The following is a 72,089-nucleotide window of genomic DNA, read 5'->3' as shown; positions in this document are numbered from 1 at the left end:
TATGGATTATCCAAACTCTGAATGATTATGAAATTCGCTTCCGCAACATACCAATTATGTGTGACAACACTAGTGCTAAAATGATTTTCAAAATGTGGTTCTTCACTCTAGAACTAATAAAAAAAAATAAAAAAAATAAAAACTCATATATATCGACACCAAAAACCAAATTGTCAATATTTTCACGAAATCCTTGAATTGTTGAGTCTCATGAATTGTAAACTTGTTAAGGGTTTGAATGCAAAAATGTTAATTGCTTGAATTGCTATATCTTAGTTAATTTGGTATTTGTTGTTGGTATGAGATGTATGAATTATTTGAATTGTGTGAATTGATAACTTGTCAAGGGTTAAATTGCAAAATTGTTGAATGAGTAGAATTGTGTATCTTAGAATCTTGACAAGTTGTGTGATATATTGATATGCATTGAATTGATTTGTCGATTGATAATCATTGCTTTAAAATTGCGACATTTAAATGGATTTGTAAAATGTTTGACATGAAGTATTAGAGTAATTCCTCAATTTTATCTCATTTGTGAATTATCGGTATCATATTACTAAATTGAGGGGGAGTGCATATTTTGAGGGGGAGCACTCTTAATTTGTGCTAATTTTTCTCCCTTTCGTCGATTTCCAAAAGGGGGAGAAATTGCTAAACGTGCAAAATAACAATTGGGTAAACCAAATTGAGAAAAAAAAATTCTCATTTATGCACTTACTCGTGTTCGCTTCTCAGAGTGTGCTTACAAAGTTCCAAATACAACTAATTGTACTTGTTTTAAACCTTGAATCCACTCACGTCTAGGATTGCAAGTGTACAATCCTATCCGTGTAGTAAAATAAGGTATCGATCCTCAGGGACGGTTAAACTCAATTCTAGACTTTCACAAATCCAAGTTAGTTACTAGAAGTTTGAAGAATTGGGTTTGATTTGTTTATGTTTCCTAATTTCAAAAGACAATTCAATTAAAGGTAAATGAAAGCGATTAAAAGATTTGGTTTTGAATCAATTATAAAAGAAGTTCTTAGGGTTTCAGACTTCATCTCAAACTTTTCCTTCTCTGGACCTATCATACAACTCGCATCATCTCTGATGCGGCCTGTGTGATGCGACTCGCATCATCTCTGATGCGGGTCGCATGGCCCCTCGAGCAGAGCTGACATGAGTTCGTATCTAAGTTGATTTCTTGTGCGAGGCTTCAACCTGTGGCTCTCGCCTACTGGTATCTATCCTAAATTGATTGTCTGGTTAACTAGAAGTATCTATAACCTCTCGATAATAGAAATTTCACCTCTCGGTTACTATTGATCTTAGATCTACTTCAAGTGCTCAATTACAATTGCAAGATACATTGTAACGCCACGTAATTCGGAATGCTAAATTAAGGTACAACCTAAATAGTATATAAGGTTCTCTTTCATTTATTTATTTTAACAACTTCACAAATTATCCAAATTGAAATACCGTAATAAGAAACAAATAATTATGACATATCTGAAATTATATACTCCTATAAATCTTGTTGCCAAGTCATGAAAATCCCGATAGAATTATCCATTTGATGACCTGCCAATCTTAAAAATAAAATAATAAAAGAATCGATCATACAGTCATATAAACCAATATAACCCAATTATATATATATATATATATATTCCAATTATATATATGTCAGACGGTGCATTTATAAAAAGATGCGAATTTAATGAAAATAGATAACTGTTCAAATAACCGGCGCCGATTCAAATTAGAAACCGTCTCTTTAATAATACATAAAGGGATCGGTTTGCATCTCTTCCCCTTTCTCCGCATCTTCACACTTCCGATATCTTCACAGAGGTGATTAATTATATTCTATCTCTCGTTTGTTTTACTCCTTTTCATCCATATATGCTATGAATTACCAAATCCGTACAGTCAACATTCCAAGTTTCTATTAAATAAAGGTTTCTTACATCTGGATTTTTGTTTGTTTCCCTCTGTTGTATTCGTTGGGCAATCTATATATATTTAAATATACATGTCTCCTTTAGATATTCCGATTGTGCCTCTTTTATCTTATTTTATTTTTGTCTGTTGCATTCGACTTGAATTCGAATATCTTATACTATGTATATACGTATATATATATTAGTTTGATAATAGTCAGAATTACTTAATTAAATTATTTTATTATTTTGGAGTTTATATTTTTTCTGTTTACATTCGTTTCGAATCTGATTCTTTTATAATATCGATATATATATATATATATATATATATAAAATAGTTTGATAATAAATCCGATATTCATTATTGAGTCAAACAGTCAATTTGGAATTCGATTATTTCATTCGTTTATAAAATCAGAGCCATATAGTCAGATGGTTAATAATCGTCAACGTTATATAGTCAGAGTCATCTAGTTATTTTGAAATGTCAAGTGTTATTAAATTAATTTATCCTTTTGGGAACTTGATTATTTTTATTTAATTTATTTACATAAAGTCAGATTAGTTGTTAATAAATATAATTGGTGTATATCTGGAAAATACAGATATAAGTATTAATTTAGAAACCGTGTTACATGGTCTAGGTCTGAATCCTGAAGTAAAGAGTGACGGAGAAGCGGTAACGAACTACACCACAATAGCAGGTACGGGTTTCCTGGACCTTGTCAAATTGTACTTACCGTTTTGTATGCATATTATTGATTTAATTGTTTGGAATTGTGCATGTTGAATCGAACGATCCCTTTGGCTTGTTTAGAATTTCAATAGGATTGTTTCATATCGATCATAAGACTTGTAAGTAGGATGTGTTGAGCATGATATCGTGTAGTGTTAAATGACGAACGTAAAAGGTAACGGATATGTTAAAGGAAAGGGGCTAACATGTGTTGAATGCATGTTGGAATGTATACATTGGGTCTAGGTTCGACTAGACCCCTCGTCAACGTGGCGTTGGTTGGATTTCCCGTCACGGGTCAAGACCTAGCGTAGGGTGGATTCCCCGTCTAGTGAGACAGCCAATATCTAGCGTAGGGTGGATTCCCCGTCTAGTGAGAAGTCTTCCGTTGTTGGATGGATTTCCCAGCGGAGTGGCGGTCTTCCGGTGTTGGATGGATTTCCCACTGGATTGGCAAATAAATGGATTAACAGAAAACTTGAAAGATAATTAAACAAGTGTGTGTGTGTGTGCGTGTGTTTTAAATATTGCATAGCGTGTGAGGATATAATAATTATGTCCTATTTGTATTAATAAGTGAATTTGACAAATTCCGGGACTGGAACTAAATCCCGTACTGAGAGACCGTTCGATCTCTCACCCGTTTCCACTTATGTGGGTTCCAGGAAATGATGAAGCCGACGAGGAGCACGAATAGGAGGGATGCAGACCAGGAAGTCAACGAGCTAGCGGCTCAAGTATCTTTTTATTTTCTTTTTAGTTGAACTTTAAATTCTCTCTTTAGAAGTGGATACATTGACTGACATGGCAATTATCGGTTGTTTGTCATGTTTGTCTTGATCTCATGTTGAAACTATGTTGTGTGTTTGAACTACTTGTGGTGTTAAAAGACTTTGTTTCACTTTTAAATGTTGCATGAGTATTTATTATTGATAATGTATGTGATGTGCACACGCCTTACGTATCATTACGTGGCGGGTTGTCTCGGGGTGTGACAACTAAGTTGGTATCAGAGCCAGCACATACAATATCAATGAATTAACCATTAAGAGAGAACATACTAAGGTCTGGTCTTTAGAAATATGTATATAATAATAAATATAATAAACTAACCTGTAGTAATACGCTATACTTTGTAGAACATGCTTCTGAAGTCACAGGTAGATAAGCAGAAGTTGCACCCGAATTTCTACTCGAAAGTACCGAAGAGACTAGACGGAATGTGCGATCTAGCTGGAATATCAGTTCATACACACATATCGACAAGTAGTTTACGCTCATACCTGAAACATGATGTGGCAATAGGAGCTGGATTCAAGATCTTCAAAACAGGGAGGGTTCACACATTCCGAACTAAAAATCAAGTAATTAGAGAAGAGGAACTCTACTGCCCTAACCTCTACATCAACACTCATAACGGGTTATGGTCAGTAGACCCAATCGTAGGTCATACAAGGAACTATGAGTTAATCTTAGGACTAGATTGGCTGAAGGATAACAATGTTATTGTGGACACCCTGCACCATCGACTCACATTTAGAATAGTCGGACGGGAGTTTCGAGAAGCATAATTCAAAAAGGAAGCTAATGGCATGATGGTACTCCGGCCCATCGAAACCTTACTTGATGTCAACCGTAAAGAATTACTGGATGAAGAAGATTCTGACATAAGTGCTGAATTAGAATTATCAAGAGGAATAGGATCAGCACTAGAAGTGGAGCCAATAGAAATAACCGGTCCGATAACCACGAGCGAGGCCGAAAGAGCAAAGGAATTGTCAAGGCTGGATAGGTTGTATGGGAACTAAGTTGTAATACGAAAAAGTTTAGTTATTGTATCTCTGTTTAAGTTTATTTAAGTTTAGTAGTTAGGGAAGTAAGAGGGAACTAGAGTTGCTTAATTATGTCGATGTATCTTAGTTAAGTTAAAGTAATCCAACGTTGTTTTATTCCGCGTTATCTATAACGTTATCTTAGTGAATTCCAAATTAAAAAAAAAAAAATTTTGATGTTCTGAATGATCTATTTTTTTAAGTTATAATTATCTAATATATATATAACCTATGTACCAATTTCGAATCTCATATGAAAATTTGCCTGGTTTAGTGTCGTTATCTGTAGTATCATTCACTCATCATTCAGTTATTTATGTGATATTATATGTATATAATAATAATGAAGTGACAAGTAAAAAGATAATGATAACATTTGTATATATATAGAAATAAACTTAGATACAACATCCACTATTACATTATAAATCCCATCTGTCATTAGTATTTTTATAATGGTCATCATTCGTACTATGTAAAGTATGAGATAATACATATATAATTAATAAGTTAGAGCAATTAATTAATACAGTAATATATTTAATACATTAATCTCGGGGGAATTAATAATTTATAACATAAGTAGTCTAGTTGTATTATATATAAACCAAGGGTCTCTGATTAAACTAAAGAACACTACCATAATTCAATGGACAACAGGTATCTCTAAAATCTTGTGAGGTAAATGGGTAGACATAATTTCAAGCAATTGCGAAAAAAAAAAAAAAAAAAAAAAAAAAAAAAATCCCCAATAATAAGTAGACTATTTTGTCAATTTATAGAAATGGTGAGAGGACGCCCCCTAAGAGGAACAAGTGATCGCAACACTGAAGGAACTGTCCCACCTGTGACCAATGCCCAAGAGGCTGTCAACCAACTGCAGACCCTCTTACAGGGTCTCGAGAGAGTTGCTCGAGTAGCCATGGAGACGGAACAAAGAAGGCCCCGTGAAGTAGACCCTTTCTTTGAGCTTTATCGCTCATTCAACTCTCTGCGACCTCCGACATTCGATGGAACCGGTGACTTCTCCACAGCCGAAAACTGGATCGCTAACATCAAAGACAAATTCCAAATCCTTCGGGCTCCAGAAGCGGACAAGGTGGAGTTAGCTACACAGTTATTTGAAGGACACGCACGGTTCTGGTGGCAGGAAATTAAGCGCCAGAACGCGGGTCCAATGAATTGGGTTGAGTTCGAGAGGCTGTTTGAAGGGAGGTATATGGATATCAGGTCTCGTGAACTACTCCGCCAAAAATTTACGAGCCTAAAACAAGGAAGTAGTATGGTGACAGAATATAACTCCAAATTCGAAAACCTTATGAGGTACGCACCGGACATAGTTCGGGATGAATTCCGTTTGAAACAACAGTATCTAGGTGGCCTGAACCCGCGCCTCGCCCAACTCATTGACCTACCAGGGGTAGAAAGACTGGCTGACCTGATGTCTAGGGCATCCACAGCAGAATCCTATGAAGCCCGCATCCACCAGAACCATGGCCCTAGGAATGTCCGACCAAGGATTGAGGAGAACTCTAAATTCTCCCAATCTAGAAACAACTACCAGCCTAACCTTGAAGAAAAATGTGACCACTGCGGCCGAAACCATGCAACTTCCCTGTGTAACGTACTCCATGGCTTATGCCATCGATGTCGTAAACCAGGACATATTGCCAGGGAGTGTCCAGGACCGGTTGTACATAACAACCCAATTCGGAACGGGGGTTCTAACCGAGGCTATGCTAGACCACCGATTGGTAATGTCACCAACCGAGCGCCCTTCACCGGAGGACCTGCGGGCTACAACAGGAATGGAAACCAGGACAATGGTCGAATAGGAGTGCATGCACATGAATACAGTTGTGATTGTGGGGACCAAGCTGAACCTGAGGAGGAAGCGACAGGAGAGGAAGGGGTGGCAACGGACCTCATGACAGGTATGCTAGAACTATCTGGATATCCTGTTTACGTCCTTATAGACACCGGGTGTAGTCATTCTGTACTATCTAAGGAGTGGGTACATAAAAACAACATACCTACCCAAACTACTGGAAAAATGTTGCAAATCCAGACGCCAGCATTACAATACACGACCCCGGAACTTCGTTGCGTAGGACTAACCCTAAAAATCGCAGGGAGAGAATTATCCCTAAACCCAATTGTCGCGGGGACAGGTCTGTATGACCTCATGTTAGGGTTAGAATGGTTGACAAAACACAATGCAAGTATTAACTGCCCCAAAAGACAGATGGTAATCAAGAGACCCGAACTCCCCGATTGTGTAGTCCAACTTCGAAAGCAGGGAGAACGATGTTCCACTATATCTGCTATGAACGCAAGGAGGTTGATAGAGACAGGATGCCCCGCATACTTAGTAACGGTAATGCAACACCACACCGACACAATAGAGATTACCACAGTGCCGGTAGTTTCTGAGTACACCGACATTTTTCCCCAAGAGTTACCAGGGATACCCCCTGACCGAGAGATTGAATTCCGCATCGACCTTCAACCAGGAACACGACCTATTTCTAAAGCTCCATATCGCATGGCACCAGCGGAACTCAAGGAATTAAAGTCACAACTTGAAGAATTATTGGGGTTGGGATTCATAAGACCTAGCACCTCACCTTGGGGAGCACCAGTTTTGTTTGTGAGAAAAAAAGATGGGAGTATGAGGTTGTGTGTGGACTATAGAGAATTGAACAAAGTGACAGTCAAAAACAAGTACCCTCTTCCTCGCATTGATGATTTATTTGACCAACTACAAGGTGCGGCGGTATTCTCCAAAATTGATTTGAGATCAGGTTACCATCAGCTGAAAATCCAATCGGAGGATGTGGAGAAATCAGCCTTTCGCACTCGATATGGACATTACGAGTTCACGGTAATGCCTTTCGGCTTGACTAATGCCCCAGCAGCTTTCATGGACCTAATGAACAGATTGTTTAGGGATTTACTGGATTCATGTGTAATCGTGTTTATCGATGATATCCTGATATACTCAAAGAGTGAAGAAGAACATGTTAACCATCTGCGAGCGGTCCTACACCGGTTGAGGGAGCATCAACTGTATGCCAAATTCTCTAAGTGTGAATTCTGGATGAAGCAAGTGAAGTTTCTAGGACATGTGGTATCAGGTGAAGGCATACAAGTGGATCCGGATAAGATCAAGGCTATAGTAGAATGGGAACAACCAAAGAGTGTGGCGGATATTCGGAGTTTCCTGGGTTTAGCAGGTTATTACCGACGCTTTGTCCCAGACTATTCCAAGACTGCGCGACCAATGACCCAACTCCTGCACAAAGGAGTACCTTTTAAGTGGACTAGAAGCCAAGAAGAGAGTTTCCAATCACTGAAGCATCATTTGACTAGCGCACCAATACTGACACTACCCGTATCAGGTCAGGATTATACGGTATATACCGATGCCTCAAGGAGCGGGTTGGGATGTGTACTAATGCAAAATGACCGAGTGATAGCCTATGGGTCTCGACAATTGAAGAAACACGAAGAAAATTACCCCACTCATGACTTGGAACTAGCAGCGGTGATCTTTGCACTTAAAGCATGGCGACATTATCTTTATGGGGCAAGGTGTCGAATTTTCACTGATCACCAGAGTTTAAAGTATGTTTTCACCCAGAAAGAGTTGAACCTGAGACAAAGACGGTGGTTGGAGTTGATGAAAGATTATGACCTGGATGTGCAGTATCTGGCCGGGAAGGCAAATGTGGTTGCAGATGCTCTCAGTCGGAAGAGAGTAGCAAATGTGGCTGAGGGTATAACACGTGAGAAAGAATTAATTAAGGAGATGAGACAGATGAACCTAGGGGTGTGCGTATCACAAGAACTTAACCAAAGACTGGTAGCCAAGGATACACCAAATGAAGTCTTGACCATGGCAGCCATTGTTATACAGTCAGACTTAAAGAACCGAATTCGTGAGGCCAGCCAGGGAGACACTCTACATCAAAGGTATCGAGAGGCCAGCCGTACCATCTCTGGGTCGCGATTCAAGGAAGACAGTGAAGGTCTGCTATATTTCGACGATCGTGTATGCGTGCCGGGCTGCCAAGAATTGAAACAAGAGATTTTAATGGAAGCACACGAGTCGGGATATTCTATTCATCCTGGAGAAGTGAAAATGTACAAGGATTTACGTACCCAATTCTGGTGGCCAAATATGAAGAAAGAAGTAAGCGAGTATGTAGCCAAGTGCCTCATTTGTCAGCAAGTGAAAGCTGAGCGGAAGAAGACTGCAGGTTTGTTGTACCCAAATTCGAGGACTCGGGAGAAATTTCAGATCATCACCATGGACTTCATTACAGGATTACCTCGTACCCGCAAGAGATATGACTCAATTTGGGTTATAGTCGATACGCTAACCAAGATTGCACATTTTATACCCCTAACAACCGAGACATCAGGGCGAGAACTGGCAGAACTCTTTGTGCAACACCAATTCAAATACCATGGGTGCCCTGAGACTATTATATCTGACCGAGATTCACGTTTCACGTCCCATTTCTGGAAGAGTTTTCAAGAAGCCATGGGGACTAAACTGAACCTTAGCACCGCACATCACCCCCAAACAGACGGGCAGTCCGAGCGAACTATACAAACTTTGGAGGACATGCTCAGAGCCTGTGCATTGAGTTTTGGAGGGTCTTGGGCAGATCATTTAGCGTTAGCTGAGTTTTCATACAATAATAGCTACCACGCCAGCATTGGCATGGCTCCTTCTGAAGCACTAGGTGGTCACCGTTGGAGAACTCCGTTATGGTGGGGATCAAATGGTGACCATATTCCCACCGGACCCGAACTCATCAAGGATTGCGCTGACAGGACTCAACTTATTTTAAACAGACTAAATACTGCTCGCGATAGACAGAAAAAGTACGCCGATATTCGGAGGCGACCGCTTGAATTTGAGATAGGAGATCACGTGTGGTTAAAAGTATCCCCACGAAGAGGGGTACGACGATTCGGAGTCATGGGAAAATTGAGTCCTAGATATGTGGGACCTTTTGAGATCTTAAGGCGTATAGGGCCACTTGCATATGAACTAGCACTACCCCCCAATCTGGATAAAGTACACCCAGTGTTCCATGTCTCGCAACTCCGACGGTACATTCGAGACCCATCCCATGTTATTGATCATTCCAACCTGGGCCTAGATGAGACACTGGTGTACGAAGAGTTACCCATGAAAATCCTAGATACGAAAGAACTCAGACTTCGGAACAAAACTGTCCGACAAGTTTTAGTTCAATGGGGACGCCACTCCACCAGGGAAGCCACATGGGAGCTAGAGGATACTATACGCGCGAAATATCCTGATATATTTCAAGCGTCAACCGATGGTTCTGTTCAGAGGACTGAACAGGATCCTTAAGGGGGGGAGGATGTAACGCCACGTAATTCGGAATGCTAAATTAAGGTACAACCTAAATAGTATATAAGGTTCTCTTTCATTTATTTATTTTAACAACTTCACAAATTATCCAAATTGAAATACCGTAATAAGAAACAAATAATTATGACATATCTGAAATTATATACTCCTATAAATCTTGTTGCCAAGTCATGAAAATCCCGATAGAATTATCCATTTGATGACCTGCCAATCTTAAAAATAAAATAATAAAAGAATCGATCATACAGTCATATAAACCAATATAACCCAATTATATATATATATATATATATTCCAATTATATATATGTCAGACGGTGCATTTATAAAAAGATGCGAATTTAATGAAAATAGATAACTGTTCAAATAACCGGCGCCGATTCAAATTAGAAACCGTCTCTTTAATAATACATAAAGGGATCGGTTTGCATCTCTTCCCCTTTCTCCGCATCTTCACACTTCCGATATCTTCACAGAGGTGATTAATTATATTCTATCTCTCGTTTGTTTTACTCCTTTTCATCCATATATGCTATGAATTACCAAATCCGTACAGTCAACATTCCAAGTTTCTATTAAATAAAGGTTTCTTACATCTGGATTTTTGTTTGTTTCCCTCTGTTGTATTCGTTGGGCAATCTATATATATTTAAATATACATGTCTCCTTTAGATATTCCGATTGTGCCTCTTTTATCTTATTTTATTTTTGTCTGTTGCATTCGACTTGAATTCGAATATCTTATACTATGTATATACGTATATATATATTAGTTTGATAATAGTCAGAATTACTTAATTAAATTATTTTATTATTTTGGAGTTTATATTTTTTCTGTTTACATTCGTTTCGAATCTGATTCTTTTATAATATCGATATATATATATATATATATATATATATATATATATATATATATATATATATATATATATAATAGTTTGATAATAAATCCGATATTCATTATTGAGTCAAACAGTCAATTTGGAATTCGATTATTTCATTCGTTTATAAAATCAGAGCCATATAGTCAGATGGTTAATAATCGTCAACGTTATATAGTCAGAGTCATCTAGTTATTTTGAAATGTCAAGTGTTATTAAATTAATTTATCCTTTTGGGAACTTGATTATTTTTATTTAATTTATTTACATAAAGTCAGATTAGTTGTTAATAAATATAATTGGTGTATATCTGGAAAATACAGATATAAGTATTAATTTAGAAACCGTGTTACATGGTCTAGGTCTGAATCCTGAAGTAAAGAGTGACGGAGAAGCGGTAACGAACTACACCACAATAGCAGGTACGGGTTTCCTGGACCTTGTCAAATTGTACTTACCGTTTTGTATGCATATTATTGATTTAATTGTTTGGAATTGTGCATGTTGAATCGAACGATCCCTTTGGCTTGTTTAGAATTTCAATAGGATTGTTTCATATCGATCATAAGACTTGTAAGTAGGATGTGTTGAGCATGATATCGTGTAGTGTTAAATGACGAACGTAAAAGGTAACGGATATGTTAAAGGAAAGGGGCTAACATGTGTTGAATGCATGTTGGAATGTATACATTGGGTCTAGGTTCGACTAGACCCCTCGTCAACGTGGCGTTGGTTGGATTTCCCGTCACGGGTCAAGACCTAGCGTAGGGTGGATTCCCCGTCTAGTGAGACAGCCAATATCTAGCGTAGGGTGGATTCCCCGTCTAGTGAGAAGTCTTCCGTTGTTGGATGGATTTCCCAGCGGAGTGGCGGTCTTCCGGTGTTGGATGGATTTCCCACTGGATTGGCAAATAAATGGATTAACAGAAAACTTGAAAGATAATTAAACAAGTGTGTGTGTGTGTGCGTGTGTTTTAAATATTGCATAGCGTGTGAGGATATAATAATTATGTCCTATTTGTATTAATAAGTGAATTTGACAAATTCCGGGACTGGAACTAAATCCCGTACTGAGAGACCGTTCGATCTCTCACCCGTTTCCACTTATGTGGGTTCCAGGAAATGATGAAGCCGACGAGGAGCACGAATAGGAGGGATGCAGACCAGGAAGTCAACGAGCTAGCGGCTCAAGTATCTTTTTATTTTCTTTTTAGTTGAACTTTAAATTCTCTCTTTAGAAGTGGATACATTGACTGACATGGCAATTATCGGTTGTTTGTCATGTTTGTCTTGATCTCATGTTGAAACTATGTTGTGTGTTTGAACTACTTGTGGTGTTAAAAGACTTTGTTTCACTTTTAAATGTTGCATGAGTATTTATTATTGATAATGTATGTGATGTGCACACGCCTTACGTATCATTACGTGGCGGGTTGTCTCGGGGTGTGACATACATCAAGGCCTAATTACTAGAAGAGATGCTATAGACATCTAACAGTAGACAATCAAGAATCAATCAAGAAATCACAATCAAGCAAACGATGAATACTCAAACAACAATCACACAAGTTCAACATTCGATCAAAACATCATTCAACTCAAAGAAAAGGTTTAGAGATTACATCTTAACCCTAAGAACTAGAGATCTACTCAAGCATAGCAAAAGAAAGCATAAAAGAGAGAGAGAATAAGCAAATCATGATGGAGCTCGAAGATCCAAAGTAGATTGGAGAGGATCTTGAAATCTTCCCTTCTCTTCTTCTTCAATCAAGCTCCAATCTCCTTCTTCTCTCTTGATCTTCGCTCTTTTTGTGTTCTGGAATGTAGAGGGGGAAAAAGCTCCCCAATTTCTGGCTTAGGACCTCTTTATATAGGCATTAGATCTGACTTGGAGCTTATCAGGTCGAATTTGAATTGGGCGGCAACAGTTGATGCGACTCGCATCAGATGGTCTTCAAGAGAGAGCAGTGAGGGTCGCATCGCAGGTCGCTTTGGGCTTGGATGCGACTCGCACCAGGTGAATGCGACTCGCATCAGAGCTTCCTGAAGTCTGCCTTTTGCCTGATTTCACCTGATTCCTGCAAAGTAGGAACCAAAACATAGCAGTACCACATTCTAGGGATATTCAATGTAAAAGGTGCTATTTGTTGGTTCAAAATATCATTTTCTGTATGGAAACAAGTCAATATAATAGGTCTAATAATGTGACATCAAATTCCCCCAAGCTTAACCTTTGCTTGTCCTCAAGCAGAAATCTAAACATTGGTACCAATCTAAATTCTAAATGCGAGTTTCCTAAATGTAAGAATTTATATGAGTTGTTTCAATTGGGAACTTTAAAAATCATGTTGGTATAACTTGGACTTTCCTATTTAACCTTGATTCTCCACACAAATCGACCAACCAAACTTCAAATTCTGAAATATTTGAATACTTGTAAAGCTGAGCATTTGAATCAATCAAGTTATCATTTATCTATTTAACTATTGTCCTCATTTGTGGAGATTTTCCCTTTTCAACCCCCCCAAGCTTGGAACAAGCTTAGGTCAGAAAGTTGCAGACTTCGCGTGTTGATATGTGCAAAATTTTCTTTCTTTTCTAAGTGGGAGACGAGCTCAAAGGCGCCCTAAAAGGACTTATTGCCAGTACTCTTGGTTTCTCCATCTATTATTATATTTTTATTCTTTTGCACATATCATGAATACACACATCCTTTGATATTCACTCATACCAAATGATATCCCAAACTTTCTTTATCAATAACCCCCATTTCCCTATTTGAGAAGGCACAAGTCAATTTCTAAATGAGTTTCTCAATACATTTCAAGTTTTCATTATTACAAATGGTCAAAACATTCGTCCTCATCAGTTTGTTGGTCGATTATGGGATAGTTCGAATCTCCTAGGGTCATCCTGATCAACACCAACAATTATTCAAAAAGTTTCCAATTTACACAATCACACAAATTCCTACCTATAAATGCAATAAACAAGTAAACATGGCCTAAGTAAGAACGAATAAATCCTAAAAATCCTAAAGTCACCCCCCCAAGCTTAGTCTGAGCATTGTCCTCAATGCTTCAAGACTCTAGGATAAAGCAAAGGGAAGGGGAGAAGAAAAACAAACCTGCTCAGTCATCGGAGGGGTCGAACCTCCAATCGCGCAGAACATCCTCAATGTCTCCCACCCGGCGCTGTAAGTCATAGAGAATGGCACCCTGCTCAGACCTCATGTCATAGACGAGGCTGTAGATATCCTGGATAGTGGGTGAGGGAACTGGTGGTGGATAGGAAGGACCAGCATATGAAGTGGAGGGGCCAGCATGATAGGGAGATGGGCCTGCCTGGAAGGTGGATGTGCCTGCCTGAAATGTGGGATCAGGAAAGTGCATAGGAGAAGTGGAAGGGTGGGCAGGAGAGCGAGGGACATCTGGCATGGCGACATCCTCCTGGGCTGGAGAAGTGGTCTGGATAGGCGGAGAAGGTGGTGCTGGCACGTCTGGTAGTGGCTCAGTGAAAAACCATGTGCTCTCATCCTCAAAGGATAAGGGTGCAAGACGGAGAGGCATCAGATGCGAGCCATGACCCTTCAAGGTCCAGAAATACCGAGAACGGTGGCCAGCAGGACCGCGCTCAATCTTGAGAAAAGTGGCCCGCTCGTAGGCCCTGGCATCCAGGGTGAGATGGCCAGTGGAGAGAGTGAGGCCTGCGGTGGAGATGCCCAGCCGATCAGCGATCAGGGTGACATAGGCGCCAATGCGGACAGCGCCACCCACCTTCGTGTTGCGCTGGAGATCCACCCAGTGACGGACCATGAACAACATCAGGTCCGGTCGCACCAACTCAGCCTCAGGACGGAGCATGTGGTCCATAAGGCAAAGGTCCTCCTCATTGACTCGGGCTGCAGTCTCCCCGCGTGCGAAGATAGAGCAGCCGATGGTGCGCTGGATGCACCGCAGTACCGGGTGAGAGATGGCAATGCTGCGGTACTGGGCACTGGTGGCACTCATCATCCCAGTGATCAGACGCCAGAAATGAGCCTTGTCGAACCCCACGCGATGGTCAAGGAAATCGGTATCGGGGTCGCTGTCAAATCCGAACCACTCACGGAGTCGGACCAGAGTGAGCCGGTGCGTCTGGTTGAGCATCTGGAACTTGATGTAGTAGTTGCCATGCACATCCTGACGCAGCTTGAGAGAGGAGAGGAACTCGAGGGTAAGCTCGGTGTAGCAGTTACGCTCGATTGCCCAGAAGGCGGGAGTGAACCCGATCCTTCCAGTGAGACGAAGGAATTCCTCGCGAACCCCAAAAGCATCCAAAGTGTCGAAATCGACTCGGCGCGTGTTCTCATAAGTGCGCTGCCTGAGGTAGAGAAAGCGTTCCAGCATACCATGGCTGGAGAGAGTGAAGTGAGGGGCTGGGTAGTCTGCTGCTCGGGGGGTTTCCCTACCCGAGATGGGGTCAGAGTCATCAGAGTTGTACTCTATAGTGCCCAACCCAGCCCCTGCTTGTGCGGGAGAAGGGTGATAGGAAGACTGAGAAGAATGAGAAGAAGAAGAGTGAGAGGAGTTACCACTGGTGCGAGCTGAACTGGCGCCTAGCTGAGACCAGTCGTGGTCCTCAGACTCTGAAGGAGAGGGAGTAGGGTCCGGTATCCCCTGTTGGATACGGAGATCCCTCTGTCGGCGAAGCTCGCGTTGTCGGCGCTCTTGGTTGCGCTTGGATCGGAGCTCGCGGTTCATGGGTGGTTCTGGTTCACTCATGATGGCTGTGATGCGAGTCGCCTGATGGGTGATGCGAGTCGCCTGACTGTTGATGCGAGTCGCCTTATAAGCGATGCGAGTCGCACTGGGTAGCGATGCGAGTCGCACTGGCTGGTATCTGGCGGCAGAGGCGATCTAGCAGAGGCGGAAGAAAAGAGAATGAGAGGGTTGTGATCGTGGTGAAGAGGGCAATGGAGAAAAGGGAAGTGATAAGGAGGTTTCGGCAGGGAGAGATGGAGATGGGTGTGATCGATGGAGAGGAGGTGAAGGCCGGCGGGTAGAGAAGGGAGAGGCTAGGGTTTTGGGTTGAGGGTTCGGTTGAGGCTCGCACGGAGTTGATTCGAGTCGCAACGAAGAAGAACAAGAAGAAGGAGAGGTGGGGTTCGCTGGGCAGAGGAAGAAGAAATGAACGGTGCGAGTGAGAGATATAAAGTGAGACTCGCGTCGTTTGGACGCACCCTTTTGATGCTGCGTCGGTTCGCATTGATGCGAGTCGCATCGTGTTGGATGCGAGTCGCATCGGGTGATGCAAGTCGCATCTGAGTTGATGCGAGTCGCATCAAGTGGAAGTTGGTAATTCTTTTCGGTAAAAAGGAAAAATAGCTAACTAATCTAACTAAAAGTAAACTGAAAAGGCTTGGGTTGCCTCCCAAGAAGCGCTTGTTTCAGGTCTCAAGCTCGACCTTCGTTGTGCTAATCCTTTGATGAGATGGGATCGGAGAGGTCCTGAACAACCCGCTCCTAATAGTCATGATCTGCCACATAGTGCTTGAGACGCTGACCGTTCACTTTGAAATTCCCACATGCGTCATTCCCAATTTCAATCGCGCCGAAATGGTGCACCTTTCGTACCACAAACGGACCCGACCATCTGGTTTTCAATTTCCCAGGAAAGAGTCGCAACCTGAAATTGAACAAGAGGACCAGATCACCTTCCTTGAAGTCGCGAGACATGATGCGCTTGTCATGAATTCGTTTGGTTTTGTCTTTGTAGATCCTTGCATTCTCGTATGAGTGCTGACGCATTTCTTCCAATTCGTGCAAATCGAGGATACGCTTCTCTCCAGCTGCTAACAAGTCCATGTTGATAGCTCGAGTGGCCCAGAACGCTTTGTGCTCAATCTCAAATGGCAGATGACATGGCTTTCCATACACCAGCTTGAAAGGGCTCATCCCAATCGGTGTTTTGAATGCTGTACGGTAGGCCCAGAGTGCGTCACTCAATTTCAAAGACCAATCCTTCCTTGTTCTTGCCACGGTCTTCTCCAAGATAGATTTGATTTCCCTGTTGGAGATTTCAGCTTGGTCGTTCGACTGAGGATGGTAAGAGGTGGAGACCTTGTGCGTCACTCCATGTCGCTGCAGGAGATTGTTGAATTGACGGTTTCTGAAATGCTTCCCTCCATCACTGATGACAGCTCTTGGCACTCCAAAGCGAGGAAAGATGACATCATTGAATAATCGCTTCACCGCGTCTGAGTCAGCTCTTCGACAGGCCACTGCCTCGACCCACTTCGAAACGTAGTCAACCGCAACTAGAATGTACTCATTTCCACATGAAGCTGGAAATGGTCCCATGAAATATATGCCCCACACGTCGAAGACTTCGACCTCAAGAATGGATTTGAGAGGCATCTCATTGCGATTAGTGATGTTCCCAGTGCGCTGACACTTGTCACATGACATCACCAAGGCTTTCACATCTTTAAAGAGAGATGGCCAGAAGAAACCACATTGTAAAACCTTGGCGGCTGTTTTGGAGAACGAGGCATGTCCGTCATAGGCGGATGAATGGCAGTGCGTGAGAATGGAACATGTCTCTTCATGTGGTACACAGCGTCGGAGGATGCTGTCGATCCCTAACTTGAAAAGAAAGGGATCGTCCCAGAAATAGAATTTTGCGTCATATTTTAGCTTTTTCCTCTGCTGGTAAGTCATGGTGTTTGGTAGGATCCCAGAGGCAAGGTAATTGGCCATGTCTGCATACCAAGGGTCTGGATACCTACTCATGTGGGTCGCATTGACTCTCATGCGAGTCTCATCATGATGAATGCGAGTCGCATCACTAGGGTTGCGAGTCACATCAAGGTGATTCAGGGTTGAAGCTGAGAATAGTTGCTCATCGGGGAAGGAATCATCAATTGGCAAGTCGGCAGAACACTCGTCATCCAAGTGAAGTCTGGAAAGATGGTCAGCTACTGTGTTCTCGACTCCTTTCTTGTCTCTGATCTCAAGATCGAATTCTTGCAGGAGAAGAATCCATCTTATCAGTCGAGGCTTTGCATCCTGCTTTTTCAACAAGTACCTGAGCGCGGCATGATCGGTGTAGATGATGATCTTTGAACCAACCAAATACGACCTGAACTTGTCAAGAGCAAACACAACAGCAAGAAGTTCTTTCTCGGTAGTCGTGTAGTTCATCTGGGCAGGGTCTAGCACCTTGCTAGCGTAGTAGATGGCACACGGCATCGTCCCCTTCCTCTGCCCAAGAACAGCTCCTACTGCGTAGTCGCTCGCATCGCACATGATCTCACAGGGAAGAGACCAGTCAGGTGGTTGCAGGATAGGTGCTGAGATGAGAGCTTCCTTCAAGCTGCGAAAAGATTTGACGCATTCTTCAGTGAAGACAAAGTCAGACTCTTTGATGAGCAGATTGGTCAATGGCTTAGCAATCTTGGAAAAATCCTTGATGAATCGACGGTAGAATCCAGCATGTCCAAGAAAGCTTCGAACTCCTTTGACGCTCGTTGGAATCTCTAGTTTCTCGATCACCTCGATCTTGGCTTTGTCGACTTCTATGCCCTTTGAGGTCACGACATGTCCAAGGACGACTCCTGACTGGACCATGAAGTGGCATTTCTCCCAGTTCAGAATGAGATGGACTTCCTCACATCTCTGCAAGATCTTGCACAGGTTGGTCAGACAAGTGTCGAAGCATGTTCCATACACCGAGAAGTCATCCATGAAAATTTCAACCTCTTTCTCAATGAAGTCTGAAAAGATGGCCATCATGGCTCTCTGAAAGGTTGCTGGTGCATTGCACAGACCAAATGGCATCCTACGGTACGCGTACGTACCGTAGGGACAGGTAAAAGTGGTCATTTCTTGGTCTTGTGGGTGAATCGGTATCTGGAAGAAACCAGAGTAACCATCCAGATAGCAGAAATAGGAGTGATCTGCAAGTCGTTCGAGGAGTTGGTCAACGAATGGCAGAGGGAAATGGTCCTTGCGTGTGGCCGCATTCAGCTTCCTATAGTCGATGCACATGCGATGTCCCGTCACCACACGGGTTTGGACCAGCTCGTTCTTTTCATTTCTTACCACCGTTGCCCCTCCTTTCTTTGGCACCACGTGGACTGGGCTCACCCACCTACTGTCAGAGATAGGGTATATAATACCGGCGTCCAAAAGCTTGAAAATTTCTTTCTTGACTACCTCCTTCAGGTTCGGATTGAGCCGTCTTTGGTGCTCAACAGATGGCTTGTGATCATCCTCCAAGAAGATTCGGTGTGAGCAGATGGACGGGCTGATCCCCTTCAAGTCGTTGATCGAATACCCAATCGCGCCTCGATGAAGTCTCAATTTCTCCAAAAGCTTGGCGGTTTGTTCGGGACTCAATTCTGCGTTCACTATAACGGGGAGAGATTGATCTGGTCCAAGGTACTCATACCTGAGGTTGGCTGGTAGAGGTTTGAGCTCAAGAGTGGGTTTCTCTGTCTGGCTTTTGATGCGAGTCGCATCATGCTCCAAGCGGGTCGCATGAGTTTGATGCAGGTTGCATCCATGTTCTCCCAGTTCAGCTGCTTTCACATCTGCTCCACATGTTTCTGAATTTCCCGTCTCACCTTGCATTTCAGAAAGAAATTCGAAGTGTTCGTTCATACTCTCATTGGTCCGCTCAAGAAGGTAGTCTTCTACCAAATCTGTTAGGCATTCTTCGAGCACATCTACTCGGAAACAAGATTCGATTGAAGGATACTTCATGGCGCGGTCGATTTGAAAACACACTTTCTCTCCTCCGAAGTTCAAGGTTAGTGTTCCTTGAGAAACGTCAATGATTGCGCCTGTTGTTCTGAGGAAAGGACGTCCAAGAATGATGGGGACTTCTTTGTCCTCTTCCATTTCCATGACCACAAAGTCGACAGGTACAAAGTACTTACCAACTTGCACTGGTACGTCCTCCACAATGCCAAGTGGTAACCGTACTGAGGAGTCAGCTAGCTGTAACGTCATTCGCGTGGGTCTGAGCTCACCTACCCCCATTCGCTCGTAGATCGTGCGTGGCATGAGACTCACGCTTGCTCCTAGATCGCATAGAGCTTTCCTGATTGTCGCCTTTCCTATGATGCAAGGAATGGAGAACTTACCTGGATCGTCCAATTTGGGAGGTAGGTCGTTCTTCAGAATGGCACTGCATTGTTCTGTCAACTTCACCGTTTCATTTCCCCCCAAGCTTCGCTTATTGGATAGAATATCCTTCAGGAACTTGGCATAGGAGGGCATTTGAGTCAAGGCATCGGTGAACGGGATCGTGATTTGCAGGCCTTTGATCACCTCAGTGAATTTCGCGAATTGTGCGTTCAACTTGTTCTCAGCTAATCGTCGGGGAAAGGGCACAGGTGGTCTGTAATGTGCCAATTTCTCAACTCCCTTCCCTTTCTCTTCGTCAGACTTGTCAGACTCTCTTGATGCGGGTCGCACTGTACCACTGTGGGTCGCATCCACAGGTTCTTCTGGTGTCGATGCGAGTCGCACTGTAGTGGTGCCGGTCGCATCATTGGTGGTGCCAGTCGCATCAATGGTGGTGCCAGTCGCATCAGTTAGAATCTGATCAGTTGGGAAAGCTGGTTCATCGTACTGGGTCCCACTCCTCAGTGTGATCGCCTTAGCTTCTCCTCTGGGGTTTGGTTCTGGCTGCGCTGGCAGTTTGCCAGGTTGAGGTTGGCTAGAAGTGACGATATGACTCAATTGCTCCAACAATTTGCTTTGGGTGGCCATTTGAGTTGCCATCGATTGCATTTGTTCCCACATCATTTGGTTCATCTTCCCTTGCTCGTGTGTGAAGTTCGTCGCATAGGGAAGCACATATGGTCTGGAAGGGCCAGCTTGAGGTGCTCGGTTATTCTGATTGGGGAAGGAGGCGTTTTGGTAGAAGTTTTTGTTGTTGCCTCCTCCAGAAGAATTGTTCCAGTTGTTGCTAGATGATGGATTGATGAAGGAGTTATTGTTGTTGGTGGGGTTGGTGAAAGGGGGTCTGGGAGCATTGTTGAAAGGTGCAGGGTTGTGTTGACTCCTATTCCAATTCTGTTGTTCTATTGGATCCTTGGAGTAAGATCGGTTGAAGGGAGGTTTCGGAAAGAAGGAAGGTTCATTGTTGATGGAGTTGACCTGCTCGCTCTCCTCATCAGCTTGCACCAATGGACATTGCTCGTAAGCATGTCTCTCATCACCACACATGACGCATGCTTGAGGTTGCTGTTCAACTGCTTTGACGCTGAGCTTGTCCATCGCTCTCTGCATGGCGTCCATCTTAGCGGTGAGAGTCGTGATGTGATCTACCTCGTACTTGCCACCTCCTTGGCTACCTCCTTGGCCTCCTCTTCGTCTTGAGTTGTCACGGCCGGACCATTGCTGGTTCTGCGCCATGCTGTCTATCAAGTTCATAGCCTCTAAAGGCTCCCTTGACATCAGCGCTCCTCCAGCAACAGCGTCGACGTAAGCACGAGTGCTCTCGTTCAAGCCGTCATAAAACGTTTGGATCAAGAGCCAGTCTGGTATACCGTGGTGTGGACAAGAGTACTGCAGTTCTCTAAACCTTTCCCATGCCTCATTCAGGGGTTCATCAAAAATTTGACTAAAGCTGGTCAGGTCATGTCTTACCTTGGCAGTTCGTTTATGAGGGAAAAATCTGGTCATAAACAATTTGGACAATTCCCTCCAAGTCAAAACTGAGTCCCTAGGTAAAGATCCTAACCATTTCTTTGCTTTGTCCCTAAGAGTGAAAGGAAATAGAGCAAGCTTGGTGTAATCAGCATTCTCACCGTTGGTTTTGATGGTCGTGATGCACTCGAGGAATGTTTGGAGATGGGAGTGCGGGTCCTCGTGGTCGAGTCCATGAAAGGTGTTCTGCTGCACCATGTTGACAACTCCCGGATTGAAGTTGGGTTGTTGTCCTGGAATGCATGGCAGCCGGATTGCACCTCGCACATCTCCAGCCCTAGGCACATTGAACTCTCGCAAGGTCCTTGGCATGAAGACATCCATGTCGTCGTCAGACTGGTCGGTCAAGTCTTCTCTTTCTCTATTTCTTTCTGCATCCCTGTCCTCCCTGCTCGGATGTTCTGACATTGTCTCTGTGATGCGAGTCGCCTCAGTAATGATGCGAGTCGCTTCAGTTGTGATGCGAGTCGCGTCAACCTCTGTGCGGGTCGCTTCAGTTGATGTCTGAGCAGGAACTGTGTCTTCTGGAGGTGTTTCGTCAAAGAGTGGTCCTCTGCTCCTCAGTTGGTAAGTCAGCTTGTATTTACCTGCAGGAGGGGGGATGAAAGCCAGTTTTTAGTAATAAGGAAGTAAAGCAAAAGAAAAGATACAAACTAAAATCTAGATTAACTAAGAAAAGCAAAAATCTAGAAAAGAATTGATAGCCGTCCCCGGCAACGGCGCCAAAACTTGTTCGCTTCTCAGAGTGTGCTTACAAAGTTCCAAATACAACTAATTGTACTTGTTTTAAACCTTGAATCCACTCACGTCTAGGATTGCAAGTGTACAATCCTATCCGTGTAGTAAAATAAGGTATCGATCCTCAGGGACGGTTAAACTCAATTCTAGACTTTCACAAATCCAAGTTAGTTACTAGAAGTTTGAAGAATTGGGTTTGATTTGTTTATGTTTCCTAATTTCAAAAGACAATTCAATTAAAGGTAAATGAAAGCGATTAAAAGATTTGGTTTTGAATCAATTATAAAAGGCGTTCTTAGGGTTTCAGACTTCATCTCAAACTTTTTCTTCTCTGGACCTATCATACAACTCGCATCATCTCTGATGCGACCTGTGTGATGCGACTCGCATCATCTCTGATGCGGGTCGCATGGCCCCTCGAGCAGAGCTGACATGAGTTCGTATCTAAGTTGATTTCTTGTGCGAGGCTTCAACCTGTGGCTCTCGCCTACTGGTATCTATCCTAAATTGATTGTCTGGTTAACTAGAAGTATCTATAACCTCTCGATAATAGAAATTTCACCTCTCGGTTACTATTGATCTTAGATCTACTTCAAGTGCTCAATTACAATTGCAAGATACATCAAGGCCTAATTACTAGAAGAGATGCTATAGACATCTAACAGTAGACAATCAAGAATCAATCAAGAAATCACAATCAAGCAAACGATGAATACTCAAACAACAATCACACAAGTTCAACATTCGATCAAAACATCATTCAACTCAAAGAAAAGGTTTAGAGATTACATCTTAACCCTAAGAACTAGAGATCTACTCAAGCATAGCAAAAGAAAGCATAAAAGAGAGAGAGAATAAGCAAATCATGATGGAGCTCGAAGATCCAAAGTAGATTGGAGAGGATCTTGAAATCTTCCCTTCTCTTCTTCTTCAATCAAGCTCCAATCTCCTTCTTCTCTCTTGATCTTCGCTCTTTTTGTGTTCTGGAATGTAGAGGGGGAAAAAGCTCCCCAATTTCTGGCTTAGGACCTCTTTATATAGGCATTAGATCTGACTTGGAGCTTATCAGGTCGAATTTGAATTGGGCGGCAACAGTTGATGCGACTCGCATCAACTGGATGCGACTCGCATCAGATGGTCTTCAAGAGAGAGCAGTGAGGATCGCATCGCAGGTCGCTTTGGGCTTGGATGCGACTCGCACCAGGTGAATGCGACTCGCATCAGAGCTTCCTGAAGTCTGCATTTTGCCTGATTTCACCTGATTCCTGCAAAGTAGGAACCAAAACATAGCAGTACCACATTCTAGGGATATTCAATGTAAAAGGTGCTATTTGTTGGTTCAAAATATCATTTTCTGTATGGAAACAAGTCAATATAATAGGTCTAATAATGTGACATCAACTCGCATTGTATGTTTTTGCAAATCGTCAAAAGGGGGAGATTGTTGTTCTAGCAATAATCCTTTTAGTCTATTTGACTAATTTGCAAAAACATACAATTATTGAATTTTACGATTTCTTCTATTTTAGAATTATGCAGGTTCAAGTCAAATGGAATTGCAATATGGAATACTTGAACTGAAGAAATCATGAAGACTTATCAAGAATGTAAATTGTAAAATCTAAACTTGGTAAAGTGTTTTTGATGTTGTTTCAACAGGATAAAAATGTTGGTAACGTTTGTAAAACGTTATAACGATTATACCTTAAGAAAACGCTGTGAAACAACTCGATCAAAGTCAAAAAAAGTCAAAAAAACGGTGCTGTAACGTTTTAAAACGTTGGTAACGTTTTAATTAATTTCCAAACTTCAGAAATTCCTGATTTTGATCAAGTTTTTTACAGTGCAAAACGTTATGTAACGTTTTATAAACGTTGTAACGTTTTATAAACGTTGTAACGTTTTATAAACGTTGTAACGTTTTTGAAACGTTGTAACGTTTTATAAACGTTGTAACGTTTTTGAAACGTTGTAACGTTTTATAAACGTTGTAACGTTTTTGAAACGTTTGTGTAACGTTTTTGAAACGTTTGTGTAACGTTTTGGTGCAGCTCTCGGACTTTTGAAGGCTCATAAAACGTTACCAACGTTTCTGGAAAACGTTGTAACGTTTTAGCTCAATCAGCTCATTTTTGAGCTGCCACTATAAATAGACCGAAGGGATCACTTTCAAATCTAACCTAGCCGTCCCTAAACTTCAAAAGAGGCGATTTTCTGAGAGCTTGGTTCCACCATTGTTGATTGAGCTTAAAACTTCAATATCTCTCAATCAATCTCAAACAACCTCAAATCCACTTCACTAATCTCTAGTTAGATTAGGTTAGAGTGATCTATTGAGTGTTTCTCTTGTTCTCGAGTTGCTCGTGTGACATCCCTTGGTTGTAAGGGCTCGCCGGCGCTCATCTCTCGTTGGCCGTGACTTCCCGTTTTGTAAGGGCTCACGGTTCACAATTGTAATCCTTTCATATTGGGTAATAGAAAGGCGCACCTAGAAAGAGGTTGCGACGCCCCGGAGACGTAGGCCATTGTTTTGCCGAACTCCGTTATCATCCCGCGTGTCAATTTCTCTAAACTCATCTCTTTTACTTTCAATTGCAATTAATTTTCAGTTTTCGAGCTAATTAGCGGTGCCCCTTTAGAATAACAGCCCTCACTATATTTAATTCTCAGGCATTAATTTCATTTTTTATCATATGCCATCACAGGTTTTGAAGCACAAAATGGTCAGAAATGTGAACTCTACACAAATTAAAGTATATATTTCAATAAAAGAAAGGGACAATTTCATGTATTCCCTCGAAAAATTCAAAATTATGTATTTGTCCCTCTATAATTCATAATTTCCTATTTACCTTTCTAAGTTTAAAAAACTCACAAATTTATCTAATTAATTGTCTTATTCATTAAAACTCATTTTAAATTATAAAGTACTCATTTTAACCGTTACAAATAAAAAAATATGTAGCATGCTTAAAAACAAATATCCAGTCTTTTAATTATTGGTCGATTGTTGAGGACAAATAATTTGTTTTCTTACTGATGACATGCACACAAATTTATATCTAAATGTTACTATGTATGCATAGTAACATTTAGATAAATGAATCATTTATTGTCGAAAACTGACCAACTTATAAATAGACACTTATTATAGAATATAGAGTAAGCAAGGAAGAACAACGAACTGCTACATGCTAATATATATGAGCTGACAATATAAATAGACACTTTAATTGCTCTGCGAATCTAAAATGTTCATCTAAATTTTAATTGCTTAGATCGAACATCTGACCGATTTTAGTCCGATGTCCATGCGTTTCATGATATATGTAGAAAATATGAAAAACAGGGGAAGGTATGATCGTGTAGGGGAAGGCACATAAATAAATTGAGCTAAACACAGTGGAAAATATAGTCAACGCCAGTCGTGCAGTATATATATATATAGAGAGAGAGAGAGGGGCTAAGCTCAAATCGTTTGTTCCTGGGCTCAGGAATAAACGATTGGGTTCTCCAATTTCCGAAGTTCAAACGGCCGATCCAAACCGTTAGATATTTAATCTATATTAAAATGTGCTTGGAGACAAAATTTTATATTTTTTGGAATTTTTTTACTATCTATTAAGAGGGTTTGAAAGTCGCTGTTTTTTTATGGTGCAGAATTTTAATAAAAACAGCAACTTTCAAACCCTCTTAATAAATAGTAAAAAAATTCCAAAATATATGAAATTTTGTCTCCAAGCACATTTTAATATAGATTAAACATCTAATGGTTTGGATTGGCCGTTTGAACTTCAGAAATTGAAGAACCCAATCGTTTGTTCCTGAGCCCAGGAACAAACGATTTGAGCTTAGCCATTCTCTCTCTCTATATATATATATGAGTAGAACTAGGGTGCTCTTAAGCTCACCAAAGTTTTGGTGACCTTAACTCTAAAATTCATAAAATTGATTTTAAATGACGAATCCAAACCGTTGAAATCCGCATACCTTACGTGTGATGCATCTACATATGAAATTTTTAAACATTCGAATTAATTTAGTATAAAGTCAAGCGGTCAAAATTAGAAGGTTAATAAATTAATTTTAGTGCATTCATTTTTGAACGTTTTTTGACCGCTTGACTTTATACTAAATTAATTCGAATGTTTACAAATTTCACATGTAGATGAATCAGACGTAAGGTAGGCGGGTTTCAACGGTTCGAATTCGTCATTTGAAATCGATTTGATAAGTTTTAGAGTCAAGCTCACCAAAATTTTGGTGAGCTTAAGAGCACCCTAGTTCTACTCTATATATATATATATATGAGCTATGGTGAGCTATAGAGTAAAAGGGGTTTTTTACTCCATAGCAAAAACAATTCCATTTTGAAAATTCAAATAACCGATCCGAACCGTTCATCTTGTTCTCCATATTGAAATGTGCTTGGAGACCAAATTTTACATTTTTTGGAATTTGTTTACTATTTATTAAGCCACTTTGAAAATCGCCGATCCGGTGGTCCAGAAATTTTTACTGTTTTTACTGTTCACACGGATTTTCAGATTTTTCAAAGTGGCTTAATAAATAGTAAAAAAATTCCAAAAAATGTAAAAATTATTTTCCAAGCATATTTTATTATGGAGATCACATCTAATGGTTTAGATCGACGGTTTGGACTTTCAAAATGAAAAAATAGCGTGGAGTACAAACGCGTTTTACTCTGTGTCTCACCGTAGCACATCTATATATATATCTGTTGGCCTCATTTTTACATGGATTAATTGTAATCGAATCTTAAAGAAATTTTATAATTCTACCATGCATGCACCAACAGAACATTAATTTGGGACCCCAAAAGACCAACCTCATGTCCTCATGGTGGCAACTGGCAAGAGAAGAAAAATAAATTTTAGATCATATATAAATGGGGACCTCGATCGTAATTGTTTGGATTAGGTTGACTGGTCGGATTACTTTGGCTTAAAAAACTTAATTAATTCCTTATTGTTATGAATATAATAGTGGATGGTCCATTCATTTTGTAACTCCCAATATTAATCCTCAATTTATTCATCACTACTATTGAAATTGATGGTCACTACTATTGGAATTTATTTCTCCATTTATTTAGATTGTTTTTCATTTACAATTTGTAGCCTATAAATAGATGCTTTGTAATCTTGTATTGTACACACATGAGAAATGTATGAATAAATATATTGTCATCTTTTCCTCTCTATCTTGTTTATTCTTCTTATGATTGTTTATATTTATTTTATAACACGTTATCAGCACGAAAGTTCTACTAGTTGATTTGAGGTAAATTTGATATATTTTATTTCAATTCCATTTAAATAAATAATGCTTATAGTAAGTAATTTTTAAATGTAAGTTATCAATTTATGTACATTTTTTTAAGATTTTTAGTATGGTTCATATAATTTTATATGAAGTGCAATTTTTTTTAATCTTCCAGAAGAAGATTTAAATAAATCTTCCTGAAGAAGATATATATGAAATAGGAAACTAATCTGAGAAGATTTTTAAAAAATATTTCTGAAGAAGAATTATATGATATAAAAATTTTGTATGATGTTCATTTTTTGTTATTTTTTCTCAATAATTTAATATTCTCGAAGAAACATTTCAAAATATATTAAGAAGGTCTTCCTGAAGAAGATTTCAAGAGATATTAAGTTCTTCTTGAAGAAGAATTCGAGAAATTTTATATGATGCGAAACGTTTTATATGATATTCATATTTTTATTTATTCTTGAAGAAGATTTTAAGAAATTGTATATGTTGTGCAAATTTATATCATGTTCATATTAATTTTGTTTTTCAATAATTTATTTTTCCGGAAGAAGATTTCAGAAAAAAAATATATATGTATATTTCAATATATCTTCTTGAAGAAGAATTCAATAAGGTTTATATGATGTGAACTTTTTTTAATAATTTAATCTTTCTGAAGAAGATTTTAAGAAACATAATTTATTCAAGAAAATTTTAAGAAATTTTTCTGAAGAAAATTTCAGAAAAATTTATATGATGCGCAAATTTTACATGATGTTCATATTATTATTTTTTCAATAATTTAATCTTCTTGAAGAAGATTCAAAAAATATTCTGAGTTGATTTATTATCTCTTTATGGATGAACAATATAACGAGTTGTTGAGCAAAATATTCCAATTGGTTCTACATCATTTCTTGAAGTGAATGTAACAATATATAATGATTTTGGATAAATTCGTCACGTGGACAAAATCAAGGGTATTATCATGGTGATAATTCCAAAAACACACATTTCCACCAGAAGTGGAAAGATAATGAAGAAAATAATGAGAAAGAGAAAAATAATAATAATAATAATAATAATAATAATAATAATAATAATAATAATAATAATAATAATAATAATAATAATAATAAACAAGAATATTTATGTTATCGTTTGTCACGTACCTATAGTACGTCAAAACATCATGTTCATCTATTGCAAGCATCATTAAAAAAAAGGAAAAAAAAAAAAATTGAGACAATTTTTTTTTGTGAATGTGATATCAATTTAACAAAAATGATATTACTCATTTGATGATGTTGATTTTCTAACAAAGAAATTAATATATTAGATGAATGTCTAAACTTCCCACATATGGTATTATATTGTAATTCGTATTGTATTTGTATATTAAAGACATTCATTTTTGTTTATTTTTTATTTTATTGCTTATCTCATTTTTTTTAAGAAAAGTGATAACTATGTTCTTATTTCAAAATATTCTTATTGAAATAAAATGTATTAATTTACTATTTGTATTTCTTCTTTTTATTTTTTAAGACTTTTATAAATATTGAAAAATAAATAACTTAACAATATAACATCAGTAAATAAAAGACTTTGTATATCCTTCCAATTAAATAAGATCGGCTATAAGATTTTGTATATATATTTCATGATTGACACGCGTACAGTGAGATTTTGTATGGTCGGCATTTAAAAAAAAAGTTTTGCATTTCTGTTCCTATCGTTTAAATTTAGAATTTATTATCATTAATGTGTTTGCATTATACTATTATTTATTATAAGATAAGGCTTGTACTCAATAATTTACAGTAACGGTAAGTATGACTTACCAAAAGAGAAATGCATAAATATGTATGTTTTTGCTTCTATATTTGTATATATGAACAATCTATTAATGTGCATGAATGATGAAAAATTGATTGAAGACTCCGGAAGAGCAATATTGTTGTTATATGTAGGAATACAAATTTATATTGATGTTGTATTAAGAATACCCGCCGAAATGGATATTATGTTGAGACAACTAATGTTGAATATATGTAAAAAAAAACAATGCTTAATGAAAACAAATTGTATATGTTTTTCTCTGACTTGTACTACTCATATATTAGTACAATTGAAGCACATGTTATTGTAAACCAGCAGTTTACATATAAGAATATGCTAATAGTTTGGCATGACCGGTTGGGTCATTTCGGATCAATAAAGATGTGAAAAATAATAGAGAATTAATGTGAACAATCATCAAAGAACCATAAGATTTTTTAATCTGATGATTTTTTGATGTGTTGATTTTATTTCTAGAACGTATATAATGTGATATTTGTGGAACATTATATCCACCATGTGAACCATTTGAATATTTTATGATTTTAATTGATACATCAACAAGATGGTCACATTATCAAATCGCAACCTGACGTTTACGAGATTACTTGCTCAATTGATTTGATTAAAGAGCATAATTTTATGATTATTCAATTATGAAAATATGTCTAGACAATGTCAAAATTAATGTTGAACATCCTGTAGATGTTCATATATAAAAAGAAGACATGATATTTTACAAGCAACACCACTAATTCGCATCACGCCAACTAGCTATTATAAAACTTTCCCATTATAATGGATTTTTGGTCACATACAATATTTTCCATATAAGAATTTTTGAATGTGCAGTATATGTTCTAATTGCTCCACCACAACACACTAAAATGGGATATCAAAGAAAGTTGGGAATTTATATTGAATTTGAATCTCCATATGTAATAGATTATTTAGAACAATTGATAGGAGATTTATTAATGGCTAATTTTGCCGATTGTGATTTTGATGAATAAAATATTCTCAACCTTAGGGGGAGAAAACTATCAGCTGGAAAGAATATATTAGTATGAATTATCATTGTTTTATTTTGATCTTCATGCTAAAGAATGTGAACTAAATGTTTAAAAGATAATTTATTTGTAAAGATTAGTGAATCAATTGCCAGACACATTCACAGACTCAAAGAAAGTGACCAAATCACATGTACCAGCTGCTAATGCTCCAATTAAAGTCGGTGTCCCTGTTGGACAGACAAATTATAACACGCATGAAGCGTGAAAAAACAATCGGTTCCAAAGATTAAAAATATATAAAATCCTCGAAAAAGAAAAGGAGCAAAGAATGAAAATGGTCAAGTCGAGAATATGATAATTTCAGATAAAACTCCAGAAGAGAATGAAATTATAAGTAATATTGGAGTTCCAGCAGAAACTCGGGTATATAAAATTTATGAAAATAAAGAGATCTCGATAAATTATATCATGAATGGAAGAAGATGGAACCAAGATAAAAATTGATATCAATGATATTTTTTATATATAATATAGTGCTAAATATAATAAATATTGAGGATCATGACTAGAAGTCTATTAAAGAATGTCGACAAAGGAATGATTGGTCAAAATAGAAAGGTGCAATTGAGGTAGAGGTAAACTCTCTTGAAAAATGAAAAGTTTTTGGACATGTAGTCCTTGTGTCTCAAGGTATAAAACCAGTAGGATATAAATGAATATTTATGAGAAAATAAAATGAGAAAGGTGAAATCTTGAGATATACTCACCTGTGGTGGATGCAACAACTTTTTGATATATAATTAGTCTGGCAGTCCATGAAGGACTTAATTTGCACCTAATGGATATTGTTACAGTCTATTTAAATGGCTCACTTGATAATGATATTTATATGAAAATCTCTGAAAGATTTAAGATGCCTGAAGCATGTAATTTAGGTTCTCGAGAACATTATTCAGTTAAATTGAATAAATTTTTATATCGATTAAAGCAATATGTACGCATATGTCATAATTGTTTAAGTGAATATTTATTAAAACATGGATATAAGTATGATACGACATGTCCATGTATTTGTTAGTGTAATAATCTAGAAGTCAATAATACGATAATTGATTATATATAAAGCTTTGTTCATGAATTGGATGATTAATATCATTTTGTTGCCTTGAGTATTATTGCATTTATGGATCATTTCGAGTTCATGACTGAAATTGTGAAACTCCATAATATAGATGATATATACTCTTAAAAGGACACTGACCAAGGTAATTAGCAGGAACACTAATTACCGCTGTAAGGTTAATATGTGGATTAAATGATGGTCAAGTTTTACAGACCATAGACAAGGAGTTGTCATTTTAATCACATAGATATATGTTCCAGGAACATGATATCTGACAGACCCCGAATGAAACATTATACGGAATTGTGTTTGTGTCATTAATGTTTTCATTCAGTGTTAAGTTCTAAAGTATGAGATATTCATCTTTCCTACTAAGAAATGTATATGTGTGATTGTTATCAAACGTTGTCGGTAAAATGCAGTTATAACGGTAGCTCTTCGGTATACATGGCTTAGCTGAGGTAGTGATGGTTTACCAAAAGTACTATTGTCCCTCGTATCTCTATACGAGCTATAGCATCACTGGGCCCCTTGATAGAGTAAGATTATCAGCGCGCGGTATGATTACAAGAGTAATCATATTTGATAATCTGCTCAAGATCAAGAAAAGATTAAGTTTACAAGGATGACACACACCTACCTTGAAACTAATATGATAGCTATGTGACAAAAGAACTGACACAAGTAAATTGTTTACTGGATCGTGATATTGTACTGTACAGCATCATCTGTGTAATTGGATGGTCACGATGTGTTTTGCCAGATGCCTCTCATGATTATAGAAGTTAAAACAGTTTTAATTCTATTTACCAACATAACACAGATCCTATCGGGTCACACCATATAGGAGTTAATCGAAGAATCTTATTGTGATTGATTATAAATTGGTTATGATCAATAGTAAGATAGTTATAATTAATTATACTGGTTATAATTAATATATATAAATGTCATACGGATGACAAAGCAAAAACACTGGTTAATTTATAAACGTGCCGGACACGTTGTATAAAAGTTACCGAAACAACAACCGCAAGAAATATCATTGTTCAGAATAATTATATGGATGTTAAATTGAATTCGGGCCAAGGGCATTTTGGTCTTTTCACATGTCATCCTTATCCACATGACACGTCATCGATCTTATCCACATGACACGTCATCGATCTTATCCACATGACATGTCATCATCCTTATCCATTCAATGGCATATCTTGTAAATAGGCATATGTTGAGGGGTATTTCGGTCTTTTGCGAACCTCCTCAAAAGCCTATAAATAGAGGGGTACATGTAAAGAGAAAAACCACTAATTCACTCGTATCGTTTCGTGTCGAAACGAATCGGTATTTTCTCTCTTTCTCGGTTTCTCTCCCAAATAGTGTTTCGGTTGAGAAAAGAAAGTTATACGTAGTTGACGTATAATCTTGCGGGTTGTTGTGAAGTATATTTACGGGATTGATGAATAGTGTTTTCCCGAATTTCGCGGTATGTCAGTTTTGCTTATTTGTGAAACTGAGTAACCGAAAATTCGAGTTTACGGGTTTTCATTTTTTTCTCTGTGAATAGTGTTTTTGCAGAATTCCACGGTTTATAGTATTTCTGGCAAAAGAAATAAACCGCTCTCTGGTTAGTCCTGGTGGATAACCTATAGAGGCATCAGACGTCTGATGCTCCGAGTAGAATCATTCCCGTGATGTAGCTCTACTCGCTCGGTCTGCATTCCAACTGTGATTTGGAAACAAGGTATAAATATGTTATATTAATCTATTTAATTGGTAAGTAGATTAAAGTTTTAGAAATCAATAATCGAGTAGTTCTGTAAAAGGATTAAATTGGGTTTTGATGCCAAAGGAATACTGAAGGTGGACCGCCTTGGAAAGTTTCCTGACATGCCCCGTTTAATCCTTGGCTTAAGTTAGAAGTAAAAAATTTTGTTTTACGTTCTTTCCGCAGCTTAAGTCTAAACGGGTTTTGGTTACCCCGAAACCTAACAGTATTTTCATGAAAGGATATAGAAATGATTTTATTATAATTGCAGTTTATGTTGATGATCTAAGTATCATTGGAACTCCTAAAGAGCTTCCAAAAGAATAAATTATTTAAAGGAAGAATTTGAGATGAAAGATCATGGAAGAACAAAATTTTGCATTGGATTGCAAATTGAACATTTAAAAATGATATTTTTATGCATCAAGAAAATTATATTGCAAGAGTGCTGAAATAATTTTATATGGATAAATAACATTCATTAAGCACTTCGATGGTTGTAAGATCATTAGATGCGAATAAAGATCCTTTTAGAACTCGAGAAAATGGTGAAGAACTATTTGGTCCTGAAGTACCATGCCTTATTGCAATATGAGTACTTAAGTGAATATTTATTAGCAAGAAATAGTTCTTCTCCCACGCGAAGATATTGGCATATAATTAAACATATACTTCGCCACCTATGAGAAAATTTAGCAATACACAAAAGCAAGCCGAGTATGTATTTGGTTAAGATACGTGATTCAACACATTTGTCAGACATGCAACTTGTCTTTTAGAGAAATGATCCCGACGATCATATATAAATATAATATTGTATGTATTGCTCAATGAAAGAAATGATACATTAAAGGAGATAGAACAAAACATATTTCACCAAAATTCTTTTTCACACATGATCTCCAAAAGAATAATGTTATTAATGTTCAGCAAATCTGTTCAAGTGAAAAAATCTAGCAGATTTATTCACTAAGGCGCTCCCTACTGCAATATTCGAAAAGTTAGTTTGTAATATTGGAGTTCGCTGACTTAAAGATGTTGATTGATGCTGTCATGAGGGGGAGTTAATATGCACTATATTTTCCTTAACCATGGTTTTTCCCACTGGGTTTTCCTGGTAAGGTTGTAGTTGCGTATTTAGAAGAATATTGTATCTCATAGGGTTTTTCCTAGTAAGGTTTTAATGAGGCATATTCTTATGAAATGGTCATCCAAGGGGGAGTGTTATGAATATAATAGTGGATGGTCCATTCATTTTGTCAGTGTTTTAAAATGCGGCCGCATAGGCCGCATATGCGTATGCTGTCGGCAGCCGTGCTCAGAATGCCCATGCGGTTTTTCCATGCGGCCGCATATGCGGTCCGAATATGCGGTCATGCGAATTAAAAATACGGCTATGCGGTCCGAATATGCGGCCATGCGGTCTGAATATGCGGTCATGCAATTTTTCCATGCGGTTTTGATAATTTGATTGTATTTTAATTAAAATTTATATTAAAAAAGTAAAAAAAATATTGTTGGTTATGTTATTATGTGAAAATAAATTCAAATATATGAATATGATACATATATATACGTGAATTTTTATTTTAAAATCCGCATATATAAATCCGCATGAAAATCCGCATATGCGTCTGCATACCGCATATGCGGTATGCAGTGGCCTTCCGCATGCATGAACAAAACCGCATTTTAAAACACTGCATTTTGTAACTCCCAATGTTAATCCTCAATTTATTCACCACTACTCCATGCACTACTATTGAAATTGATGACCACTACTATTGTAATTTATTTCTCCATTTATTTAGATGGTTTTTCATTTACAATTTGTAGCCTATAAATAGAGGCTTTGTAATCTTGTATTGTACACACATGAGAAATGTATGAATAAAGAGATTGTCATCTTTTTCTCTCTATCTTGTTTATTCTTCTTATGATTGTTTATATTTATTTTATAACACTTATATAAATTGTTTTCTTGTAAAAACATTATTATAATATTACACGACCAAATTAACTACTTAATGTCCGAGATACACATATTCCCAGGTGTTATGAACTTTTGATTAACAAATGCACTCGGTTTGCTAATTAAAAAGATTACCAATAGGATGTTGTCAAGTGTTGAGCATAATTAATTTCATTTATGAGTCAACCATTTCTATTTTCTATCCTGGTCTGGTTTACACCACTGTCACTTACAATAATGGCACTGTTTTTCTTCCCTTCATTCTGCTATATATATTTGCACAAACATGAAAATTAATTTAAGCATTATTTTCGTTTGAAGATGAATTTTGAGCATATTTTTGCTTCGCTAGCTAGGTTCAGACTTTACAATTTTACAAAGTAATTCTGTTGGATCTTCACGGATTTTTTTTCAGAATATTAAAGTTGAAGCATGATAGTAGCTCCTTTCAGTCTAATTCACTTCATTATATGTATATATGCATGATCAGCACAAATATTGATGTGGCATGTACGCATCGTGAAGCCAACCGGACAGAAGGAAGCGATCATCGAACCGATTTGAGTCTAATCCCCATTGGACGCTCACCACTTCCGAAATATAATATCTAAAATGCAAAAACGCCCTCAGTATCAACAAAAAAATTACTTCATCATAAGAAAATCTCTGCTTTTTTTTCTTTCATTAAAAGATTTCTAATTTTTTTTATTCATAGAACATATGTGAAATGTTTATTGTTTTGCATCTTCTTCCAATATGATGGACATAAGTTATAACATGTTTGGATCTAAATAATAATTTAATGTAGAAAATTTAATTATAGTTTTGACGAAAAACCATGAAGGGCTCAATGGCAACAAATAATAATTTAATGTTAGTAATTAAGATGGAGACATTCTAAAAAAAATGGGTGGTTGAAAATAGGAAAAAATAAACAGTATTGAGAGAGTACATGAAGATATATATATGTCAGAATAGGATGATAGATTCTTGCTTGATCCGTGATGGCTGTAAATTAAATATTAGGATTTAAAAGGAGGCCCTCCCCTCTCCTTTCTTACACTAATCCCAGCAAGCATCCAAAAAAAATTGAACAGAACAGATGACAATCATTGATAGTGCATGTCATGTTTCCCTTCCAAATAGTGCAATGGGACAGTGACACAGTGTATGTGTGTGTGTACACACATCACACACACACACTTTCTACACACTTTCTCTTTCTCTTCCTTTTCCTTTTCCTTTTCTTTTACGTTTGTGAGGCAAGATTCGGTTGGTTTAATTTGTGGACGGGATTGAGCACGCGCTTGTCAAACATATATATGCCATGCTATATAGTTGCTAGTTGCTAGTTGCTAGTTGCTAGAGAAAGGAGAGAGGAGAAAAATCAAATTGAGATCTGTGTCATGATATATGAATATGATTGGCACACACATATATATGCACTATAACAAATGGTTCTCAGTGGACCCATTTAGACATAGATGGATGGTGAGAGCAGAGGAGAGGAGAGGAGAGGAGAGGAGAGGAGAAATCCAACAGTATCTTTCCCCTATCAACTCCGATTGTGACTTAATTGTCACATTTGGCCGCAGGCCCGCAATTCTAGCATTCCATTTCTTCTTCTCATTTACAGACTAGTTGTCGTCTATGATGCATGTTGCATATACAATTTCTAATTAATGTGATCGAAGTCCATTGTTAGAGTAATTATATATCTTTCATTTTTATTTTAATCTGGTAATTAATTAATGTGTAAAGCAGATCGAGGTACATGCATCAGTCATAAATATAAGCAGATATTAATCAAGTATATTCGAGAACAATGCTAGACCAAGAACAAGTAATTAATAAGGTACACAATGCTAGCTAGATCAAAATGCAGATATATATACATATATCATTTCCTACAGCAAAAATGTGGTACTGTTTATAATGCATAGATTCGTTTCAAAATGCAGATATTATTTCCTACAGGAAAAATGTGTCTACCGTTTATTATACATAGATTCGATTCAAAGATTTCATCCAAGGAATATTGGAGATATATAGTGTACTATACAATAAGGAATATTGTACAAATATAGTACAACTCACGCAATCAAATTAACATCGATCGTGTCAGAGACTGAACAAGAAAATTAAAATTGCAGGACGCTCAATATAAGTTGCAATTAATAGTATAAATTTATTTTATAAGAAGGGTTAAAACTTAAAAGGTTACTTATAAATAATATTTTAAGTTATAGAGTGGCATACCCCTAATTAAGCTTAATATTTTCCCTGCATGATGCATCAAGCAGGAAATGGCACAATTTCATAATAAAGAAGGGATCCACTTATACTCTTTTTTGGTGATACCGAATTACATTCTAAATTTTTAAAGTTTTCAATGTCTAAATAGTTGATTCAAACCGTTCAACATGATGGATATATTAAAATGTGCTTGCATATCAAATTTTTTTTTTTTTGAATTTTTTTACTATTTATTAATTATTTTACAAAATCGTTGTTTTCAGACTATTTAATTTTTGAACACATCTTAATAAATAGTAAAAAAATTCAAAAAAAAAATATATAATTTGATCTGTAAGCACATTTTAATATATCTATCATATTTATCATGTTAAACGGTTTAGATCGACTATTTGGACTTTGAAAATGTAGAGTGTAAGTCGGTGTCACTGAAAAAAAGTGTAAGTGGATCCCTCCTTATATATATATATATATAGAGAGAGAGAGAGAGAGAGAGAGAGAGAGAGAGAGATGGATTATGGTGAGTTGCGAAGTAAGGATATTGTTTTACTTCACGCTCCCATCTCTATTTTCAAAGACCAAATAGTCGATCTGAACTGCTCAACATGATATCCATATTGAAATATTCTTAGAGACTAAATTTTATATTTTTTTTGAAAAAAAAATTACTATTTTTTTAGATAGGTAGAAAACCATTGTTTTTGGATAGATTCTGGACCACAAAAACAGTGATTTTGAGATATTATAAATAATTAGTAAATAATTTTGAAAAAAAAATATAAAAATTGATGTCCTAACACATTTTAATTTATAATAAAGATGTGCTAATATTACCCCCCACAAAAAATCCTCCAATTTTGCCATCCATGTTTTACTTGTTATAGTAATAATTAGTAGTGGTCCCATTTATCCTAAAAATTAGAAGAAGAAAAATATGTCAAATCTCCGCTCTCAATCTACTAGCACAAGAAAGATGAAATTAGCAACGCCCTTTCTGACTCGAACACACACAAAAATAATTGAGAAATTCTTCGTTGAGTTCTCTCTGTCTCTCTCTCTCTCTCTGACTTTGCTGACTCAATTAGTTAAGTTAATGCATTTGAACCTAATAATCTTTTTGAACACGATTTCTGCCTCAGAACAGATCTCGCATGCGCCCTGATTTCAGTGTCTTTTTAGCCATACAATCATGCCATAGTCGATCTTAATTAATATATATGTAATTGATAAGAAGAATATATATATATATATATATATAATATATATGTGTGGGCTAGCTAGGCACGTTAATTCTCATTTTTAAAAATATGCCAAAAGCTTTTAATGTCAGAGGGCGGGGTCTACCTTTTTTGCACACAGCATGCACTAGAACAATCAGCCAATCAAGTCAATTATTTGGCAGATTTGCATGTAAAGAGACACCATATATTATATTGACCATTTTCCATTGTCAGATACCAATTTTTCAGTCGGTAAGCGCAGCTTTTTCTCCTACGTAACGGTAAGTAGTGCAAAATAAGAGATTCGCCTCTCCACTGACAATGAATGTGTATTGACATTAGCAATTAGCATTGATAAAATCGATCATCACTTTTAATTTTGTGGAGGCGGTTCTAAACATTGCAAATTAAATATATAAGAGATTAGATTCGCGATCTCTCCATGCACACTGACAGTCATCGTATGGAGCTCGATCGCTTCACTTGGTGTGCTAATTATATGATTGAAGTGATCAGCGATTGGGAGGAGAAATGAGAATTACACGACCAAGACATAAAAGAGGAGAGGAGAGAGAAGCAGTTTAAAGACTTAATTAATTAACCTTCTCTACACTAATTTGTATATAGAGTTCACCTCTTCTTCCTTTATCTTCTCTCCTCGTTTTCTTAAAATTTAATGTTTTAGAGCAAATAAACATATATGTATATATATAATCCAGTAAAGTACGATCACTAGCTCTTCCTCTTCCTCTTCCCCTCCCCTCTCCTCTCTATCCTCTTCCAAAAGAGACGGTGAGAGAATCCGAAAGAAACGTCATATTGTAATGAAGCAGGTAAAAAAGCCACTGTACATCCTGAATTGGGTACAACCTCTCCATTTTTATTTAGATTTTACTTTTCTTCTAACTTTTTTAGATCTAGGTTTTATCGAATGAAGTTACGGTGCTATACATATCACATATTGATCTATATTTTGAATTTGTAACTATTCATTATTATTTTTATATGAAAATATACTTGAGAACAAATTTTTCATTTTTATTTACAATTTATTAATTATGTTTATAAATAGACAAACAAATCACCAACACATATATATAATAATTAAATCATGTAATGTTTTACATATTTAATAAAGTAAAAAAAAAAAAAGTTTTTTAAAAAATACAAAATTTGTTGTCCAACAATATGTTCATGAAAAAATATATATATTTTACAGTATGAATTTACTGTTTAAATTTTGAAAATAAAAATATAAATTCATAATGCAGATTGATGTAATATGCTAGGGCTGGCAACGAGCCAGCTCGGTCCGAGCTAGACCAAGCTCATATATAGCTCGCTCATTTTAGCAACGATCAAGTCATGAGCGAGCCAACATACGGATCCGAGCTAAAAAAGTGGCTTGTGACTCGCTTGTTTTGGCAACGAGCGAGCCGAACCAGCTCGTGAAAGGTTGTGGGCCAAAAGCTCAAATGTATTAGATAATATATTATAAAGTCAACTACTATAAATTAAGTTTGTAACTAAATTCATACATACTAAAATACTAAATTTTCAAATTCATATAAACATAATTCACAAAATAAATTCATGCATACTAAATTCACACAAATTCATACCAATTCACAAATTCGTACTTGGAACGAGCTGGCTAGCCAGCTCACGAGTGAGCTAGACCCCAGCTCAAACTTGTTAATTTTGAATCGAGCTAGTGATAAGCTGACTTGTTAACAGCTCGGTCCACTAACAAACGAATTATTAGCGAACGAGTCAGATATGAGTTACGATCGTGGATCCACGAGCTACGAGCTTTTTTGTCACCTCCGAAAGTTTCACAAGGGGACTAGAACAGGATAGCATGAGACAAAAGATCTTCTTCAGAGATTCGATATAGGCATATCGCGGTAATCACTTTTATTAATTTTTATTTGGTTCCTTTTGCTGTGTTGCTGAACAACAGTTATAGTTATGGGCCGGGCCGAGCCGGGGCTTTCCTCCATACAAGAATGAATATGTATTTACTCTTTTGAAGATAAAAGGGACCACGAGAAGCCTTCTATTTATTTATTTTTTTAAATGGGAAAAGTTTGACACTTGCACTGAAAATAAATTTGGTTCTAATTTATTTTATTTGTCTATAAAAAGTTGCTGTTTCCGTTAAACTTGGAGCTAAACAAGTTTAAAACCTATGTCTAATCAAGTTGGCTGTACTGACACATATACTTTATTCAACTTCAAGAGATATATTTAGTAGTGCTAACTAAAGTTATTCATATATGATTTTATATATTTTATTTTCTTGCTGCTTTTTATGACTGGATAGCACATAGCAAACCATGCTATGCAAATGCAATTTTTAAATCAGACAGTTAGAATTGAATAGCAACGGCCTACTTTGTAGGCATGAATAGCAACACTTGCAAGTTGCAACCTATATTTAGGATATAAATTTGTTCTTGGGACCTGAAACAAGTAGGAATTAGATTCGGAATAAGACTTGTTTCCTATTTTAACAATTGCAGTAGTCAGTAGTCAGTAGGAAGGTATATATGGATCTAGTGATTGCTATAAATTAAATCCCATGAACTGCCAGAAGAAAGTATGACATATGTAATGCAATATGCTACATTACAAATTACTTAAATGGTCCCTAAATAAACATCCGCTCTCATTGTGGTCCCTAAATTATCATTGTTTTCTGGTCTCTTACTGTTTGCACATGTTCTTTTATGTTGTTTTGGTACATAGAAATATTTCGGAAGTACTAATATATAATCAAGTAATTAAATTGCATTATATATAGTCAAAATATATATTGTTTCTTTTTTTGCAACATGGTCAAAATATTGTAGTAATATGAAATATATAAAGAGGATATATGTATCACTTGACAATTGTTACTTTTAATATCCCGATAATGAATTTACAAATTTAATCAATTGAAATTAATAGCTAAATTTATAGGTTTTATAGATAAGCTAACAATTAAATTTCAGGTAATTCAAGGATTGTTTTATGACATTGAAACTTCAAACCACTTGATGTACAATGAAATATATATATTTGAAATATTCTCGTTATAGACATTATAACATGATATGTAGATAATATAAATCATTCATATAATATTAGATTTTAAACTTATTCTTTTTTTTAAATTGACAAAATAAAAAATTGTCATGTGATTCTTATATATAAATTATTTTTGAATTGAAAGATATCTCATTAATATTCTTACTTTCATTATAAGCATTAGCAATATAACAGTTTGCTCTTCTTGATGAATTTAAAATAGCGATATATATATATATATATATATAGAGGTGGGCTACGGTGAGTTGCGAAGTAAAGCGACTATTTTACTTCACGCTCATATTTTGCGATTTTAAAGTTCAAAATGTCGATCTGAACCGTTCATCTTGTTCTCCATATTGAAATGTACTTGGAGACCAAATTTTATATTTTTTGGAATTTTTTTACTATTTATTAAGCAATTTTGAAAGTCGCTGATCTGATGGTCCAGAAAATTTCACTGTTTGTTACTGTTCACAGCAAAACAGCAATTTTCAAAAATGCTTAATAAATAGTAAAAAAATTCCAAAAAATATAAAATTTGGTCTCCAAGCACATTTCAATATGGATTAAACAGCTAATGGTTTGGATCGGTCGTTTGGACTTCCAAAATAAAAATACGGCGTGAAGTAGAAACGTGTTTTACTTCGCAACTCACCGTAGCCCACCTCATATATATATATGTATATATGTATATATATATATATATATATATATATATATATATATATATATATATATATAATTCTAAGAAGATGCAAAAAGTTACTTGAATTAAAACATTTTAACCTTAACATATAACAACACAAATAACTAAAATAACAAAATAAACAAACACTCTCCTGTGGTGGTATAGATACCGATAATCTTCAACATCAGCTACCCAACGACTAGAGAAAAGGAGACTTTTTTTTTGTTAGGGTTCGGGGTAGGGGAGGTCGGCACGGATTGGCTCGGCCTCCCTTGCCCTATCTAGGACTTGTGTAGCGACTTTAAAGGAGGGTGAGAGGAAAAGAAGGCGGGGTGATGCGGGGGTGGAGGTGGAGGTGTTAGGAGATAGGAGGATTGGCGACTAAGGCTATTGTCGCCAACGTTCCACTGATTCTCCCGACGCTGATGAAGGATATATGGCAGGAAGGTATTGATAGACGAGAGAGATGATCTCTCTTCTTCCTACGGGTAGGCGCAAAGATGGTGATTAAGAGGGGTAGGGCTTGACGGCGGCTAGAATTTTTTGAAGAGAAAATGCGGTGGACAAGAATAAAAGAAGTTGGAGAAGTGAGACAAAGAGGAGTGGAGAAGGCAGAGAAAAAAAAGAAGGAAGTTGGCGGTGCGGATCACCCCGCTCCTCTGGAGGAAAGCAGGAGGCAGGGATGAAGGAGCAGATGGTCGCTGGTCGAAGAAAAACAGAGTGGGGCGGTTGAAGCTGAGGCGGCTAGAGTTGTTGCCTTTTTTTTTACTTTAACTAAAATGCTAAAATCAGAATTTAAGAAATAAGATTGATGCTTTAACAAAGCACACGTACATACGCCTGAATATGATTTATGTCATGACAAAATAAATATCCATGTATTCCCCCAAATATACTCAAAATATTAGACAATTGAGGATTAAATCAAATTTAACTATTGAAAAAATTTATTTGAAAATGAAAAGTAAATTAGGATTGGTGATGCGAAGCACCCTGTAATGCATAATTCTGAAAAAATATTTTCCAGAAAACAAGGGTAAATCCGAAAAGTGTCTTGATCATGTAACTATGGCCACTTGTAAGTCTAGATAACTGTCTTATTTTATTTTAATGCAATCTGCCTATCTAATTTTGACTGGCCTATTGTAGCAGCTCAGTGACAGAAATCAAGTACTGTATCTGTATTAACAACTTCAGAACAGACTAAAGCACTTTACATTGGGGCTACTACCGAAAATATCGTTATATCGATTTTGAATCCTGTCATTGGTATCAATGTAGAGTACAAAAATTGAAGATAAAGTTTTATGCATTTTCCAAAATCAAGAAGAAATTAGTTTACCGGAGAATTAGGTTATGTTTTACAAAGCACAAAGTGTACTGGCATGCTCAAATTATTCGCCTTTTATCTCCCTATTCGCCCCACTATTCATATATTCCCAAGTTTTCTTGTAAGCTTCAAGTTTAACCAGGAGAACTATATCATCTGTGGCATATCTATGTTTGCACTTGTGTCGCGAATCATTTGTTGGTCTCACACAACATAAATTAACAATATCAAGTACCTCAACCAAAAATAAGAAGATAGCTAGTAAGCACTTAGAAGCGTATATATATATCATACGCTTTTAAAAGAAAATGAACCACTTCTTATACTTATATAAAATAAGAAAAAATGAAAATTGCTTAATGTTATTTTTATATATAAGAAATTTCAGGATTTAGAAAATATAATATTTAATACAGAATATTAGAAAAGAGAAAGATATATTTATAATGGATATTTGTTATGTTTTCTATAAAGAAACTTTAAGTCTATCTTTTACATTTTAGATCTAGGTAAAACTAAAAATTCATATTCAATGAAGTTATTGAAGGAGATCTCATTTTAGCAATAGATATCGCGTCTCTACTAAAGAAGACGCAAATTAAATTCATATAAATAGCATCTGAAACAAAATAGGTGCTAGATAAAAAAAAAGATTTCATATATAAAGAAAGATCATGTTTTTTTATATTTGTTAGAAATTATATGTTAAACATAATTTACTTTTTCTTTTACTGGCATCATGTAGAGTAATTGTACTTTTATTTATTTTCTTTCTCATTTCTTGATAGCAATTGTTGAAATCAGATATCTTTCTTTCCCTTTCTCTCTCTTACACAAAGTGTAGGGATAGACAAGTCGGATGGTATTATTTACAAAATTAAGAACTGTTGAACAAAATTTATTTTTAAATTACATAATTAAATCGTTACTCATTTTCTATAGGAAAAATTGTAGAATATTGACTCAGTTATTTAAAGAAAAAACAGAATATTGTTCCGAGCAAAATATAAATATGATACTAACCAATTGTTTGCAGTGAGCTGTACTTCATCCTATTCCTATCTCATGTAAATTTAATGTAATGTTAATACTCTATTAAGACTAAGAGTGACATTAGTAAATACTAGTATATAGCTAGCTAGCTTGTCTTAAACTCGCTGTATATTTGACTATAGAACAAGAGCAATTAGAAAACTTTTAGGAAAACTAAATCACGGATTCTAGCATTATCCGTACGCCTATACTTAGGTTAGGGGCATCAGCTCCAAAGTGCAAAAGCACCTCTTTCTTTAATCAATGTGATTCTTTCTTCTTCTTTTTTAATGAAATAAGGAAATCTGATTACCTGCTAATGTCTAATACACTTCTTTAAAAGAAATAAATCATTTTAGAAAATATTTTTAAATGAAACGCCATTAGTTCAAAAATTGACCCTAAAATAAAAATAATTTTTTCTCACGCACAAAAGTAGAGAAAAGTAAACATTTGTTAATCAGTTTAAAAATGAAAAATATGTGAGAGGCAAATACAAGGCTTAGATATATAAGAAGTAGAAGCATTATAGTAAAGCTTATTTTCTCTATAATAAAAGCATTAGATGCATGCACTGCACCTGCTTTATGCTGATTTCTTATTTCTAATTCTAAATGTGTGTCTGAGTGTGTTACCAACTCCTAAAGAGAAGAAAAGAACCAGAAGGGCCCATTGTTTTGGAACTGTAATTTGTAGGCCTATTTATGATGGCAGTGCAGGCTAAAATTTGGATCACATAATTAATGTCCTTCTAATGGGCTAATTAAGGTTTGTTGGCATTCTTAAATTATTTGTTAAACCGTCTTTCTTTCCATCTCCACTCCAGTAAATAACAAGAGAAATAACATAGCAATTCAGTTGAAAACAATGATTCTATCAGTTTTCAGACAAAGTCCTTAACACAAACAACCTATATATGAAGCCTATACTTTAAGCCGTCTATACTCTATACAATTGATTGTATGCTTCAAAAGATGAATGAAGCAATAAAATCAAAATCACCAGTTAAACAATGAGAGGAGAAGAAGAGGGGATTCTATAGTTCTTTGCTTCACCATCCCACCTGACAAGTTTCGTCCAGCTTTGGCCCCGCTTTATTTTTCTATGATCAAACCAATGGATTGCTCTGGTTAACATCTCTATATAAGAACATTGGAAGAACCTTAAGTTATAGCATTAAAGATGAATGTCATATCGATTTAAAAGTTTAAAATAGAAACTTAAGTATTTCTTACATTGGAAGAACCTTCTTGGCCATAGCTTGATCCAGGGACCACATCAGCAGGCTCACTATCTACTGGCCCCCAGGCAGAACGAGATCTGACCTCAAAAAATCCTCAGTCAGCCAAAATTGCTACCTCTATGGCATCTAAAACCTGGCTCTGTGCTTACCCAGTTTCTTGTGTGTTTGTGTGTGTGTGAGAGAAAGGAGAGAGGAGAGAGAGATGTATGTGGAGATTATCATCCCTATTGAACTGTTTTGTCTTAAAAGCAAATGCAACGATGCAAGAAGTGTGGGAGGGATCTCAGCGGTGTATCACAAATGAAGGGAAAATTAAAAGATCAAATTGGGCTACACTATTCATGTGCGGTTGTTGCTTGATCTGGAAGCAAAGAAACGCCTTAAATTTTGGAGGACGTAGGATGCCTGAGTGGATTCTAGCAGAGAGAATAGCGCATGAAGGGCCTCTATGGAGTAGATATTTCTAGAGAAACGTTACTGGTAGCTGGGAGCGGATGTGAGGCGCTGGGAGAGGTTACTAGTACAGTTCAGTGTGTGGCGTGGTTACTGGTACAGATCATGGAGTTAATATGTCGCAAGGGTGGGGTTACTGGTATGGTTCTGGGGGAGGGAGAGGGCTCTGAGGTGCAGTCAGGACCTACTGGTATGATACTGGTAGGCCATTTGGACTGGACTGTAAGTTCAGTGCTGAACTCACTGGTATGATACTGGTAGGCCATTTGAACTGGACTGTAAGTTCAGTGCTGAACTCAAGAGTGTAGTTTGTAATTTTTCATCTTTGTGGATGTTTTTTTATTAAGACCAGTAGCAGCCAATTCTTCTTTTCCTTTAGCAATTCTGATGTATGTTGTAATGTAGAATAAGATGCTACAGGATTGTAATTTAAACTTTCATTTATAATATATGGCATTGGCAGCCCCTGCCAACATTTTCAATAAGAGAGAAAATGGAAAGAAAACAGCTTCAAGATTTCATTTATCAAATCGTATCTTTTATAGAGTTTGTTTCCCTATTTATGGCCAACAACTAGCTTTAACAACCTAATTCTAACTAATTCAGTTGTTATGTTTCAGTGAATCTAAATTTCTTTATTTTACAATCTTCTCCATTAGTTTCTCTACCCAAGAGCATCGCTGGCCCTTCAGACCGTTAAGGTAGTTATTCTCTCTTAGTCTGGCGATGGGTCCCGCTTGCCTATCTTCACTCTCTCCTCTTTTAATTCCTCCTGCACTGCTTTTGGCCTAACTAACAGCCCATTGTCGCCTTTCCCCTCTTCTTTGAATCTGTTGACCAACTCAAATTTTCCTTCAACCGTCGCTCCCAATTCAAATTGTGTCATAGCTGACAAGAGAGAGAGAGATCACCCATTTTTTATGTCATATTGAATTAAGCAAAACCAGACAGTTTACTAATGTAATGCCAACGTATTTTTTACCCAATTAAATTTAACTAATAAAGTATACTGCATACCGGTACAAGTAGCTTCCTCTCCTGGTCAAAAGTGTTAAGTATTGGAAACTCATCATAAGATGTCGACAGTTGAGAAAGCTTATATGTTTTGCATCAGTTTTCATCTGACGCTCCCTGCTTTTTGCCACTGCCACATTTTGTCAAAAGGACTTTCAACACAGAACCTGACTTCAAAAAAAATATTTTGATTAATTGAAAAAAAGGACAATGCGCAATTAGGTTTTCTTTGAGATATAACACAAAATTCAACACAACAAAATAGAAAAAGCAAATCCACACCTACCGGATAATTCTGCGTCGTCTTCTGTTCTTTGCTCGCTGATCCAACGGATATTATCAATAATTGCCGATTCTCTGGTACTGTGGCCAACTTTTTCATGTCATCGTCTACACTATTGTTGGTAGGCTTTGGTGCATAGAAGGTCGCATCAGGAGCAGTATTTTGAGAGGTTGGCATTACAGCTGGTTTTTTGTGTTTATTTGGCGTCCGGCCTCTTCTCACAGGTGGCTTCGGTACCTGTTGCACAGTGCCATAACCACCTTGTCTTAAATTTTCAATGTTTTTCTTTGCTAATTCCTGAATTACCCTACTTCATATAATAAATTTACACATACCACAAGATGTGACAATTAGCTGCATACCTGTCTGCATTGTCTAGAAAAGGAAAGATCATTCCTGCTTGCACCCATCCATAGCCCTATGCCAAAAAAATATATATATATTTAAAAGCATTAGCTACAGAATTAATTAAATCAGATAGTGCACCTCGATTGTTGTTTTCTTTTAATATTTTTGTTTTGGTAACCTGTTTTGTAACTTCAGAAATTAATAATCACATGTGGAAAAGAAAAAGAAAACAGAGAAACCTTCACTAACCTTGTTCCCATTTGCTGAATGGCTGAAGTACACCTCTGGTGCATGCTCTCTCGGGTCTATGAGAATGGCTGGCCAAGGGGGACTTGTCTTGCTTGACTTCATCCATACCACCTCCCCTACCTCTCATTTCTCTAGTAAACATAGGAAGCCAAAAATCAATATCAAGGAAGTTTTCAGGAAGTGTTGTTTTGGATGGTATGGGTCCCCAGCAAGTCTGATAAGGGTTTCAGATTGGTGGTATCATATTTAGTCACTCCTTTATTTGGACTCTTTCAACATGAATCAAATTTGGTGGATAAGATAACTCATGGATTCCATTTCAGATTAGAAGGACAAAAATAATCTCAGGTCTTAATTGAAAAGTACTGGCTTGGTACCCGCTGGTATACACAAGCAAAAAAAGCACTGTATCCATTGGCGGATCCACCAAGGCCCAGGAGTAGGTACTTGCCTATCCCTGATTTGAAAAAATATTTTGAGTGAGCGTAAATTTTCAAGTGTCTACCCCTGATCCAAAACTGTGCCCAACTCTGGCCCATAAAAAAATAAAATAGATGTCTGTCCGCCCATTAAGAAGTAATTAGTCCAGTGCAAATAGAAGCCCATGTTCGTGCTTTGCTTCGCTTCAATAAAATACAAAAAAATAGCTGATCCCTACTACGCTACACGGAGTCAGCTGGAAATAAAAAAATATATATATATTTTGTGCGGTGTGGTTGGCTCGCGAGAGGAAAAAATAACTTAGAACTTTAGAATTAAGCCCTAGAGTCAGAGAGCAATTGGTTCGATTCGGAAGAAAAAAAATGACTTCGTAACGCCTGGAGAAAAAAAAAAGTCAGAGGGCAAAAAAACATAACCCTTCGTCTCTTTCTTTTACTCTTCGCTTGAGTTCAGAGAGCAAAAACAAAAGTAAAAACCTAGTTGACTGCTGCTCATGCTTGGAATTTGGACATTCCTCTCCACCCTCACGCAAAAACAAAAGCTACTGATGAGCCATGAATTGGAAATTTTTCTCCTTGTACCTTATTTATTTATTTTTTTTGGCCTCATATTTATGAATTTAGCTTTACAAATTAGATTACAATCCACCTGTTGGTAAAACGACTGATACTGGTTTGCCTACAACTGGAGGTTTTGGATTTTATTTCTGATACTGGTTTGATGGTAAAAAACTGATACTGACGTGTGCTAGTTCTATGGCTATTATACCATACGAAGTTAGAAATAAAATATATAGAAAGAATGATTTTGTTATTTAATATATGCTACTCATTAAAAAAAATCTAAGAATAACTTGAAGGAGTTATTAACTAGTGTCCCATTTACCAGTATTGAACTGATTTTTATTATATAAGCTTATTGGTATCTGTTATAATAGTAATATTGATAATCCAAGTACTGCTTTCAAAGGGAGGTTATCAACTCTTGATCTAAATATTGTTTTTTTATCTAGTATCTGATTAGTACCCTACCCTAACAGAAATCTTAGATACGTCCCTGACTGTATCATGACTCAAGGAGGACCAGGATATACTAATATCTCTTTCAATCTAAAAATCCTAAGAAAATAATAGTGATGGACAATAAGAGAGGTAATTTGATTGCTTTTGTGCGCATTCAATATGCACCCAAAATAACCTCTTTACATCAATTTAGTCGCAATCTAATTTTGCGGTAGTACCGTAAATGCCACAATTTTTTTATTTTACCCTCAAACAATTCCTTTGCTTTTTAAAGAAATAAATATGTTCACCTCTGAAAGAAGTCATTATTAGAACTTGTGAGAGGAGCTGTACTATGAGTAATCTGGTTAGAAAGAAATGTTCGGGTATGGAAGAGGAGGAAGATTTGGAGAAGGTGGCTCTGCTTGGGTGTGGACAATAACACGAGGTATTTGATCGCTTTTGTGCGCATTCAATATGCACCCAAATTAACCTATTTCCATGATATCGTGAACAAGATTTGCGGCAGTATTCTTTTTTTTTTAGTAATAGTGGGTATACCCCACCGTTTTTATTAAGAAACCGTATGTTTTTGCAAGAATGGTATCAAAAACAGGTACCAAACTCACAATTACTCCCAAACAGAGATAAATAAGTTTCAGTCATACCCTAAATTTCTACCTAAATCTTACAAAACACTAACAAATATTCAAAACACAGCATTCATTAACAAAGTTTAAAATTGAATCACATAATTTAAAATGCTACAATTATTTTGCGGTAGTACCCCAAGTGCCAAAACTTGTTTATAGAACACACAAGGAAATTTGTATTCCTCTCTCAAATTTTTTTCCAAATTTGTTTATATGGAGAGGATGAGTCAAAAGACGGCTACAATTATTACCTATATATACAAGCATGTCACTGCCTAAGAGACTAACGTGAAACCCTAATTTTGACGGCAGAAAGTAACCTATCCTAAAAAAATGTAAAAAATTACCCACAAATAATTCCTTTGGCTTTAACAAAAGAAATATGTAAAAAACTCACCTCAGTCTCAGATTCCAATACCACAATGGCTAGATCTAGTTTGAGCATGTACAATTGCATCTATTTCTAATGGTCATAGGGCACAAAAGGAAATTCTTATTCTTCTCTCAGTTTTTTTCCAAACTTGTTTATATGGAGAGGATGAGCCAGAAGACGGCTACAATTATGACCTATATATACAAGAATGCCGCTGCCTAAAAGAGTAGCGTGAAAACCCTAATTTTGACGGCGGAAAGTAACCTATCCTAAAAAAATGACAAAAGCGCCCTAATTTTTGACGGCTTAGATTAAACGAACTTGATCTTGGATGCATGAATGCAAAACAGATGGAGAACCTATCCAAAACCCTAATTTGGATGGTTCAGATTAACTATTTCCACTATGCGGTTCAAAAAAAAAGATGTAGATTTAAATAATAAAGACTTTATTATTTTGACGGTGGAAAATTACCTATCCTAAAAAAATGACAAAAAACCCTAATTTTGACAGCTTAGATTAAACAAACTTGATCTGGGATGCATGTATGCAAAACAGCTGGAGGACCTATCCAAAACCCTAATTTGGATGGTTCAGATTAACTATTTTCACTATGCAGCTAAAAAAAAGATGTATATTTAAATAATAAAGACTTTATTATTTTGATGGTGGAAAGTTACCTATCCTAAAAAAAGGACAAAAAAACCCTAATTTGACGGATTAGATTAAACAAACTTGATATAGGATGCATGTATGCAAAACAGCTGGAGGATCTATGCAAAACCCTAATTTGGATGGTTCAGATTTCACTATCCTCAAAAAGAAAATGTATATTTCCAAAATAATAAAGACTTCATTATTTTGACGGCGGAAAGTAACCTATCCTAAAACAAAATGTATAAATTTTGACGGCTTAGATTAAACAAAATGAACAATTCCTAAGTTGAATAGTAAATCTCTATGATCCCCCTTCTTTTGGGCACATTGAATTTGTAATTGCCAGCTAATTTGAAACAAAATTTCCTATTTAGGACTATAACAAGGCTCTAGAACATGTTGATCTCTATTTCCTTTTAAGCAAGTGGTTAACCCTTTTGGTGTAGATATTGAAATGATGAGTATAGAGTCCTAACCTTAATATGTACGTTTCTCCCTTCAAGTCAAGTTCACCAGCATTTTCATTTTCATTTTCAATACCGATACAGAACCAATATCACCTCGAACTCGAACAATGGCGCCTCCAGTAGAGTAGAGTAGGGCACAAAAACACTCAGTAGATAAACAAAATTCATCAGCCGTGCAAGTGCAACCTCCAGTTAAAGCCTTTTTAGCCTAGGTACAAAACAAAACACTCAGGAAGGAGAAGGAGAAGGAGAAGGACCCATGTAATGTAATCAATCACTCTAAGCGCCAAATTGAAGGAAATGGCATGCGGAGCGGAGCGGAGAGAATATTATAAACTGTATAGTGTGAATGGGGAGTGTCATTGTTTCAGGGAAAGATCCAAATTATCGTGCTTTGGTGACTGATTAGCGGAGAGAAAAAACTACTCTGTTAAAATGTTTACCCGGCGATTTATCGTGAGCTTCGAGTTTGAGTGACAAGTAGGGTTTATCGGGTTGTATAGGCAGGAGAAAGTAGTTGCTGAATGGGCCATGTGTTGGGCTTGGTGCGTTCATTTTGTCAAAAAAAGCTTGGGCATCTCTTTGTTAGGAATAGGACATGCCAAAAACAATGAGAACACTTCCTTTTGTCTTTGTACTGTTCTTACTTATTTTTCCTTTATATTAAATAAATATAATCAAGATTTCCTTCAAACTTTACCTATTGTACTTCTCCATCAAAACTTTACTGTTTTAACTTTTAACAATAACGCATCACCTTTCTATGCAGGAGTGGTCACTGGGTCCAGTTTAGTGCTTCGGTTCGGTTCGATTTGTTTTTTAAAACCAAATTATAACTTCAGTTCATTTCATTTCAGATCGATTTGAGAATTTTCAAAACCGAACGGAACTGCATGATGAACACCCCTATGACTGGACCAACCCTTGTTGCCTTGTCAGTACACGATGACAAAAAGGAGATGAAGAGGGAGGGGGTGACGATTAGTACATCAAGGTTTCTTCAACAAAACCAAGATTATGACGTCGCTGTCTGGAGAATTTTTTTCATTTTCTCCTACCTATTACTTCTCCTTTTATCCACATCCTTCAAATTGTTGCTCTCTGATTCTAATATAATATGATAATTAAACTTTCAACACATGCACGAGTTTATTTTAAATTATTACATTTTTTTTTTAAAACCGTAGGTATTTTTATTAATCAGGACAAACCATTTACACATAATTTCATACCAATACATACAACATTTGTACTAGCACATTAAATATTATAACTGAATTCCTTTACAAAAGTAAACAAGAAAAATTAGAAAATAAAAGCAATTTCTGCACTCAGATCGGTAGATATATATTGAGCTTGCAGGATTTTCTATGCTTTTATTCACGGCCGGATTCAAAGGATCAATATTTTATTAGTATTACATAGAGACAGAGCCCCAATTTGAGGTTTGAGCCGTTCGTAAAAATATGACAATTAATTCTCATAAAACAATTGAGGAGCCCAGTACAGTACTCCTTTGCAATTCCTGTTATTTTCTGTAATTTTACTGTTACTATATCATACATTAATTAATTTATTTTGTTGTCATTAAAAATATGGATATATGTTAGGTATCAATTAATTTGTGAATCCAAGCTTTCTTGATTCTTCTTAAGATTCACTCTACTTAAAATGTCTTTGGATAAACGTATGGAATAGTCCTAGCTACATACTATGTACATATATTTTATATCAAGTACAGCAGGAGCAGGCTATGTAGTATATTTTATATCAAGTAGACAAGTAAAGACTAAAGACCAAAAGATATTATTTAAATAAACAACAACAACAACAAAAAGATATACTGGAAATTAACTGCTTTTTTTTTTTTTAAAACAATCGACAATTATGTAGTACGGAAGCTATTAATTTTTTGTGTCACATACATGCGCCAATTATATAATCGAACAAAAACAAATTAATTTAAATCGGTTGTAAATTAATTTCAAATTGGATATTTCGTAATTTGAGGGAATTTCATATATACCTCTCAAAACCTTTGAAATTGAATTACGTATTTTTCCCTCTAAAAATCATAATATCATATTTACCCTTTAAAAATTAAATAACATAATTACAAATTTACTCATTTTATTGTATTTTGTATTAGAACTTATTTTAAATTTATAAAATGCTCATTTTATCTTTTATTAAGAAAAAAAATAAAAATAAATACATTTTTAGAAAAATGTCAATTTTTAATTAGTTGGCTTCCTTGACAAATGAGTTATTTCTTTACTTCTGCACTTTCACTGTGATAGCTGAAGGCCGGCATAAATTTCCATAATGACTAAAAGATTTGATTTAATTAAAAAACAACAAAAAATATAATGCCAATATATTAATTGACAATTAACAATTATGTAGCATGTACACAATTAACTTTTTGTGCCAAATACATGCGCCATCTTTCTGTCCTATCATATAATAAAACAACCCAATTCATTTATTTATATAGATTAATGTAAAGGTTCCAATTGATGTTGACGTAATTTTATCATCGCAATTTCACCGCAATATCGTCAGAATTGGGTTTGAAGCCCCAGTGTAAATTTCCATTAAAGAGCAAAAAAATTGATTTCTCTTAATTAAATTTCACAAAAAAATATGGAGAGTGATATTTTGAGCTAAGATTTTACAATATTGAGCGGTGAAAGGAATCTTTCTCACCAAACACTTATTGTACCTTTCTAATTTCTATCCTCTCTCTCCATTATCTATCTCAATTAATTTAAAGTTAACAAAAGGAAATAACTTCTAAAACAAATCTGTCTTCATCCATCATCTCTTTTCTACCCCAATAAGATATATAATTCAGCCTCTAAAAAAAAATTTTTGTTCAAATTTTCTAGAAACTCATAATATATATTTGCTAATCACTTTACGCACTAACAGAAAATCATACATAAATTTGACAATGTAAGAGAGATTCCTATTGTACAATCAGAAAATCATACATAATTAAAAAATTGATTTCTCTTAATTAAATTTCACAAAAAAAAAATATATACACACACACACGCTAGCACACACGCTATTTTGTGCCAAATACATGGGTCCTCAATCCTCATCATGTCCTATCACATAATCAGACAAATTAAATGAGTTTAAATCGATTGTAAAAATTCCAATTGACAATTTGACATTGACATAATATTATGATCGCAATTTGACAACAATTTTGTTGCAATTTCGTCAGAATTGGGTCTGAAGTGAAGTGCCCAAAACAATAGGAGAGCAGAAAGAGAGAGAGAGGGGTGATGTGAAACTTCCTTTTAATTTTTAACGGTGGAAAGGATCTAAAAATTCCCAACCACCATCCATCCATCCATCCATCCATCCAAAGTGCACGCCACATTTGATAGTTACATGAAAAGAGAGATTATCCATCACGGACTTGTATTGTTACCTTCTCTTCTCTTCTCTCTCACTGTTTTGTTTTTATTCCGGTTAGAGAAAATATCTTAATCTCCATTCATTACCAGGCAACATCTATGCTTTTATTTATTTATTCATCACAAACAACACAATTTATGATTCCACTTTTGAGTCTTCCTTTTAGCATATGTTTAATATTTTTTTATTTGGATTCTAGATTATCTAGGTTTTCAACTTTCTATTTGTTTATTTTTGTGTTTTTTTCCTAAGAAAATATCATTTTTAATTGTTGCTATTAAGAGATGGAGGACAGCTCGATCGCATATATGAAATACTAATTAAAAAATAGAATATATTACTGTGAAGAAATGTTATATTGGCTTAAATATTTAAAACCATGTTATAATCATCAATAAACATTTTTCTCTAAGAAAATGATTGTAAATATTTCTTGAGTTAAAGACGCTAAAAATGAGGCGTTATTCCGTAAAAAAGTTAGTAATATATTTAGCATAGTCAATTGAACTTATCCTTTAATTTGTTGTTAGGTATATTTTGTGATGCATTGTATTTCAGAAGATTCCAAAAATTTGTCTAAGATTTCGCTTCGTGCAGCTAATTAAAAAAACATTTATAATCTAACAAGGGAAATGATTGGTGCTTCTTGAAAATGCGTATGACTGTACCAGGCATTGGCAATAATACCTATATGCCCTGCATCTGCATGTGAATATGTGATCCCCACAAATGGCTTATTCTTAAAAGGAAAACAAAAAAGCCAACTTTGCGGGGTCTTAACAACAAATGATAAATGAATGGGCAGAATGGCAAACATCATCGCCTAACCCTTCCAATGCCCAACTTTTATTTAATCACAATTAAGATTCAAATTATATCTTTTAATTTCATCACAAATTTAAAATTTTGAAAAATAAGAATGTTGGGTAAAAGATGTTCTCTTTTTTTAACACACTAACGTCTGCCTCAGTGTATGAGTTGTGATTTGTAAATCCGAACCCGCAAAATTATTTATAAAAAAAATGTAAGTTTGGTTCGAAATCACAATTTTAGACTTGGAACTAGATAGAGGCTAGATTTTGTAAGAACAGAGCTAGAAAATTGAAATTGTAGATCTGAAAATTTTATTATAGTGTAATTTAATTTTATAATAGGAGCTAAAAAATATTGATATATACATAAAATATAAAATTTATTAGACAAAATTACGAATTTTCAATTTATACACGAAGACTTGATCCCTTTTCTTTCCATTAAAAATTCCCTAGAATTTTGGACTAAAAAAATTAATTGTTTTTAATTCCTGTGTCAGAAAAAAAAAAAGTAGCTGGGGAAGAGCTTCGCGTACAAGCAGCCTCTCTTTTCTCGAAATTCATAATAAATTTCCTACAAATTGAAATTGAAATATAATTCTGATTAAATTAAAAAGAAAAATAAAATCAGCTTAAACTCTTCAAGTTGGAATTTCAAAATTTTAACGTCTAGTAAGAATAGACCAAGAAATCTACAATAAGTTAGAAAAGAAAAGGACAAAAAAAAAAAAAAAATGTAATCACAAAAATGATACTAGGTCACATTTAGCATTTAGCATAGTCCCCTATTAATGTCAAATTTAATTATGCCCCCAACATGTCACATACCTCATTCTAATCATGTCAATGATACAAGTGAAGTTTTCAGACGGTGACCCACAAAATGTTTAAGTACCACCAACCCAAATTTAGTACAAAGATAACAATAATTCATAAACAATTTCAATTTTTTATTACAACAATGAATGAAGATTGAAGAACAAATCAAGTCCCATGATAAAGTCAACGCTTCTTTATTTTACCATAAAAACAAAAGGCCACGGTTGCTCTTTCTTGAACGGATCTCCTTGCTTGGATATATTTTTAAACAATTACTTTTTTTAATCACTTTCTTAGGACTTTTTAATTGATGCGAATCATTTGATTGTGTATGCTAGAATTTTGTACAATTTTAAAAGAGACGCTTGGCCGAAAAGGAAGAGCGATATATATTTTCAAATTACTCAATATTTAAATATTCCATCCTAGTAATTAACAATTTTTTATATTAAAATATTAGTTATTATAAAAGTAATTTTTATTGGATAAATCCTAATTACGTAATCTCCCTTTTGTAATTGAGTGTGAATTTTTTTTCCAAAAAACTGTTCCTCCACTTTGACAGAAATTGGTTAGATACAATGGTTCTATTTCTATGTATTTGCACTAAAGGACAGAAAAAAATTTATCTTATAATTGCTATTTATAAAGTTGGCACTTGGCAGTATGACAAGATAAAGATAGGCCTAATATCATTGAAACCTTTCACAAAAATAGGTTGAAAAATTAGGACTTGTGTAAAATTGGCCATAAATAGTCAATTTTAATTTTAATTAGAGAAAGGCCTCTTTCAAGGGAACATATGATAAATCCAAGATGATTTTGCCCCCTCAAGGAAAAGATCCATGTCGCAATAAAGTTGTAAAAACATTAAAAATGAAGATATCTTGTTATAGCATTAGCATCCTTGTAAAATATCACAATAAATGCTCATTTCTTTTTTTATTTTTCCTTGAAATAAATGGGTCTATCTAAGTCATACATTGATATTTTTTTTTTGTTCTAAAAATTTAATAGAAAATGTAAGAAAGTTGGGACTTGCCAACAACCGTAGTGTTTTTTATCGTCTATTTTTTGTCAGCACAAATTTTGATACTTCAACATCAACTATCATGCGCAAATGACCAAATTAATTTTGACAATATTAATAATTTATTAATTAAAATTTATATAGAATCCAAATTTGTGCTGACAAGATATATGCTGTAAAAGCATGTTGATTAAAATCATTTCTGTAAAAAAATATTGAATTACAACATGACTAATTTTAGAAATAAGATAACGTAGACGAGAATAGTAATATTTTATACTGCACTTATGTTTGAAACTGAAATAAAGTGAATAATAAAAAATAAATAAATAAAGTGATAATAAATAAATAAACAAATAAAGTGATAAGAAATAATTATTGTTTCTTTTAGACGAAGTAAAGTAACAGTAAGAGTTATCGTCTTATCTTTAAACTTTAATTTCATATCTTTCACTTTAATTTGCTTCCAAATATAACATACATACATGAGATACATATTTTTTTTTTCCGACCCAACAACAAAAACAATGTTTGATATTTTATATAAGACAAGGTTAAAAATGTACATAGTACAATTACAGAGGACGAATGCGAATATATTGCTATATCCAGTCTCCAGATGAAAAAGAAATATATTTTTGAAACAATCCAATGATAGAATTAGGGGGGAAATTGTGAATTTAGCAATCAAATTGGCGTCTTCCACAATACAAAGAAAGGAGTAGAAATAAAATTGGTAATAAAATATTAATTAAATATTTGAAAGGGGGTGGAGCGAAGAAGTGTCAACGGACGCGAGTTTCTATTCAAATGCAGCGAAATTCCCATCCCATTACTCATTTACTCCTCTCTCTCTCTCTCTCTCTCAAATAATACTCAGCAAGCCACTCGAGAAAAATACAAAAGAGAGAGAACCCATCAACCCTTTTCTACTTCCATGTATCAGTATCACTTCGCAATCGTTTAAAAGCACTTCTGATTCTCTGATTTCTAACAGACGACCGCGAATCCAGGCCAATTACGAGCTTGATCGACCGTGATTTCTGCGACCTTCAGATTAGTTGCTTCAGGCGAGGTGAAATTCCACTCCACCACGCAATTTATTTCCCCTTTGATCTTGTTTTTGTCTTTATGTGCGTGTATTTTTGCTACTTTTCTTCTGATCAACTAATTTGTTGCATTGAATTTTCATGATCATTCATTTTGAGGTTATGCGATTGCTCTAATAGCCTCCTTGATTGGGATAAATTAAGGATTTCAAACTGAAAATCCACTGGGGAAGTCAGGAGTGTAATATTTTTCAATCTATAAATTAAATTCTGCAATTGTTCTTAAATTTGTCCTTTGCTGTTTTCTGAATTGCCAAAGTTAGCTATGAACTTAACATGACATTGGAAATTGTGAACTGGTTAGGTATATATCCTTCTCTTTGTTTTTTAAAGTGTTAATAATACCTTCCTCTACAGAATTCCCCTAATTGTGTCTTTTTTCAATGGCTGCTACTATTGCAAAAAGTATATTGGAAGCTTTTTATGATTGAAAAGAGCTTTTCTTATAATCTGTTCACATTAATTTTCATTGTCACATTGTTACCAGGGTTAATGCAATGGATAAATCTCCTGACTATCCAATTTTACCGGGTAATCTAAAAGCCAACTAGTTATGCTTGTTTTTCTTTGCTTGTTTCTCTATCAATTTCAGTTGCTTAATTTGTTGTTCTTCTTCTTCTTCTTAATATTGCAGAGGGTTTAGGTATCCCATTTGTGAAAACAACCCCTACTCCAATGGCTGTGAGCAATGCATGGAAAATCCCATTCACTTCTCGTTTTGAGTCAACTGATGCCAGCTTCTTCTCCAGTTCCTTGCCAGTTCTTCCTCATGATAGATGTACTTCAATCAATATTTTTATTTCTAAACTTTCACATTATGATTTCTCATTTTTCCTACTACTTTATGTTCTAAATGCATTTTATCCTAATATAATTTCACCATTTCAGTAATTGATTCGGGTCATGGCACACCATCGATAGATGACGGGACCCCTGACATGCAGCATTTGAGAGACGACATGGAGTTAAAAGAACCAATCGAGGACTTTGCTCTACCAGATGAAGAGGACCTTCTAGCAGGCATACTTGGTGATTTTGACATGCCGGAATCGGCAGAGGAACTGGAGGAGTATGATGTTTTTGGCAGTGGGGGGATGGAGATGGATTCTGACCCGACTGATTCAATTACCATGGGTTTTGCTAGGACTACTCTTTCCGATGGGCTTAAATTGAATGGCGCAGTAGGTCAATTAGGTGGGGTCAGTGGGGCCGTGGCCGGGGAGCATCCCTATGGTGAACATCCTTCTAGAACATTGTTTGTTAGAAACATTAACAGCAATGTGGAGGATTCTGAGCTGAGGGCCATGTTTGAGGCAAGTTTTTGCTTTCATTGATCGTGTAAAAACAACAGGTAGAAGAATTCAGAAGTTTGTACTGCCAATTGCTAATTCAACTGTGGACTTTTAAAATTGATGGATATGCAATTTTATTTGAAATATGATATTTGTTTGTTTGGTCATGTGAGGCCTTCACCATGATCAGTTGTCATGTTTTTTTTTTATTATTATTATTATTTTTTAGAACCCTACCTGTTTCTTTCCTACATATCCTTTTGTTTTTGTCCAAGCGCATAATTTACTTCTGAAATTTTCTGTAGATATATGGGGATATCAGGTCTCTATACACTGCAACAAAGCACAGAGGGTTTGTGATGATATCTTACTATGATATTCGTGATGCACGGCAAGCAATGCGTGGTCTACAAAATAAGCCCCTGCGCAGGAGGAAGCTTGATATTCATTTCTCAATCCCGAAGGTACATTTTTTCATTTGTCTATTCAACAGATTATTCTGTCTAGTTTTATTCTGGAACTTTTTGTTATGTTGTGTCGGTTTCTCATGTTACTGAACCTATCAGTTAGCTTGGTTTCAATCATGTTATGACTGCCATTTGCTTCATGGATTTCACAGGACAACCCATCTGAGAAAGATTTGAACCAGGGAACTTTGGTTATTTTTAATTTAGAACCCTCCGTTTCTAACGAGGAGCTTCGGCAAATCTTTGGAGCTTATGGTGAAGTAAAGGAGGTCAGCAGTTTTTTTATTATCTTTGATTACCTTCTCATTGTTAGTCTCTGTCCAAGCAACTTGTCAAAGTTCATGTGGATTCTTCTTTGTTAAAGAATTTGAAATAAAATTACATATTGTCATTGTAGATTAGAGAAACACCGCATAAACGACACCACAAGTTCATAGAGTTTTACGATGTGAGAGCTGCCGATGCAGCTCTCAGAGGACTGAACAAGAGTGAAATAGCTGGAAAAAGAATTAAGTTGGAGCCAAGTCGACCTGGCGGCGCTCGTCGCAAGTATTGTCTTCTTCCATATCCCTTTCTTTTATTCATTATGATTTTTATTACATTATGTTTAGTGTCTGATACTCTGTAATCTTACTGTTTTGAACCTTTTTAATTCAGCTTGATGCAACAACTAGGCCATGACTTTGAAGATGAATCGAGACTTTACAGGCAGCATGTTGGTTCCCCTCTTGGCAACTCTCCTCCAGGTAATAGTTGCCCGAAACCTTTCTCCTTTTTTTGTGAAGTATCATCTTTCCAGATTTTTTTTTTTGGTTTGTGCAACATTATCTGGCAATTGACTTGTGTTTGCTTTTCAGTTTTGTAAATAACAATACCCACAATCAGCACTTCAATTGTTCAATTAATTTGATTTTCTTTTTCCTTTTTGAATAGGAACATGGACATTTAGTCCAACAGACAATAGCCTGATTCAGGGTATGAGCAAGTCACCAAGTGGGGGCCGGGTCATCAGTCCAATTGGCAGCAACGGGTTTTCTGGTTTGTCTTCCCTCCCTGCAACAACATTCATGCCAAGCAACTCAGTGAAAATTGCCCCAATTGGCAAAGACCCAAATCGCACTTCTATTTCCTCTGACCATCCTTTCTCCCACTCTTTTCCCGACAATAGTACCAGTGATGCCATGAACTCTCCAGGGACCTTAACCGGACCACAGTTTCTCTGGGGCAGTCCCAAACCTTACTCTGAGCACTCACAATCTTCATCATGGCAGTCTCCCCCACCATCGAGACCGTCTTATTTGCCAATTAATACCAGTCATCATGTGCAAGGGGGTCAAGGGATCTTATATGGGGCCCAGCACAACCACCACCATGTGGGATCTGCTCCACCAGGCATGCCCTTTGAGACCCACATTGGCTTTCTTCCAGAGTCCCCTGATACATCCTATTTGCCACCGAAATTTGGAAGCATTGGGCCAGGCCGTAACAATGGGATGATGATGAATCTGGGCTCACCATATGATGGCAGCTCTCCCAAGTTCAGGATAGTGCCGCCGCAACATAGGCTGGGGCCCACATTGTTTGGAAGTTCTCCTTTTGGTGCGCCCATGATGCCTGTTGGTTTGGAGGCTTTGATCGACCGAGCTGCCCGTATGAGAAGAATTGAAAGCCCAAGCCAGGTAGAAAGTAGGAAACAGTACCAGCTTGATTTGGAGAAGATTATTAGTGGAGATGATCCACGCACCACTCTGATGATTAAAAACATCCCCAACAAGTACTTCTCTTTTCCTATTTTTATGTTTTGAGTCCATTAGAAGTCGATTGAAATGGATGAAGTATATTTATCAAAAGAACCATATGGTACATTGCTATTTATAGGTGTAGGCGATCAGTAAAAACTAGTTTTTTTTTTTTTACTTGTTGCTTTTATTTTGAAATTTAACATTTTTGGTATCATTTGATAGGTATACCTCCAAGATGCTTTTGGCTGCTATCGATGAGAAACACAAGGGCACATACGATTTCTTTTACTTGCCGATTGATTTTAAGGTAACACTTTTTACAAGTGCTAAGCCACTTTCTTTTGGTCTTATGATTGTTCTTGAGAGATGCAAGTTTGTTCCTTGCACTGAAAGGCTTAAATAACATTTGGTGTTTGAAATATATCTGCCTTCTTTAAAATAGAGTAAAATGTTGAATTATTGCTGTGGTGTTTTATACATTGAGGGTGCAAATCTACAATACTATTTGTGTCAGATATGTTTTACAGATAATTGATTGAACTCATCTTTTACTTGCACTTAATTCTGTTACTTTTTCAGAATAAGTGCAATGTTGGGTATGCATTTATCAACATGTCTTCCCCTACCCACATTGCGTCCTTCTATGAGGTAACTCTCCAAATAATAGTCTCTATTTTTTTTTTCCTTTCATTTATTTAGGACATGACTAATGTCTTTAACTGTATAGCCAAAGTCAACCTGAATTTCCTTGTGTCAGCTTTGCATTAATACAATAAAACAATTGGATAGTTGTTTTTGGCAAATTAGCTTCGATGTTGATACAGCATGAAGTCTAAGCAATAGCTTGGACATTTTCCTTCAAATATGTTTATTTTTTGTTGTTTTGGTCTATTTTCATGACAGTCATTCAATGGGAAAAAATGGGAGAAGTTCAACAGCGAGAAGGTGGCATCCTTGGCATATGCAAGGATACAGGGAAGGGTCGCTCTAATTTCCCACTTCCAGAATTCAAGCCTGATGAATGAGGACAAGCGATGCCGACCCATTCTTTTCCATTGTGAAGGTCCGGCAGCTGGCATTCAGGTACTTTTTTTATTTATTTATTTTCTAATTTTTTTAAATTCTATACATGATTTTTCAGCTGGTTTGACTTGTTCTGGATCTGAAGCACCTATCGGCCATGAATATGAGCCATTCATAGTTCGAAGGGGTCAGAATATCAAATTATCTGAAATGCATGATCTTACTTGTGTTTGAAGCTGGATAAAAAATTATCAAAAGATTCACTGCTGAATAATGATAGAAAACATTTAACAACAAGGACAATAAATGAGAAAAGGCACATACTATGTCATTATGGTAAAGCTTGGTAAAAAAACTAAAAATTGTATAGTAGGTCAAATAAGCTGGGGTACACTGTACAAAATGGATTATTATATGGAAGAGATGCACTAGAGAAAAAAAAAGGTTATAATGTATTTTATGTGTTTCAGTGGCGCTTTGTCATAATTAACTTAACCTGACCTAAAGGGTTACGCTTTATTGCAGGAACCATTTCCTTTGGATGGAATAATTAGGCGTGGATCGCCTCAAGATGATTTTGGAGCACTAGAAGATTGGGCTGAGAGCTCAACTAAGGGAAGCCCCACTGATGGAGCTGGAGAAATGTTTTGACGAGTGAGAGGGCCCGGGAATCGAGTCAATAAGTGTTGATACCTGGCCGGCGTTTGTGTGCAGTGACTGTGCGAATAGAGAAGTGTAACAAAAAGTTGAGGAAAAGTAAGTTGTTATTGTTGTGTATTTTGGTGATGAGCGGGGTGCGTCCACTTTTTGGTTAAAGGACGCTTGATTATGTTCTCCAAGTGTAAATTGACTTGCGAGAAAAATCCATGCTCTCGACCTTTTTGTATAGATATAAGGTTGAGTTGTGGAGCTTTAATTTGTGTATTTTGTAAAGAAATGGCCGGTTAAATGTACAGTTCAACTCTGATGTCTGCTTTGCTTTGCTTTGCTTAAACCTGTCAAGTGGTTGTAAATATATCTGTTTCTATGTTTCTGAACCAAACCATTAAAATTCTTCATGTATCTTTCGAGTCTTAACATTTATGTTCAGGTTCTGCTATTTGTTTGCTAAATAATGTCAAATACGAAATAGAAAAAAGGGTAAATTTCACTGGAGGTCACTAAACTTTGTTATTTGTCACGAATTGGTCACTCAACTTTGATTTGTCCCTTTTGAGTCACTCAACTTTGTTATTTGTTCCAATCAAGTCACTCAACGTTTTCCATCCAAATTTTTAACGGAATATGCTAATTCCGTTAGTTTTTTGGATGAAATATGCTAATTCCGTTAAAATTTTGGATGGAATGGGTATATTCCGTTAATTTTTTGGACGGAATAGGAATATTCCGTTAAAAATTTGGATGGAAAACGTTGAGTAACTTGATTGGAACAAATAACAAAGTTGAGTGACTCAAAAGGGACAAATCAAAGTTGAGTGACCAATTCGTGACAAATAACAAAGTTTAGTGACCTCCAACGAAATTTACCCTAGAAAAAAGTTTCAAAATTTTACAAAAAATTGAAAACAAAGAACAAACAAATTGGTTACTGTGAGCTGTGCCTAAATTTGGTGCAGTGAAGTTGTAATATTTGCTAGCCAAGTGCCACGGTGCAGATCAGCAGATGGGACTGTTAATGAGAGCGTGCACGGGAGCCTATCCTCTACATGCCTACTTTTCTAAAACATATGTCCCACATATCACATATGGTGGTCGGATTTGTCTTTTTAACTGAAAAATGTCGGACTACTAATTTATGTTTGGTCAGCTTAATAAGCAAAATTTTCAACTTTTAAACCACAAATTCGAATTGTTTAAACAAAATTATTTCTCAGGTGATTCTTTAACTCTTTTATATGTAAAATTTATAATTTTAAATAATTTAGTGTAAAGTCAAACAGTAAAAAAAATTATAAATTATTTTGATGTATTAATTTTTTTATCATCGCACCGATGGAATATATACTAAACTAAATTTAAAAAAAATATAAATTTATATATAAACGTATCATTTGTAAAATAAATTAATTTGATTTCATCTTGAACTTAATCCATGAGTTTTAGAATAAAATTCACCAACATCTTGTGAACTTAAGATCACGTATTTAACATTACAAATCATGAAATCAATCAAACTGCCGCAGTCCAAGTGCTGCTTTCCAATCTATCCCACATTTCCACATGGACCGTCGGATCATACTCCAAATCCGACGATGCACAAAAGTTCGGATTGGATTGTAGGGGCCTAGTAGGTTAGATGTCACATAAGGTAATAGAATATTTATTTTAAGATCCATAACCCTCCGATCAGAATCCGACGACGAATATTAAAGGTGCGCCGTGAATTCCAACTCAGACCGGATTGGCCCGGATTCTGATCGGACGGCCCATATCTAAACAGAACATTCTGTTATTTTTTTACTCAAGTGGATTGAGAACAGGAGATATTCTCGAGAGAGAGAGAGACGGAGAGATTGTGCCGAAGCAAAACTTGTCAGAATAATTCACTGTTCCTCATCCCTTCGCTCCTTGCTCGAGGAGAGAATGTGGGCTACCACCTGCTTCTCTATTACAACCGCAACGACATCTCCAAGAAGTGACGTGTCTTCACAGCGGCGATTACTGCCTCGTCCTTGCGCTGCTGCTGGTGCTGCTGCTGCTGCTGCGCGCACCTCGTCTCTTCTCTCCACTGGTTCGTTTCTCTCTTGCTCACAACCTTTGAGCGGGTAGTGAATTAGTAATCAATACTTTGTACTTGGTAATGATTTTCTGTGTATATGGTACTAAGGACTGATGTAAGAATAACATGTTAGCATCAATTTTGCTGTCAGTTACTTTAATAAATCTTTATAACTTGGTCAAATGCTTTTCATAAGTGATAATTCATGGATTTGTTTATGAGTATTTGACTTCTCATTTAAAAACAAATCGACTTAGGAATCAATTTGGTCAGGTGCACAATTAAGCTAATCAATTTGAGTTTTTTATATCATGCGAAGGCTGCCTTGAGGGAAGTCATTCATGCTAATTGGGTTCGTGCTAATGTAGATATTAATTAAATTATATTAAATTAAGTCTTTCATTAAAAGGAGAAAAGAAAAAAAAAAAAAAGGAACTGAAAATTGCTTTCTCTGCTACACTACAATTTCAGGCTTGTCCAATATTCATTGCAGATAACTCTTATCTTTCTTATGGGAAGAGAAGTCTTGTACTCTCCACAGTGCTTTCTCTTGTACTTGCACATGTGCCAATAGCAAATGCGTAAGTTCAGTTCACCTTACATCAACTTTTTCTTCCAATAATCATTGTCAATTTCTTGCCTTCTTTTTATCTCCTTGCGTTCTAATTCCTTGCACAATTTAATTTGAAATATGCAGCTTCTAACTGAACACCAAAATCTGTCTTAGTTTGTTAGAAAATAATTTCAAGCTCATAAAAGCATAATTATATGAACAAATTTGGGTTATGTTGTGTAATTTCCAGTTCTGAGCCGAATGAACTATTGGTTATTCAAAATGGGGTTAGGAGTGTTTTATCCAAGGCCAAGGCTGCTGGAATTCTTCGCCTGGTCTTTCATGATGCTGGCACTTTTGATCTTGATAGCAAATCAGGTTTGTAATTTTAAAGTCTCACTCAATACTTCATATGCTGGCATTGCTGATACATGTAACTTTATGACATGATGATGCATTGCAGGTGGAATGAATGGCTCCATAATTTATGAACTTGACAGACCTGAAAATGCTGGTCTCAGCAAATCGGTGAAGGTATCGACATATCTTTATCTACATGTCTCCTTTATATTGCTGTATATGTTTATCATAACAGAATGATTTGCAACTTTAAAGTTGGTTCAATACTGACAGGTTTTGGAAAAGGCAAAGCTTGAAATTGACAACATCCAGAAAGGTATGTTGTACACATTGCAAGCCATATCACAATTTGAATGAAATGTCATCTTAAGTTTTATAGATTTAACTTTGTAGTGTCATGGGCCGACTTGATTGCTGTAGCTGGTGCTGAGGCCGTTGCATTGTGTGGTGGGCCCACAATTCCCATCAGGATAGGTCGAGTAGATTCAAGGTAACATGCCATATCATTAGTTAGTTTTCTTTTGAAATTGTATTTTTTATATGCCAAGGAAGAAAAGATTTTTTTTGTAGCATACCTGATGCTGCAGGGAATCTTCCAGAAGAAACACTGGATGCAAGTGCGCTGAAGAGATGCTTTCAAAATAAAGGATTTTCGTGAGTCTTTCCACCAAATTTTTCGAAGTACATTCTTTTTTACTTTTATTACTATATATTTTTTCTTGATATTAGTGGTGCTTACCACTTCTCATTTAATCATGTCTTTCACTCAATTCTATGCAAAATAAGAGAGTCTGCTCTGTTGGTACCTGAAGCCACCAATTACTGGTACTAGACAAGTACCAGCTCATCACACCCAAAAGTACATATATACAGAGAAACTAAAGCACCATTCTAGCAAATATTATGAAAGACCCTTCATAATATCACAAAAATATAAAAAGGAGAGAAGAGGGGCAATCTTACACACAGCATCCGCTAATTTAATTCATACCTGCTACAAACCCCATTTACCAGTATAAATAAAAAATCCCTCAGCCCCTTCTTACAATATCATCTCTATAGCCCTGTTAGATACATGACCCTGTTACTCATCTACAGAAGTTTAGCCACAGATTAGCCTCCTCCAGGATCTTGTTTACTACGATGATGGGATGAGTTTTTTTTGCCATTGTACAGTCTTGCCGTTCTTGTCCAGCATCTCTCTTGTCAGAATTTGATGCCAAGTTAGCTGAACTTTGATTGGCATCTTGATTAATTTACCTATATTTGTAGGACGCAAGAGCTGGTGGTGTTATCAGGGGCTCATACAATAGGAAATAAGGGCTTTAAAAACCCTTTTGTATTTGATAATTCATACTTCAAGATACTCCTTGAAAAACCATGGACTTCTTCAAGTAATAATTCCTTTGCCTAATTCTTTTGTTGGATTCATACTGCAAACTCAATTTGTTGACAATTATTTTTTAGTTATAATTATTCAAATTCTCTACCCAATTTTCCGTAAATTTGAAATTCATCTGTTCAAAGGTGGAATGTCAAACATGATAGGCTTGCCGTCTGATAGGGCTCTAGTGGAAGATGATGAATGCTTGAGGTTTATTCTCTGCTTGAAATGCTTAATGCAAAAAATAGGCTTGTCATTTTCACAATAGTGTTCAATTGATTCTGGATTATCTATTTAGGTGGATCAACACGTACGCTGGGGATCAACTCAAATTCTTTGAGGATTTTAAAAAAACATACATTAAGTTAGTAAACACCGGTTCATCATGGCAGCGCAGCTAGGAAGGTACTGTTTACTTAATTTGTTTCTTATTCTATGGATTTATTTCATTTTTCTTTTCTTACATGCTATTGTACTGGGCACCACATTGACCTGATTGTCGGTCAAGTAGCTACTAACAACTAACAAGTATTAAATTTGTTAATTTCTCTGAACAAAAATTTTCTGATATAATTATTTGTCCCCTTCTATCTGCAGAAATAAGGCACAATAATTGTGTACATCTCATGGCAGTGAAAGGCGACTATTTCTTTGTTATACAATAGACCTGAGCGTCGGAACTTTGCCTACTTTGAGTACATAAAGTTCCATGTTTTGGCGCAAACTGGACATAGATTGTCTCAAAAACAGGTATCACAGCAAAGAGAAGCTAACGCTTGTGAACTTATTTTATGGAAGTTTGTAGTTTTCACAAGATAAAGACGAATTGGCAAATTGAGATTGATCATAAATGTAAATTGTTTTATATCTTGGAATCCTTTTAACTATATTTATGTTCTCCATGTTTCCAAAGAAGTTTGGCACTTCAGTTTCGTTGTCCGAATAAAAGAGGATTTGATCATTGGATGCAGAATTGTAGACAAATTCACCATTTTTACTCTTTAAGGTCATGTTTAGTTGTGGAGTAAGAGGTAGAATAAGGGTCTTACTTCACATTGAAGTTGTCAAACTAGGAGTACCAACAGAATAGTAATATGAAGTTATGGCAAAGTGTGTGCCAATTTCTTAGTCAAATGAGACTAACCTTGGTAGGGTAGGATAAGTAACAAAAATGTGAGTAATAACATTTAAGTATTATGTATTCTAATTGCTCAAGGAACTATGACAACATATGTATGTATAGTGTATTACATCAAAATCAACATTTTACTTGAATTTCTTCCTAAACCGAGGTCCCTTGTTGTTTCTGGAATCATCTGTCCCATCCCAAACACTGGCCCAGAAGAACAATGACATCCAGAAAAGCACCGCAAAGAATATTCGTACTCTATCCTGTATTTTCGACAATCCCTCTTGCAAACCTGTAAATTTTCAATAAATAAATCATTTTTTTACAAAATCTACTACCAACATAAACAGAAAGAAAGAAACAAGTTACAAGAAATAACCAAATTACTAAATTGTGTTGAATATTACTGGAATTACCATAGATGCAAAATTGCAAACAATAAGGTGAGATTTTCAATCGATTTAATATCAATTAAGCTCCACCTTGGTACTGAGCCAATCACTTGAGCAAGTAAAAAACAAAAGTAACAACAATAAAACATGAAGCTAGAACTAACGAGAGATATAACCAGAGGAATCGTCGCCACCAAAATTAGGAGGAGGAGGAGGTCGGGCACTGGTAGCACAGCGCCAGTGAGACGACTCGCCACACAAACCGCCTCCCCTCAACGACCTTAGGTTTGGCGCAAAAGCGAAGCCTCGGGTAAAATGGAGAGTACGAGAGGGCTCATCGCGGGTCGAATGAGGAGAAGTTGATCTAGCAGGGGGGAGAGAGAAGGTACCGTTGCAACAGCACCTACTCAACATAGTTCGCTGCTCAATTTCAATTTCATGTCTCTCGCCTCACTCTATCTTTCTTTCCACACTTCCACTTACCGCGCTTGTAATACCCTTTTTAGTCGGAGATGATTAGCATTTTCCCTTCCTGCAACCGTGCTGATGTGTGAATCCGGATCCTCTGTATTAACTCATATTTTAAGTTTAGCATCTCGACCGTCCGATGAGGATCCAGGCCAATCCAGTCAGAGGGGGGGCGCACGGGGCCTATTTAATCTTCGTGCCGACACGGATTGCACGGTCCAGATTCATTCTACATTGACTCAAATTTTAAGTTAATGCAGACGATCCGAATTGGGTGATGTGTTTCGTTTTGTGTGGCTGGGGATGAGCGGATGCGGATGCGGATTCTTCGGTAGGGACTAGTGGACCCGAAATAGCTCCGTCTTAGTTTTGTTCTTCTCGCTTCAACGCTTAATATCTGATTTACTACCCAATTTAAGCGATTTTTCACTTTTTACGGCGGCGTCGGCGTGGCAATACGTGTTGTAAGTTGTGACTTGCGAGCTTATTTTAGATAAGTTAACAAGCATCTAAAAAAATCTCTACGTGGTCCCAGAACCAGATGACGTGGCCAAATGAAGAAGCTCCATGCTATGAGCTTTCTAGCATCAACGACAACAACAATGGAATTATTTTTTTGGAGAAATTTTATGTATACCTGTCAAAACCTCAAAATTAATTATTTCTTCTTTAGAACTCATAATATCATATTTGTCCCTCTATATTTTAAAAACTCACAAAATTTATTCAATTTATTATTTTTTATTAAAATTCATTTTACCCTTTGTTAAAATAATAATAACATGTAGTCAATGTAAGAAAAAATATTCTCTTTTTTTTTTTTTGGAAATTTAGTAGTGGCTACCAATATTGGAATTAGATGCAATTACAACAACATTCCTACAATATTACACTATTACATTTCTTTCTCCTCTTCCTTAATGTAAGAAAAAGAAAAAGAAAAAAAATATTCAATCTTCCAATTAGTCGATTTTCAAAAATAAATAATTTATTTATTTATTTACTTGTGACGCATACACAGTGACATTTAGATATTTAGATATATACTTATATGCACATCACTAAAAAAAAAATAAACCATTAGCACTCACAATGGATGGGTGAGATTTATTCCAAGAAGCACAATGCAGAGGTGAATCCGTGGTATCACGAGCAAGCCAATGACATGCTCCCATGTTAATTAAAATTTTAATCTTTTAATATTTGTGTTTAGACGTATCGTGCCAATTCCGTGCCATAACTTAGAGGTGCCATACTATATCTGTGTCTAGATGAACTGTATTTAACAATACTTATCTCAAAAAAATTCAGACACAATACGGTTAAAAA

The 72,089-nt window shown here is 36.2% G+C and overlaps 3 protein-coding genes across 8 annotated transcripts; 2 read left to right on the top strand and 1 right to left on the bottom strand.

The window, feature by feature from the left end:
• Nucleotides 1-47,034: 47,034 nt before the first annotated feature.
• On the bottom strand, nt 47,035-51,726 carry LOC144568636 (uncharacterized). 5 transcript variants are annotated; one of them, XR_013515709.1, is made up of 6 exons: nt 50,927-51,726; nt 48,435-48,565; nt 48,173-48,255; nt 47,841-48,097; nt 47,558-47,721; nt 47,035-47,428 (listed from the first exon to the last, which is right to left on the bottom strand). XR_013515709.1 is itself a non-coding variant. In XM_078319009.1 (4 exons), exons 1-4 carry the CDS (start codon nt 48,574-48,576, stop codon nt 47,710-47,712), a joined length of 444 nt encoding a protein of 147 aa, XP_078175135.1. In that variant the 3' UTR covers nt 47,035-47,709. The 5 variants fall into 5 exon arrangements, 1 of the variants encoding a protein (XP_078175135.1); XR_013515708.1 differs by having other exon boundaries at nt 47,841-48,074; nt 50,927-51,725; XR_013515706.1 differs by lacking the exon at nt 50,927-51,726 and having other exon boundaries at nt 47,841-48,074; nt 48,200-48,255; nt 48,435-48,576.
• A 7,250-nt stretch (nt 51,727-58,976) lies between these two features.
• ML5 (MEI2-like protein 5) lies at nt 58,977-64,784 on the top strand. Of its 2 annotated transcripts, XM_078318153.1 has the most exons (13): nt 58,977-59,197; nt 59,719-59,762; nt 59,866-60,009; nt 60,120-60,544; nt 60,829-60,987; nt 61,143-61,259; nt 61,388-61,539; nt 61,648-61,736; nt 61,924-62,764; nt 62,955-63,039; nt 63,312-63,380; nt 63,636-63,815; nt 64,281-64,784. In XM_078318153.1, the coding sequence occupies exons 2-13, from the start codon at nt 59,729-59,731 to the stop codon at nt 64,404-64,406; spliced, it is 2,421 nt and encodes an 806-aa protein (XP_078174279.1). In that variant the 5' UTR covers nt 58,977-59,197; nt 59,719-59,728; the 3' UTR covers nt 64,407-64,784. The 2 variants fall into 2 exon arrangements, with proteins under 2 accessions (XP_078174279.1, XP_078174280.1); XM_078318154.1 differs by lacking the exon at nt 59,719-59,762 and having other exon boundaries at nt 59,003-59,197; nt 64,281-64,736.
• Nucleotides 64,785-66,266: 1,482 nt separating this feature from the next.
• On the top strand, nt 66,267-70,214 carry APX6 (ascorbate peroxidase 6). Its single transcript, XM_078318920.1, has 11 exons — nt 66,267-66,486; nt 66,968-67,055; nt 67,278-67,405; nt 67,491-67,561; nt 67,661-67,703; nt 67,781-67,877; nt 67,958-68,041; nt 68,660-68,781; nt 68,915-68,981; nt 69,070-69,176; nt 69,369-70,214. The coding sequence occupies exons 1-10, from the start codon at nt 66,339-66,341 to the stop codon at nt 69,170-69,172; spliced, it is 951 nt and encodes a 316-aa protein (XP_078175046.1). The 5' UTR covers nt 66,267-66,338; the 3' UTR covers nt 69,173-69,176; nt 69,369-70,214.
• Nucleotides 70,215-72,089: the final 1,875 nt, after the last annotated feature.

This window comes from Carex rostrata, chromosome 17 (assembly GCF_964058835.1).
Source record: "Carex rostrata chromosome 17, lpCarRost1.2, whole genome shotgun sequence".
Taxonomy (NCBI): domain Eukaryota; kingdom Viridiplantae; phylum Streptophyta; class Magnoliopsida; order Poales; family Cyperaceae; genus Carex; species Carex rostrata.
This window is presented reverse-complemented; position numbering and strand designations above follow the sequence as displayed.

What these genes read in the sequence shown, in the direction of transcription:
- APX6 (XM_078318920.1), top strand. Translation starts at nt 66,339, where the DNA reads ATGTGGGCTACCACCTGCTTCTCTATTACAACCGCAACGACATCTCCA. An exon ending in AATTGACAACATCCAGAAAG is followed by an intron (nt 67,704 to 67,780) that starts GTATGTTGTACA and finishes TTAACTTTGTAG; the next exon opens with TGTCATGGGCCGACTTGATT. An exon ending in ATAGGTCGAGTAGATTCAAG is followed by an intron (nt 67,878 to 67,957) that starts GTAACATGCCAT and finishes TTTTTTTTGTAG; the next exon opens with CATACCTGATGCTGCAGGGA.
- ML5 (XM_078318153.1), top strand. Translation starts at nt 59,729, where the DNA reads ATGGATAAATCTCCTGACTATCCAATTTTACCGG. An exon ending in TCTTGGCAACTCTCCTCCAG is followed by an intron (nt 61,737 to 61,923) that starts GTAATAGTTGCC and finishes CTTTTTGAATAG; the next exon opens with GAACATGGACATTTAGTCCA. An exon ending in ATTAAAAACATCCCCAACAA is followed by an intron (nt 62,765 to 62,954) that starts GTACTTCTCTTT and finishes ATCATTTGATAG; the next exon opens with GTATACCTCCAAGATGCTTT.
- LOC144568636 (XM_078319009.1), bottom strand. Translation starts at nt 48,576, where the DNA reads ATGTTTACTAGAGAAATGAGAGGTAGGGGAGGTGGTATGGATGAAGTC. An exon ending in ATTCAGCAAATGGGAACAAG is followed by an intron (nt 48,256 to 48,434) that starts GTTAGTGAAGGT and finishes TTTTTGGCATAG; the next exon opens with GGCTATGGATGGGTGCAAGC. An exon ending in TTTCTAGACAATGCAGACAG is followed by an intron (nt 48,075 to 48,199) that starts GTATGCAGCTAA and finishes ACTGTGCAACAG; the next exon opens with GTACCGAAGCCACCTGTGAG.